We start from the raw sequence: 72,089 nt of genomic DNA, 5'->3' as shown, positions 1-72,089 counted from the left end.
AATAATAAAATAACAGCAGAGAGTGCTGGGGGGTTCTCCAAGTCACTCAGAAGAAGGAAAAAAGCGTTAGTGCCCCAAGGCCTAACCCACTTTCATACTCACACCCGCACTACCCGAGGCTGGCCAAGCCTGGATGTAACTTAAGAAGAAGAGGGGGAGGGGTGGACGGGAGTTCTTGTCCCATGCACGGGTTGTCCAGGGTCCGCTGTTGATCTCTAATTTGCCTCAGCTCCCAGGAGGGTTTTTAAGTCCCTGGGGTCTCTTGGGGGCATCTCCTTCCGGGACCTTTGTTCCCCAAGCTCTGTGTACCAGTTCAAACCGACCTTAGTGGCTTCTTCAGCTCTCCCAAAACACATCGGCTTCAGGGACACTACAGTGGTTGTTTACCTCCTCGCTGGCCTTCACTGTCTCGCTGGGTTTTGCAGCCCCTGCAGTTTGCACAGCTGAATCTTCCTTTCTCATGGCTGGTCTGGCGGGGGGGAAGATGCAGGCAGCCCAGCATCGGTTGTGTGCCGTGGCCTTGGGCGGGAGCCGGCGTCTTATCTTCGGACCTGGACCGTCAAGTTAACCTTCCCCCTGCCTTCTCCTTCCCCCTGCCCCCTTTAGGCCTCTCGCAACTTGCAAAAGAATCTTCCATTCCACACTCACACCTTTAATCCTTCCCCAACGTGCCTTGTAATGCTTGCAACAGCGTTAGCAACATACAATGCTGATTTGCCTCTCCAGGAGACCCCTTAAGGGAGGGGGCCCTTGGGTTGTGACACAGGCAGAGGGGGAGAAAGAATCTGAATGGGGTTTCCCACACCTTTCAGAAGAGTGCTCTATCCACTGACCTATGGGTTAGTCTGATGGGGATCTCCCAGAATCTCTCCTGCTGAAGCTGCTGCACTCTGGATAAATAATGAAAGAATGATTGGAGCAGGGGGACTGCACTCTTGTTTCCCATCTCCCAGGATGGCGCCCTAACCTCCAGGAGACAGAGTCATCCCCCCATCCTCTGACTGTCCCACTGTGGATAAATACTTAATAGTCATAGGACCAGAGAGAGAGGGAATGACTCTGGTTTAGTGGTTAGAACACCCATCTGGGAGGTGGGAGATGCAGGAGCCAGTCTGCCCACCCCAATCACTATTTCATCATTTATCTACAGTGGAACAGCTTAAGCAGGACAGATTTCAGGATCCCCCACATCATAATATGTCATGGCTCAGTGGTTCGCTCACACTGCTGAGACATGAGAGACCCCTGTTCAGATCCTTTCTCCTCTCTGGCAGAGAAAGGAGGAATTGAACCCGTTTTCCCATATCCCAGGTGAGTGCTCTAACCACTAAGCCTGGATGTATTCATTTATTGCTATGAGAGGGGTGTGTGTCTTAGCCCACTCCCCTCTGGTTTGCATCTTCCACCGGGTAGATTAGGTGGCTTCCCACCTCGCATGCTGGCTTTTGTTGATCATATTGTAAGGTGCCTATCTCTCTCCCCATTCGCTGCATAGGGATCTGAGTCCCACGACTCAGGCTTCGTGGATTTTAATGTTGTTCCTGAGATTTTCAAGACTCAAAAAAGTTAGGTGTTGTTACGCTGAGCATTGCAATACCTAAGTCCCTTTATGGATCTGGCCTTACTCCTTACTTGCTTATGTTCCTTCTAATTAAGGGATTCTGTATTCTGTAAGTAGGTAAACTATTATTGCTATCATATAAATAGTAAGACAAAACCTAACCCATCATTACTCTTCAGTAGCTAGAAACCAGTTCAATATGCTGTTTTCCAAAATAGCCAGCCTCACCACTCTTCATCAGTTTCATCACACACCATAACCCACTTCTAAAATAACTCAAAATGCAATATAAGTGGTTAAGGGCTAAATAACGTTTGTGAAGTGCTAAGTAATAGCAGGCCATATTTTGCTTCTAATTTATATTGAGCAGTACCTCACCCATATTATTATGTGCCATCTTTAATGACAGAGGGATTTATCATTAACATAAAATAATTCATTAATTTAAACTCACCAATTTTTACACAGATTCAACATTCACATTTCTGTATGTTTTAGTTTTAATTTTTCATAGAAAGATCACACAAGTTAGCCAAATTCAAGCCCTATATCAATTTCTCCAGAATTAGATACACAAGATATACTGCTAAAACAATATTATTTTGAACCTTATCTTAAATGCCATAACTCCATGCATAATCCACCACATAATTAATAATATAATTAATAAAAAGTTATCAATTGCTTATTATATTTAGTATTTATTAATATTATATTATTTTATCATGCCAGAGACATCATAATCTGCCCAAAATATGGAATAGCCAGACAAAGGAATGTACATGCAAGTGCTGGTCACACTTAGGAATTCTGGGCCCCTTTCTGGAATGCTTCTGATGTGTGGTTTGTGCAGGGGCTGCCAGAGCACAAAATGTGCACCCTCTGCTTCCCTTCCTGACTACCTTTTTTTGTTTATGCATATGAAGTACAGATTTCCTGAATCAGACCCATAAGTAATCCATTCCAGTGTCACGAATACATATTAATAAGATTATCAAAAGATTCGGATTTGTTCAGATAAGTGTGTAAAAATGTCTGAGCGAATCTGGTCTGCAAGCCTCTGATCCAAAACCCACTGAATTCCATTGAAAGATTGACTGCAATGGGCTTTGGATCGGGCCTATAACTGGAATGGAAACACTGAGAAAAAATGATCACATGAAGGTTAACAAGCCTCAGCCGGGTCACATATATTACACTGCATTCCCATTGATATTTCCAGCCTATGCTAAAACCAGGAAACTCAGGAACTGCCAAAGTAAATAGCAAACAAAAGGCTAATTACGTCAAACTTCAGAAGTTCTTACTTAGTCCCTATTTTATCCAGCTCAGTCTCCCTATCCCAAATAAATTACATATATATTGCTAGAAGCATAATATAGATCAATGAAATATTTATTCTAGTACACAGACTATATCGATCATAGTTTTGGCACACACTAGGTATTTATTCAATTCTGCACAATGGCTTGATTAAAGTAATTAATCTGTCATGAAAGGGTTTACTGCAGCATGAATAGTAATTTAGAAATTACATGATGTTTACCCACAGACAATGCTTCTTGGTTTGCAGATCAGTGACCTGTAGGTATTGTGACATGGCATTCCAGTCTGATGAGAATCTTTAGCTGGCAGACTTCTTTATACAAAAAAGCTAATTGAGAAGTTTCAGCCTGCAGAAAACTTTTATGGATAAATTGAAGACAGGAGCAGAGGGGAACCCTGTTACAGGAGGCAATTCATGCACATGAGTACATTGTATTAATTTTGATGGACTAAATGGGCACAGACAATCAACAATTTTAACATGACCCTGTCAGTGTGGAATATTAAACAGTTAAACAAAGGGTTGGGGTTTCAAGTACAGAGACCTCTGCCTGCTTAGTCCCAGGGCAACAAGCACCATTAATTTTTAAAACAATCTTTCATTAAAGATACAGAAAAATTAAAAACAGCTAAAATATTTGAAAGTGTAAAGTAGTAAGTAAGGCTTTCATTTTCACAATTTCCCTTATTCTATTTCCCTTTAACTGTAGGGAGGTTTCATAGGAACAATCCCCACCGCCCAGGTGTCAGTCTTTTAAATGGTATTAGGGATGGTAATACTGGTCCTTATTTGCGGGGAAGAGGAAAAAAAATTAGTTGAGATGGGAGTTGTTGTTGTTAAGGTCGGATCCCATTACCTGGTAGACAAGACAAATACATACAAAAAGGGAGAGAAAAGAAGAAATGGTTACTTACGATAACTGTGGGTCTTTGAGATATGATGCAGACATATATTCCACTTAGGTGTGTGCATACCCAGTGCTCCAGAGCTGGAAACTTTTGACTACCAGTACCCATAGAGGGGCAGCATTCACGCCTCATGGCTCTGGCTCCTCCTCTGGCTATATGAGGTGGTGCCTCCCCACCCCCCAGCTCCTTGCACCAAAAGACCATGAGAGGAGACTCAGGGTAGATTGTGGAATCCACATCTGCATCACATCTCAAAGAACCACAGTTACAGTAAGTAACCATTTCTTCTTCTTTGAATAGATGCAGATGTGTATTCCACTTAGGTGACCCAAACGCAGTACCCCGTCCAGGATTGGGGGTCTCAGAGTCTACCAAAAGAGGGATCCGAGGACCGCCCTTCTGAGGCCTGTGTCTGCTCTGAAAGATGAGGTAATAGCATAATGATCTGTAAATGCATGTATGGATGACCACATGGCCATGCTGCAAATGGCCAGTGTGATGTTGCACTTCATATAATTTTATGAAAATATGCTAATGAGTGTGAATATAATGTAACTGGAATATGCTTCACACAGAAGGTCTCTTGTAAGGTATCATTACAAAGCTTATAAACTACTGAGTGTGTTCATCCTATTTGTCTGAATGTATCCTTCTTGTATCTGAAATTAGAAATATGAAATATAACTCTGAGGTCCTATTGTAATTATGCAAAGTGTGGGCCATTAATGGTGGTTTGGAATCTTGATGGCTCCCATTAATCAGGACAATTGACTATAAATGGCTGTTTACTTTACTTGAAAGCCTTTCTGTGAGTCAGGCCAGGAAGAATGAAGGCTTGTGGTCTCACAAGACATATGACCATGTCACCTGGCACTGGAATCCATCTTAAACCTGGTGCTTTTCCATTTAGAAGGAGGGGTGGGGACCCAGAGAGACAAAGGATTCCCGCCTTGTGCCAAAGCTATAAAAGGGGTTAGAAGAGAATAAAGGAGGTTCCAGTCATGGGAAATCACCTAGTTACCACCTGAGCTGGAGCTAACAAGTCTTGTACCTGGGGAAAGGATTGGGCCCAGACTAGGAAGGTGTCCAGTCTGTGAAAGAAGTTTATTGGAACATCTCTGAGGGTGAAATTTCATCTGTAATCAGTTTCTTAAACGTATTAGGCTTAGACTTGCGTGTTTTATTTTACTTGGTGACTTGCTTTGTTCTGTCTGTTATTACTTGGAACCACTTAAATCCTACTTCTTAATAAAAATCACTTTTTGCTTATTAATTAACCCAGAGTAGGTAATTAATACCTGGGGGAGTAAACAGCTGTGCATATCTCTCTATTAGTGTTATAGAGCGCGGACAATTTATGAGTTTGCCCTGTATAAGTTTTATGGATTTATTTGGGGTTTGGATCCCTTTGGGAACTGGGTATCTGGGTGCTAGAGACAGGAACACTTCTTAAGCTGTTTTCAGTTAAGTCTGCAGCTTTGGGGCGTGTGGTTCAGACCCTGAGTCTCTGTTGGAGCAGACTGGTGTGTCTGGCTCAACAAGGCAGGGTTCTGGAGGCCCAAACTGGCAGAGAAAACGGGCTCAGAGGTAGTCTCAGCACATCAGGTGACAGTCCCAAGGGGGTGTCTGTGACGCAACCTGTCACATCCAGTATGGAAATGTCACTGAGGAATGCTATCAACGTTGCTTGTGCTCTCATCAAACGAGCTCATATCTGCTGAGGAGGCATAGCCAAAGCTGTCTCATGTGCAGTCTTAATACAGGATGTTATCCATCTAGAAATGGTCTGTGCAGAGACTGCTTGCCCCTTCATGACCTCTGCAAAAGACATGAACAGGCAAGGCAAAGCATGAAACAGTTCAGTCCTCTCCGGACAAAAGGCTAGACATTGCCTGACACTCAAAGTATGCAGATGCTGTTCTTCAGGGGATGAATAAGGCTTAGGGAAAAACACAAGTAAATATACCACTTGGTTCAAATGAAACGGAGAGCCCACTTTGATAAAAAAAACTTTGGGTGAGATTGTAAAGTTACCTTGTCTTTGGAGAGCTATGTGTAAGGAGGCCCTGCCATCAGAGCCTGCCACTCACACACCCTCCTTGCAGACATAATGGCTACCAGGAACAGTTTTCTGACACAAGAGGGGCAGTGGACAGGACTTTAGGGGCTCGAATGGTGGGCCCAGTAGAGTTGCCAAAAAACTTGTTTAGGTCCCACAAGAGCACCAATTCTCAGACAGGGGAGTATAAACAGAGAAGCCCTTTTAGAAATCTTGTCACCATAGTGTTGGCAAAAAACGATTTTCTCTGAATAGGAGGATGAAACGCTGATATTGCAGCCCAATGCGCTATCAGTGAACTGAGCGCAAGTCCAGATTTCTGTAGGAGTAACAAGTACTCCAAGATGTCCTGAATAGAAGTCAGTGTCGGTTGGATCCCGCTGGCCAAGGACCACACTGAAAACCTTTTCCACTTCGCTAAGTAGGTCATCCTGGTAGAGGACATCCTACTGATGAGTAGGACTTGCTGGACAGCTACTGAGCACTGCTCTTCTTCCTCACTGAACCTTGCAGAAGCCATGCCGTGAGGTTCAGAGAGTTGATCATGGGATGGTGAATGCGACCAGGGTTCTGAGTGAGTAGGTCAGGATAGGAAGGAAGTGGTATGGGAGGCTGAATCAATAGCACGAGAAGGTCAAAGAACTAGCACTGTCTCAGCCACGTCAGGGCTGAGGATAAGATTGGCCCCATCCACCTTGAGCTTGAAGATGACCTGAGGAATGATCAGGATTGGGGAAAAGGTATACAAAAGAGTTGACTGCCAGCTGCAGTGGAAGGTGTCGGACAGGGAACCTGGGTTGAGGGCCCCCTGAGAGCAGAACAGGTGACATTTCCTGTATTCCTTTGTGGCAAAGAGATCAATCATGGGAATGTCCCACACTGTGAAGATGACCTGGAGGACACTTGTCTTCAGGGACCACTTGTGCCGCATAGAAAAATACCTGCTGAGATGGTCCATGAGATGATTTTGAACTCTGGGTAAATGGACAGCTATCGGAGTAATGTCCTCCTTGATGCAAAATTACCACAGATTGCCTCTAGGCAGAGCAACCTGAAGTGTGCTCCCTCTTGTTTGTTTACATAGTGGTGATATTGTCGGTGAGTATGTGAACCACTAAATGTCTGATACAGTCCCGGAATGCACGGAATTCATTGTGGATGGCCCAAAACTCCAGCATGTTGATATGGAGCAAAGCCTCCCACTCAGCTTGCCATTTCTCTGGTTTTAAGCCCCTCTGCTTCTGGTACTGGACCTGGTTGTGAGCCCTATCAAGGACTTCGACCATAACTTCATCACAGAAATGCTTCCTCTTGGAACGGTCCATGAAGATATGTTGGGCCAGGGATCAAGTTGTGGATGTACAGCAGCAGAGGTTGAGGGTCCTGAAACAGGACGAGAAACAGAGAGTTATTGTCTAAAATAGCTCAGTGGAAGAGCAGAAAATTCATTCTTGTGGAATTTCAAGGATCTAAAATGTTATATTTCAAAACTGAAGCACAATATATTGTGAAAAGAAAGGATGCTTTAGTTCACAGAATCTCTCCAGATACAGAATGGTTAATTGCAGTTATAGAAAAAGTACAGAGGCAATGGTAAGTTTAAAATTACAAGCTGTTTGCAGTGGGACAAGTGGCCTTCTACAAAAGGTTTTTTTCTGTCATTTCAGGCCTTTCGCATTTTGGAGGATATACTTGTCAATAAGGCACCCCAGGAATAAAGAGATGTTATTCCAAGCTGCTGGTGGGACACCTGCAGTGTATGCAGCCAAAGCATTTGAACATATCATGACTGAGCAGCACATCTATGAGTGGAGCGAACTAGTTAGTTATGGAGGTGGCCCTTAAATATATGCCCTTCCCTGAAAAGTGACTATCTGGAGTTCTTGCTTCAGGAAGTTTGCAGCTTTCACTACAAGGCACTGGATCAGAATCCATGTGGGAATTTACAGGATGCTGGGTTATTTTACACATAGCTTACCTTGTTATGGCTGCATGCAAACACACTGAACTCCACAGCCTTCCTTCTCCCTGCTCCGACACATTTCTGAAAAAAACGACCCCTCAGTCATACTTGGAAGAAATGATTTGGTCAATCAGACTGCCTGGACTACCTCTAACTGAAATGTCCACTGCTTCCAGGCAGCTCTCTAAACTGTTGAGTGATTACTGAGCAGTAAACTTAAAGCCATTATTACTTTAAGGAAAACAGCAGTGACCCTAGCAAAAAATCTGTGCCTTTCCAGTTAAAACACTCTTTAAAGCTGTTCTCTACTGTTTGCATTTCCCAGTTTCTATTTTGAACTCCACATGGTGATGTGGGTATGGGGGAATGCTAAGGTGCTTGCATACAATCCACCATTAGCAGATACATGCTCCTAGCTGGGGCTTCTCATAAATTTTGCATTGGTTCTTAGAGTGGAAATCCCTCCTATTACTGTAGTAATAAGCTTTAAACTGGAGTCAGAAACATACCGAGCTCAGGGACGGCTTCTGTCTTCTCTGTCTTTGCTGTAGACTTGGCAGAGGGGCAATCCTTGGGGGACGAAACAAACAGCTCTTCCAAGTACAGATCCAGAATTTGCAGCTGATTCTTTTCCATATGTAACTCTTCTGCCAGGTGAGAGCCGGCAGCAACCAGGGCCGGGTTCAATATCTAGGGGTTCCTTTTCAACAATACAACACAGAACCAGCTCAAGCCACCACCCAGTAACCTGGGAAAATTACACACCACCCCTGGGCACCTCTGAGAGGCAATTAGGGTTACCAGATAGCAACTGAAAAAACGGGACAGGAAGGGGGGTAATAGGCGCCTCTATAAGAAAAAGTCTCAAAAAACGGGACTGTCCCTTTAAAAACAGGACATCTGGTCACCCTAGAGGCAATACTTCCCCACTCGCAAGCACAGAGTCTGAGTGTAGAAAAGAAACTTTGAATGAAAGGAGAGAAGTCACACAACATTAATTAGGGAAAATGCCACAAGCAGGATTCATAAACGTGTGAGCAGGACGCTCACCCCAGAGTGCATGGGGCAGAGTCTTCTGCTTCATGTTCTTAAGTTCTACAGCCAAAAGTTCCTTTTCTGTGCCCCTCTCTGCTCCCTCACCGTAGCCCTCTCACAGTGGTTGTCCTGGGTCAGTGAAGACCCAGGTTTCAGAAGCACATCTGTGAGTTCACCTCCCACCCAGGGAAGAAGACACCTGGCTTGCTCCGCCATCTGAGCACTTGCTCTGGCTGGCCGACCTGCCAGTCACTGCTCCTCACTGCCTGGCCACCCTGCCAGGCACTGCTCCTTGCTGCCTCCCGACTACTTACCACTTTCGCTGGTTGCTTCCGCTAGCCGCCCATCAGTCACCTCCTGCTGCCACCTGCCTCTCCTCTGTAGGTCAGTCTCTCAGTGATTTTTTGCTCTCAGCAGGCTGGGCAGAAACACTGCCCCACCACAACTGATTTCAGCTCTCATTGAGTACTTAACATAACAAAAAGGCTCCTAATGAAGCCTATTTAGCTCTATCTTTGAGCAGTAGGGAGGAACAGGCTAAACCAGACTGGGGACCCTTAGGGAGAGGCCACACCTGCTTGCTGGGACAACTGTCTCCACCCCTCTTACTTTCACAGGCGTCTGGCATTCGAGCCCCTGGCTTACCTAGGTTCTTTCAGCTGAGGGTGACCCCCTCATTTGGGACAGGTTAAGCACAATTCTGCTCCTTTATTCATACAATAATGACAACAATATTGATAACAGCATTTCACTACCCCTGCATTCAGTACTAAAGTGATTTGTAACCCAACACCAGCCAAAGCTGTTTACTTTGAGCAACACCACTCTATCTGCTGAGCTGAGTAGATGTGTTCATATAAATACAAGTTCATTCAGACCCTGATTACACATGCTCTTGGACTGGTTTTAGAAACAGAGTCACTTCATGTCCTTACTCAGCGCCTGGTTCCCACCAGTGCCCATGCTGGATTCAGGGGCCAGCAGGGCACCATCTCAGCTGACCAGGTTATCGTGCACCATGGTGGACTCCGTGCTGGAGAGTGCCCAGCATCCAGTAAAACTCCTTATAAAATGGGCATGAGGTCAGTGGGTTGCTCAAGGTGTGGTTCTGATCCCTCATCTTCTGCTACTTGCTCTTCAGTCTTTTAATCCACTCTCTGCACCACTCACCAGTCCAGAAAGTGGAAAAGCTGGTAGCTTTGCAAATTATCTGCGGTAAATATGGTCAGTCCTAGTACTTTTGCTAAAGTCCACAGTTTTGCTGGCCTTGCAACAGAGATTCACTAAAATCTGGCTGTACTCCCACAATCATGAAGCAGTGCACTTTGCAAAAGGCTTGTTCTGTTTGTTCTCCATTACAAACACAGAAGGCTCTTTGATAGTGTGTTTGCAGCTCGGTGGTCAGAAGACAATGGAAAGTTTAATACTGACTCACTGAGCTGCTGATGTATGCAAAGGGAGATGGATTCCATTTTCAATTGAGTAGATTGGAGATTGATGGGATAGAGAGGACAAAGGATGTTGGCCCATGTGATTGCGGAATACTTTTGATGGACTCCCAGGACATAAGTCAGGCAGGGCTGTATCTATACTGCAAAGCAATAGGGCTCAAACCTTCGGTCATGGCTTGACATGGGAGCAGACCCTTCAGCCCCACAGCATCCTAGGACCGAAGTCTGAGAGATGTGTGTAGATGGAAGTGGGGGTTGGACTCAAGTCTGAGGCTGAGCCTGGGCTGACATTGCACTCTGTGTAAAGAACAGTTTTACCACACGCCGGTAATTTGTAAACCTTCTGTAACATTTAAACTTTTTGGAATGAATGCAAGCATAAGAAATTTCAGTCCAAAGATCTTTTTCCCTAAAAAGGAATAAATTACCAGAAAACACAGAAATAAAAGTGCCAAACTATAGAAGCATTAGTGCAAGGCTTTAACAGAAGTATTGTTAGAGCTTTAACTAGAGTAGTTCAAACTGTACTTAAACAGGGCAATGAGCACAGCCACCCCCTTTTTTGTGAGCTGTTAAAATAATGGCAATTTATCTGTGTGAACTTGAGAAACTCTGACTCCAGTTACTGTTTGAACACCTGTATCACTCCATTCGCTGTATATTTTTTTTTGTTCTTGACTGTGACAAATAAGAACATAAGAATGGCCATATTGGGTCAGACCAAAGGTCCATCCAGCCCAGTATCCTGTCTACCAACAGTGCCAATGTCAGGTGCCCCAGAGGGCATGAACCTAACAGGTAATGATCAAGTGATCTCTCTCCTACCATCCATCTCCACCCTCTGACAAACAGAGGCTAGGGACACCGTTCCTTACCCATCCTGGCTAATAGCCATTAATGGACTTAACTTCCATGAATTTATCCAGTTCTCTTTTAAACCCTGTTATAGTCCTAGCCTTCACAACCTCCTCAGGCAAGGAGTTCAACAGGTTGACTGTGTGTTGTGTGAAGAACTTCCTTTTATTTGTTTTAAACCTACTGATCATTAATTTCATTTGGTGGCCCCTAGTTCTTATATTATGGGAACAAGGAAATAACTTTTCCTTATTCACTTTCTCCACACCACTCATGATTTTATATACCTCTATCATATCCCCCTTCAGTCTCCTCTTTTCCAAGCTGAAAAGTCCTAGCCTCTTTAATCTCTCCTCATATGGGACCCATTCCAAACCCCTAATCATTTTAGTTGCCCTTTTCTGAACCTTCTCTAATGCCAGTATATCTTTGAGATGAGGGACCACATCTGTATGCAGTATTTAAAATGTGGTCTGTCATAAATATAAAGGGAAGGGTAACCACCTTCTGTATACAGTGCTATAAAATCCCTACTGGCCAGAGGCAACATCCTGTTACCTGTAAAGGGTTAAGAAGCTCAGCTAACTTGGCTGGCACCTGACCCAAAGGACCAATAAGGAGACAGATACTTTCAAATCTTGGGGAGGAGAGCGGGGAAGGGTTGTGTTTGTGCTCTTTGTTTACGTGGTTGTTCTCTCTTGGGACTGAGAGAAGGCCAGACAGAAATCCATCTTCTCCAACACATCCTAATCCAAGTCTCCAATATTGCAACCAGTATAGGTAAGCCAGGCAAGGTGGATTAGTTTATCTTTTGTTTTATGTGAATTTTCCCTGTGTTAAGGGGGAGGTTTATTCCTGTTTTCTGTAACTTTAAGGTTTTGCCCAGAGGGGGATCCTCTGTGTTTTGAATCTGAATACCCTGTAAAGTATTTTCCATCCTGATTTTACAGAGATTATTTTTACCTTTCTTTTTGTTTTGTTTTTTAATAAAATCCTTCTTTTAAGAACCTGACTGATTTTTCCATTGTTCCAAGATCCAGGGGTTTGGGTCTTCGATGATTTTGTAACAAATTGGTTAGGATATTATTCTCAAGCCTCCCCAGGAAAGGGGATGTGTAGGGCTTGTGGGGGGGGGGGGGGGGAATATTTTTGGGGAAGACGTCTCCAAGTGGTCTCTTTCCCTGTTCTTTGTTAAAATGCTTGGTGGTGGCAGTATATTGTTCAAGGACAAGGCAAAGTTTGTACCTTGGGGAAGTTTTTCACCTAAGCTGGTAAGAATAAGCTTAGGGGTTCTTTCATGTGGGTCCCCACATCTGTATCCTCGAGTTCCGAGTGGGGAAGGAACCCTGACATGGTGGCAGAGCGGTGGGATCATTTTGAGCTAGAGATCATTTTGAATCAAAAGCACAGACCTGAAGAGCGTTTTTTTTTTAAGCTGAGAGCAGCTAGAGGGTTTTCTGTCTATTTGCCTGGAGACAGAGGTGATAGTTTTTTACAGAGGGATTTTTCTTTTTTGAGCTGGAGTTTCCTCGACCTAAAGGCAGGATAGTTAACCTCCTTTAGGAAAATTCACAAGTTCCCCTCCCAACTCTTGGGTATAGCTAGAGTTAAGCACAAGAGAGCAGGAAAATGACTATCAGTGAAGCAGCTAATAAACTAGAGCTGGCCAGATTCAAAGCTGAAGAGAAACAAAAAGAGCATGATAGACAGATGGCCTTAAGGCGCTTGGAGATGGAGGCAGAAAAAGCCAGAGTGGAGGCAGAGGAAGCTGCCCACTAGAGAGCTATGGAGAAGAAAGAAAAAGAGAGGAAGCATGTACTGGAGATGGAGAAGGCAAGGGCTCAGCAGAATATACGAACCAACCCTAGCAATCCTTCTCCAAGTACTGCTTCCCATCCCAGAAAGTTCCCCACCTACAAGGCAGGCGATGATAGCGAGGCCTTCTTAGAAAACTTTGAAAGGGCCTGCCTTGGGTACAGCATCTCTACAGACCAGTACATGGTAGAGCTGAGGCCACAGCTCAGTGGACCCTTAGCAGAGGTGGCAGCTGAAATGCCTGAGGAACACATGAACAGTTATGAACTTTTTAAAACCCAGGCGAGAGTCAGAATGGGGCTAACACCCGAGCATTCCCGTCAGCGGTTCAGAGCCCTAAGGTAGAAACCAGACATGTCATTTACCTGACATGCCTACCACATTGTGAAACATTGGGATGCCTGGATATCAGGAGCAAGTGTTAAATCTCCAGAAGAGTTGCCCTTCCTAATGCAAATGGAGCAGTTCTTAGAGGGTGTTCCTGAGGAAATAGAAAGGTGCATCCTAGATGGGAAGCCCAAAACTGTAATCGAGGCGGGGGAGATTGGAGCCAAATGGGTGGAGGTGGCAGAAAAGGAAAAAACTAGTAGCAGTTGGAGCGAATAACAGAGGGGGCAACCCGAAACAAAACTATCACTGGGGGCAACCCAAGTCCCCACCTACATCCCAAAGAAAACCCCAGGCACCTTATCGTCCCACCACACCATTCTCCAGCAACCCACTGTGCCCCAGTGACCAGTCAACTGGGTGATGTTTTAAATGTAATGAGCTGGGGCATGTGAACTGCCCCAAGAACCCCAACAGATTACAGTTCATTGCACCAGGGTCACACCAAAGGTCCTCAGGCCCAGATGCCTCCCAGACACCCTTACAGCGAAGGGAAACTGTGAGTGTGGGCGCGAAGAAGGTTATAGCGTGGAGGGACATTGGAGCGCAGGTGTCAGCTATCCATCAATCCTTAGTGGACCCCAACTTAATCAACCCAGAGGTCCAAGTGACAATTCAACCCTTCAAGTCCAACTCTTTTGATTTGCCTACAGCCAAGTTGCCTGTCCAGTACAAGGGCTAGTCAGGAATGTGGACTTTTGCAGTCTATGATGATTATCCCATTCCCATGCTGCTGGGGGAAGACCTGACCAATCAGGTAAAGCTGGCCAAGAGGGTGGGAATGGTCACCCGCAGCCAGACTAAGCAAGCTTCCACACCTATCCCTGTTCCTGAGCCTTCCACCAGGGCCCCGTCTGTGTTACCAGAGACCCAGATGGAGGTGGTGGAACCAGATCCCCTGCCAACGACTGCAACGGCCGTAGTGGATCCAGTCCCAGAGACCCAGCCAAAGCCAGTCCCCGAACCGAACTGGTGAAGCAACCAGCACCAGAACCATTGCCAGCACTGAGTCCAGCGCTTACAACCCCATCTACAGCTCCAACACCAGAGGGCACCACCGAGCCTGCACAGAAGAAGCAGCAGATGACCCTACAAAAGAGGCTCAACCAAAGCCTGAAATACCCCATAGTGCACCAGTAGAGAGCGGTTCACCATCAACGGAAACAGCCCCATCACCTGCATCACTTCCAGAGGGACCAGGCCCACGTCCACAATCCAGTGAGGAACTGATGTCTCCAGCATCAAGAGAACAGTTCCAGGCCGAACAGGAAGCAGATGAAAGCCTCCAGAGAGCTTGGACGGAGGAATGGAGCAACCCACCGCCTCTCAACTCTTCTAATCGATCCTGGGTTTGTTGTAGGAAAAGGACTTTTATACAAGGAAACTCTTTCTGGTGGGTACCGGGAAAACTGGCATCCTCAGAGACAGTTGGTAGTTCCAACTAAGTACTGGGAAAAGCTCTTGAGCTTAGCCTACAATCATCCTAGTGGCCATGCTGGGGTGAACAGGACCAAAGACCATTTGGGGAGTTCATTCCAGTGGGAGGGAATGGACAAGGATGTTTCTGCCTATGTCCGATCTTTTGAGGTATGCCAAAGAGCGGGAAAACCCCAAGACCAGGTCAAAGCCCCTCTCCAGCCACTCCCCATCATTGAGGTTCCATTTCAGCAAGTAGCTGTGGATATTCTGGGTCCTTTTCCGAAAAAGACACCCAGAGAAAAGGAGTACATACTGACTTTCATGGATTTTGCCACCCGATGGCCAGAAGCAGTAGCTCTAAGCAACACCAGGGCTAAAAGTGTGTGCCAGGCACTAACAGACATTTTTGCCAGGGTAGGTTGGCCCTCCAACATCCTTACAGATACAAGAACTAATTTCCTGGCAGGAACTATGGAAAGCCTTTGGTTGCCACCCTTTACCATCATCAAACAAATGGCATGGTGGAGAAGTTTAATGGAACTTTGGGGGCCATGATATGTAAACTCATAAATGAGCACCCCAATGATTGAGACCTAGTGTTGCAGCAGTTGCTCTTTGCCTACAGAGCTGTACCACATCCCAGTTTAGGGTTTTCCCTATTTGAACTAGTATGTGGCCGTGAGGTTAAGGGGCCATTACAGTTGGTGAAGCAGCAATGGGAGGGGTTTACACCTTCTCCAGGAACTAACATTCTGGACTTTGTAACCAATCTACACAACACCATCCGAACCTCTCTAGCCCTTGCTAAACAAAGCCTACAGGATGCTCAAAGAGAGCAAAAAGCCTGGTATGATAAACATGCCAGAGAGCGTTCCTTCAAAGTAGGGGACCAGGTCATGGTCTTAAAGGCGCTCCAGGCCCATAAAATGGAAGCGTCGTGGGAAGGGCCATTCACAGTCCAGGAGCGCCTAGGAACTGTTAATTATCTCATAGCATTCCCCACCTCCAACCGAAAGCCTAAGGTGTACCATATTAATTCTCTAAAGCCCTTTTATTCCAGAGAATTAAAAGTTTGTCAGTTTACAGCCCAGGGAGGAGATGATGCTGAGTGGCCTGAAGGTGTCTACTATGAAGGAAAAAGTGCTGGTGGAGTGGAAGAGGTGAACCTCTCCATGACCCTTGGGCGTATGCAGAAACAGCAGATCCAGGTGCTGTGCACTAGCTATGTGCCGACGTTCTCAGCCACCCCAGGACTGACTGAACAGGCATACCACACCATTGACACAGGTAATGCTCACCCAATTAGAGCCCAACCTTACAGGGCATCTCCTCAAGCTAAAACTGCTATAGAACAGGAGATCCAGGATATGCTACAGATGGGTGTAATCTGCCCCTCCCGCAGTGCATGGGCATCTCCAGTGGTTCTAGTTCCCAAACCAGATGGGGAGATGCGTTTTTGCATGGACTACCATAAGCTAAATGCTGTAACTCGCCCAGACAACTATCCAATGCCACGCACAGATGAACTATTGGAGAAACTGGGATGGGCCCAGTTCATCTCTACCTTGGACTTAACCAAGGGGTACTGGCAGGTACCGCTAGATGAATCTGCCAAAGAAAGGTCAGCCTTCATCACACATGTCGGGCTGTATGAATTTAATGTACTCCCTTTCAAGCTGCGGAATGCACCCGCCACCTTCCAAAAACTTGTAGATGGTCTCTTAGTGGGATTGGGAGAATATGCAGTTGCCTACCTTGACGATGTGGCCATATTTTCGGATTCCTGGGCAGAACACCTGGATCATCTACAAAAAGTCTTTGAGCGCATAAGGGAGGCAGGACTAACTGTTAAGGCTAAGAAGTGTCAAATAAGCCTAAACAGAGTGACTTACCTTGGACACCAGGTGGGTCAAGGAACTATCAACCCCCTACAGGCCAAAGTGGATGTTATCCAAAAGTGACCTGTCCCAAAGTCAAAGAAACAGGTCCAATCCTTCTTAGGCTTGGCCGGATATTACAGGCAATTTGTACCACAATACAGCCAAATTGCCGCCCCACTGACAGACCTAACCAAAAAGAAACAGCCAAATGCCGTTCAGTGGACCGAAGAGCGTCAGAAGGCCTTTAACCAGCTTAAAGCGACACTCATGTCTGACCCTGTACTAAGAGCCCCAGACTTTGACAAATCGTTCCTAGTAACCACAGGTGCGTCCGAGCGTTGTGTGGGAGCAGTCTTAATGCAGGAAGGACCGAATCAAGAGCTCCATCCTGTCATGTTTCTCAGCAAGAAGATGTCTGAGAGGGAAAGCCACTGGCCAATCAGTGAAAAGGAATGTTACACCATTGTCTATGCTCTGGAAAAGCTACGCCCATACGTTTGGTGACGGTGTTTCCACCTGCAAACCGACCAGGCTGCGCTACAGTGGCTTCATACCGCCACGGGAAATAACAAAAAACTTATTCGGTGGAGTTTAGCTCTCCAAGATTTTGATTTTGACATACAACACATCTCAGGAGCTTCTAACAAAGTGGCTGATGCACTCTCCCGTGAAAGTTTCCCAGAATCAACTGGTCCAAATCGTCCTTAAGATGCGAGAAATACTGTTAGTCTTTATACAGTTAGTAGTATATTTAGAGATGCATGTGTCTTATTAACTCTGTTTTCTCCCAGAGCTCCAGGAAGAAATCACAGCCAGTGTTTCACCCTATGTCTTAAATATAAAGGGAAAGGTAACCACCTTTCTGTATACAGAGCTATAAAATCCCTCCTGGCCAGAGGCAACATCCTATTACCTGTAAAGGGTTAAGAAGCTCAGCTAACCTGGCTGGCACCTGTCTGAGGGAGACAAACACCTATAAGATCTCTATCAAACATTCTTAAAGCTACAATACCCACCTGCTAAAGTGAAAAAAACAGATTGACAGAGCCAGAAAAGTACCCAGAAGTCACCTACTACAGGACAGGCCCAACAAAGAAAATAACAGAACACCACTGGGTGTCACTTTCAGCCCCCAACTAAAACCTCTCCAGCGCATCATCAAAGATTTACAACCTATCCTGAAAAACGATCCCTCACTCTCACAGATCTTGAGAGACAAACCAGTCCTCACTTACAGACAGCCCCTCAACCTGAAGCAAATACTCACCAGCAACCACACAACAAAAACACTAACCCAGGAACCTATCCTTGCAACAAAGCCCGATGCCAACTCTGTCCACAGATTTATTCAAGTGACACCATCATAGGACCTGTCATAAATATAAAGAGAAGGGTAAACACCTTTAAAATCCCTCCTGGCCAGAGGAAAAACCCTTTCACCTGTAAAGGGTTAAGAAGCTAGGATAACCTTGCTGGCACCTGACCAAAATGACTAATGAGGAGACAAGATACTTTCAAAGCTGGAAGGGGGAGAAACAAAGGTTCTCTCTGTCTGTGTGATGCTTTTGCTGGGAACAGAAAAGGAATGGAGTCTTAGAACTTAGTAAGTAATCTAGCTAGATATGCGTTAGATTCTGTTTTGTTTAAATGGCTGATAAAATAAGCAGTGCTGAATGGAATGTATATTCCTGTTTTTGTGTCTTTTTGTAACTTAAGGTTTTGCCTAGAGGGATTTTCTAGGTTTTGAATCTGATTACCCTGTAAGGTATTTACCATCCTGATTTTACAGAGGTGATTCTTTTACTTTTTTTCTTCAATTAAAATTCTTCTTTTAAGAACCTGATTGCTTTTTATTGTTCTTAAGATCCAAGGGTTTGGGTCTGCGTTCACCTATGAAAATTGGTAAGGATTTTTATCAAGCCTTCCCCAGGAAAGGGGGTGTAGGGTTTGGGGAGGATTTTGGGGGGAAAGATGTTTCCAAGTGGGCTCTTTCCCTATTATATATTTGTTAGACGCTTGGTGGTGGCAGCAATAAAGTCCAAGGGCAAAAGGTAAAATAGTTTGTACCTTGGGGAAGTTTTAACCTAAGCTGGTAAAAATAAGCTTAGGGGGTTTTCATGCAGGTCCCCACATCTGTACCCTAGAGTTCAGAGTGGGGAAGGAACCTTGACAGGACCTAATCACATTAGCCACACCATCAGGGGCTTGTTCACCTGCACATCTACCAATGTGATATATGCCATCATGTGCCAGCAATGTCCCTCTGCCATGTACATTGGCCAAACCAGACAGACAGTCTCTACGCAAAAGAATAAATGGACACAAATCTGACATCAGGAATCATAACATTCAAAAACCGGTAGAAGAACACTTCAACGACTCTGGCCACTCAGTAAAAGATGTAAGGGTGACAATTTTGCAACAGAAAAGCTTCAGAAACAGACTCCAATGAGAAACTGCTGAGCTTGAATTAATATGCAAACTAGATACCCTTAACTTGGGTTTGAATAGAGCCTGGGAGTGGCTGGGTCATTACACATATTTAATCTATTTCCTTAAGTATCCTCACACCTTCTTGTGAACTGTCTAAATGGGCCATCTTGATTATCACTACAAAAGTTTTTTTTCTTCTGCTGATATAAGCTCATCTTAACTAATTAGCCTCTCACAGTTTGTATGGTAACTTCAACTTTATATGTTCCATTCTATGCATCCGATGAAGTGGGCTGTAGCCCACGAAAGCTTATGCTCTAATAAATTTGTTAGTCTCTAAGGTGCCACAAGTACTCCTTTTCTTTTTGCGGATACCGACAAACATGGCTGCTACTCTGAAATAAGGAGACAGATACTTTCAAATCTTGGGGAGGAGAGCGGGGAAGGGTTGTGTTTGTGCTCTTTGTTTACGTGGTTGTTCTCTCTTGGGACTGAGAGAGGCCAGACAGAAATCCATCTTCTCCAACCCATCCTAATCCAAGTCTCCAATATTGCAACCAGTATAGGTAAGCCAGGCAAGGCGGATTAGTTTATCTTTTGTTTTATGTGAATTTTCCCTCTGTTAAGAGGGACGTTTATTCCTGTTTTCTGTAACTTTAAGGTTTTGCCCAGAAGGGGTGTCAAGGTTCCTCCCCCACTCTGAACTCTAGGGTACAGATGTGGGGACCTGCATGAAAAACCTCCTAAGCTTATCTTTACCAGCTTAGGTCAAAACTTCCCCAAGGTACAAAATATTACACCCGTTATCCTTGGAATGGCCGCTACCACCACCAAACAATTACTGGTTACTGGGGAAGAGCTGTTTGGACGCGTCTGTCCCCCCAAAATACTTCCCAAAACCTTGCACCCCACTTCCTGGACAAGGTTTGGTAAAAAGCCTCACCAAGTTGCCTAGGTGACTACAGACCCAGACCCTTGGATCTTAAGAACAATGAACAATCCTCCCAACACTTGCACCCCCCCTTTCCTGGGAAATGTTGGATAAAAAGCCTCACCAATTTGCATAGGTGACCACAGACCCAAACCCTTGGATCTGAGAACAATGAAAAAGCATTCAGTTTTTACAAGAAGACTTTTAATAAAAAATAGAAGTAAATAGAAATAAAGAAATCCCCCCTGTAAAATCAGGATGGTAGATATCTTACAGGGTAATTAGATTCAAAACATAGAGAACCCCTCTAGGCAAAACCTTAAGTTACAAAAAAGACACACAGACAGAAATAGTTATTCCATTCAGCACAATGCTTTTCTCAGCCATTTAAAGAAATCATAATCTAACACATACCTAGCTAGATTACTTACTAAAAGTTCTAAGACTCCATTCCTGTTCTGTCTCTGGCAAGAGCAGCACACAGACAGACCCTTTGTTCCTCTCCCTCCTCCCAGCTTTTGAAAGTATCTTGTCTCCTCATTGGTCATTTTGGTCAGGTGCCAGCGAGGTTACCTTTAGCTTCTTAACCCTTTACAGGTGAGAGGAGCTTTCCCCTGGCCAGGAGGGATTTCAAAGGGGTTTACCCTTCCCTTTATATTTATGACAAGGGGATCCTCTGTGTTTTGAATCTGAATACCCTGTAAAGTATTTTCCATCCTGATTTTATAGAGATGATTTTTACCTTTCTTTTTGTTTTGTTTTTTTAATAAAATCCTTCTTAAGAACCTGACTGATTTTTCCATTGTTCGAAGATCCAGGGGTTTGGGTCTTCGATGATTTTGTAACAAATTGGTTAGGATATTTTTCCTCAAGCCTCCCCAGGAAAGGGGGTGTGTAGGGCTTGTGGGGGGGCGATATTTTTGGGGAAGATGTCTCCAAGTCGTCTCTTTCCCGGTTCTTTGTTAAAATGCTTGGTGGTGGCAGTATATTGTTCAAGGACAAGGCGAAGTTTGTACCTTGGGGAAGTTTTTCACCTAAGCTGGTAAGAATAAGCTTAGGGGTTCTTTCATGTGCGTCCCCACATCTGTACCCTAGAGTTCCGAGTGGGGAAGGAACCCTGACATGGGCATACCATGGATTTATATAAGGGCAATAAGATATTATCCATCTTATTCTCTATCCCTTTTTTAATGATTCCTAACATTCCATTTGCTTTTTTGACTGCCGGTGCACACTGTATGGACATCTTCAGAGAACTATCCACAATGACTCCAAGATATTTCTCCTGATTAGTTGTAGCTAAATTAGCACCCACCATATTGTATGTATAGTTGGGGTTATTTTTTCCAATGTGCATTACTTTACATTTATCCACATTAAATTTCATTTGCCATTTTGTTGCCCAATCACTTAGTTTTGTGAGATCTTTTTGAAGTTCTTCACAGTCTGCTTTGGTCTTAACTATCTTGAGCAGTTTAGTATCATCTGCAAACTTTGCCACCTCACTGTTTACCCCTTTCTCCAGATCATTTAAGAACAAGTTGAATAGGATTGGTCCTAGGACTGGCCCTTGGGGAACACCACTAGTTACCCCTCTCCATTCTGAAAATTTACCATTTATTCCTACCCTTTGTTCCCTGTCTTTTAACCAGTTCTCAGTCCATGAAAGGATCTTCCCTCTTATTCCATGACAACTTAATTTACGTAAGAGCCTTTGGTGAAGGATCTTGTCCAAGGCTTTCTGGAAATCTAAGTACTATGTCCACTGGATCCCCCTTGTCCACATGTTTGTTGACCCCCTCAAAGAGCTCTAGTAGATTAGTAAAATATGATCTCCCTTTACAGAAGCCATGTTGACTTTTGCACGACAATTTATGATCTTCTATGTGTCTGAGAATTTTATTCTTTACTATTGTTTCAACTAATTTGCCCGGTACTGATGTTAGACTTACTGGTCTGTAATTGCCAGGATCACTTCTAGAGTCCTTCTTAAATATTGGCGTTACATTAGCTATCTTCCAGTGTTCAAGCTCCCAAATAAGCTATATCCCCTTCTTAGGGTTTATGCCACTTTACCAGTGGCTGGTAGGAAATCCAGGCCCACCCCCTACTCTGGGTTCCAAGCCAGGGACCTATAAACAATAGCTACATACTGCTTGATTCAATGCATTGCTGCCTCTTCTCTGGGCCTCTTCCTACCTGGCCCCTTTAGCTTCACTCTTAGTTCAGAATTAAGGACAAATCTTTGTCCAGCTTCTGCCAAATTCACATGCAGTGCTAAACCAATCCCATCCTCTCAGTTCCCTCATGGGCCTCAAACAACTTATCTTGCAAGAGCAGTTGGCTTATACTTTTATGCAGATATTGTCTCTCTTTGGGAGGAAATAAGCAGCCACGGTTCAGTTTGAATTGGAGTTCAAAGCAGAACAACATCAATCAAATAAAGTTGTTTGAGTATATCTGTAAATATTTGTGACAGGGTGTACTCAGCCTTTGATGCTTCCTGCTGGGGCTCTGCAGCCCTACTACACCACATACAAAGAAGCAGCCAGCTGAGAAGAAAAGAGCAGCAAAGGTGGTACCTCAAAACTTGCCAAGAAAGGAGTCTCTGGAGCAGCCATTTTGGAAACCAGAAACCTGATCCTCCCAGGGCTAGAAGAGCTACTAACAGCCAATCAGAACCCTGCTGGCCCAGATAAACAGAGGGTGCTTCTCTTTGGCCAAAGGCACTTAAGGGCTAGTTGGAGTTTTCTTGCTGGGTTTTGCATTGGTAGGTTTGCTGGGAGAGAGAGGAGCTAAGAACCTTAATCTTGAACTAAGAGTGAAGCTAAAGTGGCTAGGTAGGAAGAGGCCCAGGGAAGAAGCAGCAATTAATTGAATCAAGGATTTCCCTACCAGCCACTGGTAAAGTGGCATAAATCCCAAGAAGGGGATGTAACTTATTTGGGAGCTTGAACACTGGGCTGAATTTAAAGGGCTCAGGGCCAGGGCACACTAGCAAGGGCAGATAGTCTTTTTTTTTTTTTTTTTTGTATTGGACTCTTTAATACCATGAAAGGGGTTCATTTGAAGTTGGTGACTTGGCTTGAGGGGGCAAGCCACTGAAGACCCACCAAGATCAGCTGACAGCCTGAAGGAGATACCAGGGGCAATAGAAGGACGGCAATATCACACCCAGCTACAAGAAGGCACTCAAGGTGAGTGCCCCTTCACAGTATTAAACAAGAAAATGATGCAAAGTGATGTGTATAATAAAAATAAGAAGGGTTACATGCTTGCTCAGATTTTCTGATCTGATCAGACTGCTTGTTGCAAGACTGTAAAGGGTAAGCTGTAAATGGCTTTTAAGTCAGTGTCGCATTTTTATAATCCAGTAGTGGAAAGGAGAGGGGATAGGTTTGATTCCCAATATAAGTTAGAGCAGCTTCCAGGCTACCCTAACTGATCTGCCTCGTACCAAGTGGCACAAAGCAACTGGAGTAGGGCCCAGCATCAGTTCTCCAACTTTCATCTATACCACTATAAATCCACAGTAACACCAATTAAGTGACCACTATAAATGAGAGCAGTATTTGGCTCAAAGTAGTTAATATATACTCATAACTATAGCTGGGCAATGACTGCAAAACAAATGATTTGCTGATACTTTTTAGAATACAAACCATGTGTTCGTTCTGTTGTATTCTTGGCCCCTTCTATTTGCCTTCTGTACATTTTTGTTCTCCAGAAAGTGAAAGTATTCTCAGGAGAACTCTCACCCATAAGTGCTATGATGTTGTCATTCAGAATTTTATGATGGGCCACCATCTACTGACACTTGATATAAATAATTAACTTGGTGTGACTGTAAATAAGTAGCTAGCATGGAGTTCAAGCCCCAAGAAGAAGTAATTAGTCATACCCTGGTAGGAAGACTGGAAATTAATTAAATAAATAAATACTCAGCTGTGAAAGGAGTCTCTTTCACTCTTGAGAAATCGCTGTCTTATGACGTGCATGGACTCTGAAGGCAACAACCCTTTTTTGCCAGAAGAAAGGTCACTGTGATGCAAAATAGTAAAGGACTAAGGAGGAAGTAAAACTTGGAGGGTGTGGTACAGAAATAACAAATGTTATTTCAATTCAGATTATGAAATACTCTGTATTAATGTTTAAAATAATTCCAAGTAGAATTCTTTTGAAAAACACTTCCTCAACTCTTCTCCCATGGAGTGAGTCTGCCACATTGCAAGTAAGGTAGCATAAATCTCCTGTTGTCAGATATTTTAGTTTAATAGCAACTTCTAGGTAGGCCAGAACAATGGCTGTTGGGATGGGTTACTTTGATTAATGCGACCTTTGGCCTGAGTAAGGAGAGTAGGATAAGACCCTATATCTTTTTTAAAAAAATGGTTCTTTGAAAGGCAAATATATCACCATAAGTATATAAATAAAATTTAAAACTGCAGAAGACTAAGAACAAAGAAAATAAAGGAAGGAAGAGGATACAAGAGGAAAAGTCATACATATTCAGCATGAATTTAGGACTGACATTTGACTTTATTGTACTGATATATAATCCATATTTAGCTAAAAGTAAAGTGAGGTTCTCAGTTCATTAATGCAAGTGACATGTGGAGAATAGTAAGAAAATTAATACTAAAAGATTTAATATAAAGGTTGGTGTCCAAAGTTGGTTCCTACTTTAAAGTCCAATATATAGATCGGGGTGGCCAACCTATGGCTCTGGAGCCACATGCAGCTCTTCAGAAGTTAAAATGCAGCTCCTTATATAGGCACCAACTCCAGGGCTGGAGTTACAGGCGCCAACTTTCCAATGTGCCGGGGACTCACTGCTCAACCCCTGGCTCTGCCACAGGCCCTGCCCCCCCACCCCCTCCTTCCTGCCCTTCCCTGAGCCTGCCGTGCCCTCGCTTTTTCACCCTGCCCCCCCACCCCCCGAGCCTCCTGCATGCCACAAAACAGCTAATCAGGAGGCGTGGGGAGGGAGGGATCAGCGCTGATTGGTGGGGCTGCCGGTGGGTGGGAGGCACTGGGAGCAGGAGGTGGGGGAGCTGAGAGGGGGCTGCTGACATATTACTGTGGCTCTTTGGCAATGTACTTTGGTAAATTCTGGCTCAGGCTCAGGTTGGCCTGATCTAGATGTATGAAAAAATCTTGAAAATTAGACATACTGATTATATGTCGCTTGTTTTAAAAAAAAAAATTTGCTCTATGCAGAGTATTTAGGGATCAGTGCTATCCATATATACATAGATTATTCTATTTGGATCCTTCAGCTTCAGCTGAATATTTTGTTCTCACTTACAGTTAAATCTTGGAACCCATTTCCCATGTTTGCTGGGTATCTTCTTAGGGAAAATGGCAGGAAAAAAACCTGAGGAGCTGAACAGGGAGCTGGGTGCATGTCTGAGGGGAAAGGGAAGATGTCCTCCCTCCTAAGCCTACAAGAATGGTTTTGGAGCCACAGCATGGAGGCTGGACAATAACCCTCCCCTGCACCACCTCAACTCACTTACTGTGCACTTCTACACAGGGAACCTCAACAGAGCAGGTCTCTGCACCATATAGGACGCACCTTGCACATCTCTTACTGTGCATGGAACTGCTCCATTCTATTTCCAGGATAAGGGAGAAGGTGGATAGGGTCAGTGAGATGATGGATATCTGAGGCTACAGTGGTGGGGACTGGATTTGCCCCTAAAAATACCTAGCTCTTATATGGTGCTTTTCATCTGTAGATAGGGTTGCCTTAGAGTCTCCAGGAATTAAAAATTAATCTTTCATTAAAGATTATGTTCTGTGATGAAACCTCCAGGAATACGTCCAACCTAAATTGGCAACCCTACCTGAAGATCACAAAGCACTTTTACAAAGGAGGAAAGTAAAGTATTATTTTACAAATGGAAAAACTGAGGCATGTGACTCAATTACTATTCTGACCTGTATTATTTCTGATAATAAAACAGGAAACCTATCCTAGATTGAAGAATCGGGATGAGGTGTGGTGTTACTAAGCACAGGCTTATGTGTGGATTAACACTACCCATATTTGCTAAAAGAATCCGTGCATAAGCCTGCTCAAAATCAGTCCACATATACAGATCTCTCTAGACAAACAGAACATGTGTTGTAAATTATGGTGTCCTCACTGTGTTCAAACTTACCATTTTCTGTATTAACCCAAAGAACATAAGTGCCATAACACTGGTCAGTGGTCTTCTAATGTGCATAATGCATTAAAGGAAGTGACTACAAGGGAGTACTCTCTGATAGATATCTTATAGTCTTTACTGCTGACTCATATGAATAATTCTTTATGTGCCATGGAGGCAAACAGGATCTCAATAAGAAATGTCACTTTAAAATTGCACAAGCAGTTAAGAAAACAAGGAAAGTTATCCATATTGATTAATAGTATTTGATATTATAAACAATTATTTCCTTGTCAGCCAAAGTGTATGACCATCCTAACTTTCAAAAGCACTCTTATTTAGCTAAGTGTCACTTTATGCAGCTCTTAGATCAGGGGTCTCAACCTCAAATGACCACGGGGGCCACATGAGGATTAGTACATTGGCCCAAGGTCCGCATCACTGGCACCCTACCCCCCGCTGCCCTGGTCCTGCCCCCCTCCACCCTTTCCATGAGGCCCCACTTCTTCCCACCCTTTCCCTGCTCCCATTCTCAGGAGGGGTCGGGATGCGGCAGGGGGCTCAGGGCATGGGGTTGGGGTGCAGAAGGGGTGCGGGGTGTGGCAGAGGGTTTGGGGGGCAGGCTCCAGCCTGGCACGCACCGGGGGCACGGCAGGCTCCCTGCCTGCCTGCCGTGTACCCACACTGCTCCAGGAAGTGGCCAGAACCTGGGGGAGTGGGGGCACAGGGGTCTGTGTGTTGGCCTGGCCGTGCTTCCAGGAACTGCCCCCCCTGCAGCTCCCATTGGCCAGGAACAGGGAACCGTGGCCAATGGGAGCTTCGGGGGAGGTACCTGGAGGAGTGACCAGGGTAACACACAAACTCCTGGGCCCCCCCAAGTCCCGGCCTCTTCCCGGAGTGGCACGGGGGCAGGGAGGGAGCCTGCCCTGCCTCTGGTGTGTGCCGGACCACGGGGAGCCAGCGGGCTGCAGGAAATAGCCCCGCATGCAGCCCCAAGGCTGCGTGTTTGAGACCCCTGGATCAACATTTTGGGCTCTGTTGTTGCTGATCCCAGAGCCTTTTTTAAGGGCAGCTGACAATACCTTCCCAGAGCAAGGTGCGCGAGGGGAAGTGCATCCACTACTACACCCCTTTGGAAAGTGTAAAAATAGTACCATTCTACAACTACAAACCACCTCTGCTAGTTGGTGTATCTGCGGTGGGGCTCTGCCCTGTCATCTGTCAGAGACAACAGGTAGTAGTTCCTGTGCTCACTGCAATTGTGGTTGGCCTATATACAAGCCAAATGTGGAGGAGGAAGGCTCCTTGTACTCTCCCCTTTCTTTGCACACCTACACAAGGGCCAGACTCTATCTGGTCCTATACTTTTAAACTACATTACAAAGGGTTTAATTTTTCTCTCATCTATCTTCTGGCCTGCTGCCTTCCTTTGGTGCCATTTTTCCTCTTCTTGTCTTGCTTTCCCTCTGCTTCAGTTCTCTTTCGTTCTAGTCATTTTGGGACAGATGTTCAACGGTATTCAGGTGCCTAAAAATGCAGGCAGGTGCTTTTGTAAATTTCACAAGATGCCTATGTGCATCTTTAGGCACCTGAATGCCTTTGAAAATATGCCCTTTAGTATTTATCTCGTTTCGTTTCCTTTCCTGCTTCCTCAAGTCACTTTGGGTTTACCTACACTGAAAATGCTACAGCGGCACAGCTGCGCCACTCAGTGCTTCAGTGTAGATGCCACCTACACTCACAGGAGGGAAGGATTCTCCCATCAGCATAGATAATCCATCTCCCCAAGAGGTGGTAGCCAGGTCGCTGGAAGAATTTTTCTGTCAAGCTAGCACTTTCCACTCAGGACTTACATTGGCTTAACTAGGCCACTCAGGGATGTGGATTTTCCACATCCCTGGGCTATGTAGTTATGCTGACCTAATTTTCCAGTGTAGACCAGGCCTACATATCTAATCTCTACACCTTTCATTGCTTTCTCCTCCCACTTTCCTTTATTTCCCCTTCAATCCATTTCCTTTGCCACCATCTTTCTTATTCTTTTTCACTGCCCTAAGTTTTAAATAGGCTGCGCTTAATATTACAAACAGCTACGTCCTGCAGTCCTTGTTTCTGATATGTGTAAGGATACAATATCACTAACCTCTGCTAGAATGAGATGAACCAGACTATATAATTTCTCTTCATACTTTAGGTAAGAAGCTCCTTTAGCTTTCTGAGGGAAGTTGGGGTAGTAGAGGGCCTGAGTTTAATTCCTACTGATGTTGCATGTACAGTGGATAGAACAGAACTATTACGTGTGGCACCTTAGAGATTAACACATTTATTTGAGCATAAGCTTTTGTGGGCTAAAGCCCACTTTATCAGATGCATGCAGTGGAAAATACAGTAGGAAGATATATATACCGAGAACATGAAAAAATGGGGGTTGCCATACCAACTCTAATGAGACTAATCAATTAAGGTGGGCTATTATCAGCAGGAGGAAAAAAAGCTTTTATAGTGATAATCAGGATGTCCCATTTCAAACAGTTGACAAGAAGGTGTGAGTAACAGTAGGGGGGAAATTAGCATGGGGAAATAGTTTTTAGTTTGTGTAATGACTCATCCACTCCCAGTCTTTATTCCAGCCTAATTTAATGGTGTCCAGTTTGCAAATTAATTCCAGTTCTGCAGTTTCTCGTTGGAGTTTGTTTTTGACATTTTTTGTTGAATAATTGCGACTTTTAGGTCTGTAATTGAGTGTCCAGGGAGGCTGAAGTGTTCTCCGACTGGTTTTTGAATGTTATAATTCTTGACATCTGATTTGTGTCCATTTATTCTTTTACGTAGAGACTGTCCGGTTTGACAAATGTACATGATGACATGTATCCCATTGGTAGATGTGCAAGTGAACAAGCCTCTGATAGTATGGCTGGTGTGATTAGGTCCTATGATGGTGTTCCTTGAATAGATATGTGGATACAGTTGGCAACGGGCTTTGTTGCAAGGATAGGTTGCTGGTTTAGTGTTTTTGTTGTGTGGTGTGTGATTGCTGTTGAGTGTCACTGAGTCCCCGGGCAATGCTCTAGAACTGCTCCCTACGAAGCCAGTCAGGACTCTGGTGAAGTCTCCTTTCTGGGAGAAGACTGTCTGCAGGGCAAAAAGCTCTCACAGCTTCCACCTTCCTCGGTCTGACCTCGGACCATTCAGCATCCTCTGCCCCTCCGTGCGCTTCCCACAGTGAGTGCGCCCAGGCGGGGTCCTGGGGAAGCCAGAGGGTCCTGCACCCCAACTTCGCAGTCAGACATGACTCTTAGCCAGCCAGTAAAACAGAGGTTTATTAGATGACAGGAACATGGTCTAAAACAGAGCTTGTAGGTACAAGAGAATAGGACCCCTCAGCTGGGTCCATTTTGTGGGGCAGTGAGCCAGGCAACCACGTCTGCACTCACTCCTCGTCCCCAGCCAGCCCCAAACTGAAACTCTCTCCAGCCCTTCCTCCTCTGGGCTTTGTCCCTTTTCCAGGCCAGGAGGTCACCTGATCACTTTGTCTTCAACGCTTTAGCTATCACCTTTCAGGGAGGAAGGGCCAGGCCATCAGTTGCCAGGAAACAGGGTGTTGGCCATTCTCTGTGTCCAGACCCCTGCACACACCTGCCCTCTAGGGCTCTGCAACGATCATACACCCTTATCCCACCACCTAAATACTTAACTGCTTAGGGGAAACTGAGGCACCCCCACAATATTCAGAGAAAACAATAACAGTCCCACTTCATCACAGTGAGTATTTGGTTTAGGTTGGGGAGCTTTCTGTAAGCAAGGACTGGCCTGTCTCCCAAGATCTGTGAGAGTGCAGGATCGTCCTTCAGGATAGGTTGTAGATCCTTGACGATGCGCTGGAGAGGTTTTAGCTGGGGGCTGAAGGTGACGGCTAGTGGCATTCTGTTACTTTCTTTGTTGGGCCTGTCCTGTAGTAGGTGACTTCTGGGTACTTTTCTGGCTCTGTCAATCTGTTTCTTCACTTCAACAGGTGGGTATTGTAGTTGTAAGAATGCTTGATAGAGAACTTGTAGGTGTTTCTCTGTCTGAGGGGCTGGAGCAAATGCAGTTGTATCTTAGAGCTTGGCTGTAGACAATGGATCGTGTCATGTGGTCTGGATGAAAGCTGGAGGCATGTAAGTAAGTATAGCAGTCAGTAGGTTTTCTCCAGGGAATAATGTGTGTGAATAATCCACACCCCGAACAAGGTAAATTACACCGACCTAAACTCTGGTGTGGACGCTATGTTGGCAGGAGAGCTTCTGCCTCTCATGGAGATGGTTATTTTGCCCACGGGAGAGCTCTCTCCCATCAGCATAGAGCATCTTCACCAGACATGGCACAGTCTAGCCCTTTGAGCATGTTGTACAAACTATCTACAGAAGCAAAAAGTGTATGACCCTCTACGTGTTAACAATCAGTCTTTGTTTGCAAATGCATTCAGCAGTCTAGGGCCTTCATAAAAATAAAATTTCAGTTCCACCAAGCTGCACTAGCAAAACCACATAAGCTATCTGCTCTATTTGTAAGAGCTCTATCCTTTGATCCCATTATAATGTGAAATGTACATAATATATAGCTATATTATCTTCTCATTCAGCTTTTCAAAACCAAGGAGTTCTACAGAATAACATCACAGTTGTGAAACAGATATGTGGAATTAATAGAATCAGATAAGGAATAAAGGATTATTTGTCTGAAATAAACCAAATATGGCAATAATCTCTGAAGGTGCAGTTACATAGCAACTGTATCCTACAGTGACATAGTATTAGTTTTTGAAGTGCAAAAGCTTTAGACTAATATACTGAAATGAGCAGAATAAATGAGCGGAGACTGCTTAGCCCCAAGTCATCTAGCCCTGACCCCTACCTGTAGTGTTGGTAGACAGTGCAGCTATTTAGAAAGAAAAGCAGGCAACAGCAAAGTACAACAGGGAGTAGAATTTTCTAGAGGATTTCAATTCCAAATGTGATTGCAGGGTGGAGGGGAGGGGATATTTAAGGGTTTTGCTGCAAAATATGTTTTACAATCTGAAATCGTTTAAATGACAAAAGAAACGTGATACTCTCATTTTCCCAGTTCCCCCACTTCCACCCTCCCAAATTCCTTCTGCCTTAAACTGTGCCAAGAGTTTTCACCTTTCGGTCCCAAAGCTATTCACAGAGAAGGACATGCCTCATTATTCCCATTTTACTCTTGGGGAATCTGAGGAACATAGCCTTGCTCAGTCACACAGCAGAGCAGTGGCCCAGCTGAGAGTCCCACTCCAGCTCTAGTCCTCGGACCACCAGCTGCCTGAATCAACTCTAGCTGCAGCCACGGTGACTGAGGTTAAGAGGCGGGGTGGTAAGGCCAATAGCACCATTAATCCACTGCTACTGCCGTGCCACAGAAGCTACATGGGGCTGGAGGGGAGGATACCGCCCAGATCTGAACCAAGCCTGGGGCTCTTTACTCCAGCCCAGGGAACCCGCCCGCTTGAGGCACGTGCTGTAGCTCGAGGCCCCCAGTCAGAGCAGCTACGTGACAGGCGCGCAGGGCGGGGCGCTCTCGCCCCCTCCCGTCTGCCTTGCTCTGCCCGTCTGTCTCCGCGCGCCCGCCCCTACTGCTCTTGCTCACTCCCCATTGGCGGGCGCGCTAGCCTGGGGACAGCGGGGGCGGAGTTAGGGGGCGGCCCGCGAGCGCTTGCCGGTTGCTGGCCCAACGGCGCCTGCCGCGGGGGCCGGTCCCTGCAGCTCGCCGCGCCGCCTCCAGCCCGGCCCCGGCCGCTCGCGGCCCAATGAGCGCGACCAGACCGGAGCCGCCCCTCCGGCGGTGGCGTGAGGAGCGGCGAGGCCCCGGCGCGCTGCGGGTCGCCTGCAGTGGGTGCTGGGCCGGCAGCGCGATGGTGCCGGGGGCCGAGGGCAGCGGCTCCGCGGGCTGCTTCCCCTTCCCTCCTCCTTCCCGCTAACGGGCGCCTGAGAGCCGGGACCCGCCCTGCGCGCGCGGGGCCGAGCCGGTAAGAGGGGAGCCGTCGCGGGGTCTGTCTCGGCCGAGCAAGGGCGGAGAGGTCGGTCTGTCGGGGCAGAGCCCAGGGAGGCCCCTGTCAGCGGCAGGCGGGGGCTGGCTGAGGCAGCGGGGGCTGTAACCCAGGCAGCCGGCTAGAGGCCCGGCGTGGCGCGGGGAGACCCAGACCCCTGTTCCGGAGCAGGTGCCTGGCTCGCCCCTCTCAGGCGAGCGAGAGGCTGTTTCCCGGCTTCGCTTCTCGGCGCCTGTGCGAGGAGAGCGGGGGAAGAGACTCCCCTAGAGGCAGGCAGAGTCCCCTGCCGCAGGCCCAGGCCGGATCACTCCTGGCCGGGAGTCCCAGCCCTTCGTAGTGATCAGGGTCAGTGAAACAGCCGTAGGCATTTATGGGGAGGTGAATTTATTGCCAAGAGAAGGGTGCCAGATTTTGGCCGGTGGAAGAGAAGTTTCTGCTAAGATTTTTCTTCTAAAAATGGGATAATGTTGTTGGTGGTAATAGGCTTTTTATTTCCATAGTTTTAGGTTTTGAAAGCAGCTTTAAAATAAATGTCTCTCAAAATTACTTAATTCTGATTCTTTGTATTTATACCAGCTACAAATGTATTTTTGTTCAGGTACCTACCTTTCCTTAGAAAGAAAATTTATCAGTAAAATTTTCTTCATTATCAGCTGAAACTCATTGACTCACACTAATGAGACCCATTGAAGATGAAAAAAGAAAAGGAGTACTTGTGGCACCTTAGAGACTAACGAATTTATTTGAGCATGAGCTTTCGTGAGCTACAGCTCACTTCATCAGATGAAGTGAGCTGTAGCTCACGAAAGCTCATGCTCAAATAAATTCGTTAGTCTCTAAGGTGCCACAAGTACTCCTTTTCTTTTTGCGAATACAGACTAACACGGCTGTTCCTCTGAAACCTGTCATTATTGAAGATGAACAAATTTTGTGAGTTAATGAGTCGGGCCCTACCAAATTCATGGTCCATTTTGGTCAATTTCAGAGTCACAGGATTTTCAAAATCATAAATTTCATGATTTCAGCTATTTAAACTTGAAATTTAATGAAAAAAAGAAAAGGAGTACTTGTGGCACCTTAGAGACTAATAAATTTATTTGAGCATAAGCTTTCGTGAGCTACAGCTCACTTCATTGGATGCATTCAGTGGAAATTTAATGGTGTTGTAATTGTAGGGATCCTAACCCAAAAAGGACTTAAGGTTGTTGCAAGGTTATTGTAGGGGGGGGTTCTAATGCTGCTACCCTTACTTCTGCACTGCTCCTGGCAGCAACGCTTTCTTCAGAGCTGTTCAGCTGGAGAGCAGTGGCTGCTGGCTGGGAGCCCAGCTCTGTAGGCAGCGTTGCCACCAGCAGCAGTGCAGAAGTGAGGATGGCATGATTTGGTGTTGGCACCCTTAATTCTGTGCAGCTGCCTGCAGAGCTGGGCCATCAGTGAGCAGCCACTGCTCTCTGGGCGCCCAGTTCCGAAGGCAGCAGCACAGAAGTAAGGGTGACGTGGTATGGTATTACTATCCTTACTTCCACACTGTTGCTGGCAGGGTGCTCCCTTCAGAGCTGGGTGACTGGCCAACAGCTGCCACTCTCCGGCTGCCCAGCTCTCAAGGCAGTGCAGAAGTAAGGGTAGCAATACTGCAACCCCCCTAAAATAACCTTGTGACGCACCCCCCTCAACTCCCTTTTGGGTCAGGACCCCCAATTTGAGAAACACTGGTCTCCCCCATGAAATCTGTATCGTATAGGGGGAAAGTACACAAAACACCAGATTTCACAGTCCATGATGCATTTTTCATGGCCGTGAATTTGGTAGGGCCCTATTAATGAGTGAACACACATGGTGGAATTGTTTGTTTTGATGTGTAGTTTTTAATTTAATGTATTATACTTCTACGTGTACAGTACTGTAGCTTCTTAACTACATTTTATCAAATCTTTATTTAAAAATGAGATCATTCTGTTTGTCATTGCTTTGGTGTTAGCGGCATGGCAGTATTGATCAATTTCGTTCTGAAGTATGCAATTCTGACTGAGTATTTATCTTAGGGTTTTTTTATTTTTATTTTTATTATTAATAAACTACACTACAAGAGGTAGAATTAACCCTAGAGAGAACCTAGTTGTGTATGTAATGTGTTTCCATTTAATTAAATGGACAATCTTTTAACTATCAGGGGTAGCCATGTTAGTCTGTATCTGTAAAAACAACAAGGAGTCTGCTGGCACCTTAAAGACTAACAGATTTATTTGAGCATAAGCTTTCGTGGGTATAAACCTCACTTCTTCAGATGCATGGAGTGAAAGTTACAGATGCAGACATAAATATACTGACACATGAAGAGAAGGGGGTTACCTCACAAGTGGAGAACCAGAGTTGACAGGGCCAATTCGATCAGGGTGGATGTAGTCCACTCCCAACAACAGATGACGAGGTGTCAATTCCAGGAGCGGCAAAGTTGCTTCTATAATAAGCCAGCCACTCCCAGTCCCTATTCAAGCCCAAATTAATGGTGTTAAATTTGCAAATGAATTTTAGTTCTTCTGTTTCTCTTTGAAGTCTGTTTCTGAAGGTTTTTTGTTCAAGTATAGCTACTTTCAAATCTGTTATAGAATGTCCAGGAAAATTGAAGTGTTCTCCCACTGGCTTTTATGTGTTACCATTCATGATGTCTGATTTATGTCCATTTATTCTTTTACGTAGGGACTGTCCGGTTTGGCCAATGTACATGGCAGAGGGGCATTGCTGGCACATGATGGCATATATAACATTAGTGACATGCAGGTGAATGAGCCTCTGATGGTGTGGCTGATGTGGTTGGGTCCTCTGATGGTGTCGCTAGGGTAGATATGGAGACAGAGTAGGCAATGAGGTTTGCTACAGGGATTGGTTCCTGGGTTAGTGTTTCTGTGGTGTGGTGTGTAGTTGCTGGTGAGTATTTGCTTCAGGTTGGGGGGCTGTCTGTAAGCAAGGAAACGGAAACAGACTTCAAAGAGAAACAGCAGAACTAAAATTCATTTGCAAATTTAACACCATTAATTTGGGCTTGAATAAGGACTGGGAGTGGCTGGCTCATTACAGAAGCAGCTTTGCCTCTCCTAGAATTGACACCTCATCATCTGTTGTTGGGAGTGGACTACATTCACCCTGATCGAATTGGCCCTGTCAACACTGGTCTTCCACTTGTGAGGTAACTCCCTTCTCTTCATGTGTCAGTATATTTATGTCTGCATCTGTAACTTTCACTCCATGCATCTGAAGAAGTGAGGTTTATACCCACGAAAGCTTATGCTCAAATAAATCTGTTAGTCTTTAAGGTGCCACCGGACTCCTTAATCTTTTAACTGTTGCTAGTAACACTTTAATTTTATTTTTTATAAATGTAAGTAAAAATAAAATCTCTACACATTTATAAAATATCTAGGAACCTCAGTGGTTTGAGCATTGGCCTGCTAAACCCAGGGTTGTGAGTTCAATCCTTGAGGGGGCCATTTGGGATCTGGGGCAAAAATTGGGGATTGGTCCTGCTTTGAGCAGGGGGTTGGACTAGATGACCTCCTGAGGTCCCTTCCAACCCGGATATTCTATGATTCGATGCCATAAATTAAAAATACACAAAATAATACAAAGGAAATAGCCACAAGCATAAATAACCATTTTAAAAATCCAGATTACTTGTGACTTTTTATATTCTTCATTTAGTTTTTATATTTCTTTCAGTTCAGAGAAAGGAAGTCAGTTAATTACCTTGTACTTTGCTTGCAGGCCTCAGTCATGTTTTGCGTGGACAGACTCTAAAACCTTCACGGAGTTCTATTGACCGGGATATGGCTGTGTAGAACAGGTTGCAGGGTGGCAGCCATACTGCGTATCACCATAGCGCTGAGTTTGGGTTTCAAACAAGGCAGGAGAATGCTTCTGTTATTTTTAAAAATATTTTTCCACAGTTTGAATAAATTCTGTAAATTTGTATGGATTGGGGTTTTTATAAAAGCTCGTCTTTACACAACTTAAATTTTGGACCAAATTTAAGGTGACAGTCTTCCTTTAAACCGTGACAACACTTTAAAACACTAAGGAGGCAGTCAGTCCCATTGACTTGAATGGGACTGCTCGCATGAGTAAAATTACATATGTGTAAGTGTTTGCAGGAATGTTCCTAAAGTTGTAATGAGGTACAAAATTGAATATGGCCCTAGGCCACTGTAGTTTATCAACCCTTTAATTTGTATCTGATTTAAAGACGAACAAGAAGTAAGGTAGCACTATAGGTGCAAACTGGAGACTTTTGCTACTCCACAGATTCTGTACTTGTCTTAGCCATTAAGAAGTAGAGCCATCTGAATAAATCATTTTGCAGAGAAGTAATTAAATGAAGAATATGGGTGTGAGGGCTGCTTATTAAATATCTGAGAGCTGATCTTTCTTTTCTTTGTATAATTTGATCTGCTCTGGTCAGACACTGTAATGTAATGCAAAAAAAGTGTTTAAAAAAAAACGCTTCTTCCTTTTGTTTTGCTGGCAAGTAAAAACATTTTTCACTCACTTCAAATCTTAGCATTATATAAAAATAAATGGCAAAATATTGCCTATAAATATGCATAGACATTAATTTCTCTAAGACTGTTTAGTGTCTTCAGAATCAATATACAACAAACTATTTAAATGGTTGGGAGGATATTTTAAGTTGTATATCAAGCAAGGGGGCTCCAATGCTGTATTTTTCAAAAACACTGTCCCAATATTTGGCCCCCCAAAATACTACTTCTGGAATACTGCCAAAATGAACACTCGTGTTTTCCAGACATGATTAATATTTTTCAGGAACACACATATTGGAAACATTAAGAAGCGGACAATGTATTTTATGACATTTTTTAAGGCACTTACTGATGCCCAAAGATAGAGTTCTTAATATTCAACTTAAATATTTAACTGTAACTTAATATTAAAATATCTTAAATTACAAAAAATCATTCTGAAATGATATAGTGCTCCAACAAGTAAAATTAACGGTGATTGTTAAAACAAAACATTTAAATTGCATGGAAAAGAGGCAACTAATATTAAGTGTGAAAGAGGTGAAGTGTGTGTTCTTTTGTGAAGTCCTGCAGTTGTTCCATGTGAGTATGAACTTTTTTTTTAAGTCCTAAGTGTTGGTGGCCACACTTTATCCTGGCACTCTCATTGTCGTCTTGTCAGTTTTGAGGGTCTCTCTGGTAGCAGATGGGGGGGCCATCCAGAAAGAAGCACTGTAGCAAATATTTTAATACAATGAACAGTTTGCAGTGTTACAGTTTTTGTGTGTAAATCGTATATATTTGATTATCATAGGGCATTTAGCTCAACTCCTCTTGCTTTCTGTGTTGAGATTAATAACAGATCAGATTGTAATAGCAGCACTATAAATCAAGACATTGTCATTTCACAGCTGGAAATCACAGGGGGTACTATAATGTGGCTTGTACCACCATGATATTTAAGGTGGAGATGTGATAGTAAAAATAGCTCCCAGTATAGTACTCCACCTTGATCCAAGTGAAGGCTGCCTTAATCACAATAAAGCATCATATGTTGGGACCCATAATCTCCACATCATACTTTTCCATATTACAGATGAGAGCAGCTGCACTCAGGTCTATGATATACAAATTTGGTGCAGCTGTCAAACTTCTGCAGAATGATCTGTGTGGCCCTCAGCTGGGGAATTCCTGCTGTAGTTTGTGCATAAAGGCTCCATAATCACTTGATTTAAAATATAGTAATATGTTGCAGTTTGGAGTAATTTCAGCATAGTTTAGCGTGTGTATATATAGGAATTTTAATCATTAAAATGCTTGTTTCATTATCTGAAGCAATAAATAAGTATTAAAGCTTTAATGGTGAAGGCCTAGAATATTTTCTAGGGATTAATGGCTGCTGTGGTGAGGTGGAGTTAATGTTCCAGCTAGTCATTAACAGGACAGTAGTTCCCAAACTTGTTCCGCTGCTTGTGCAGGGAAAGCCCCTGGCAAGCCAGCCAGTTTGTTTACTTGCCACACCCGCAGGTTCAGCTGATCAAGGCTCCCAGTGGCCAGGGTTTGCTGCTCCAGGCCAGGGGCTTTCCCTGCACAAGCAGCAACACAAGTTTGGGAACCACTGAGTTAGGAAATCCCCAACTCAGAGGTCCTCATTGCTGTTATAAGCTTAATGGAATACCTTCTCCCCCCCCCCCCCCAATTTTATCTCAAGTTGTGTACTGCTAATGCATTTTTGTTTTCAGTTTCAGTTCTTTCCTAGCAGTTAATGACCAATACAGTCTTGAAGTTTATGTGATCCTTCAAGTAGCTGTCTAATTAGTTTGGCAGGAACCCAGTGAAAAACAAAAATATAAAACATACTTTGTTTTCTATCATTCTACATTAAGTGGCGTAAATTGCTGGTTCGGGAAGATGGGAAATAGTGCCACCCCTGTATGACTAATAATTTATAGTTTGCATTCACAGAAGAAATATTATTTTATTAGCTTTTTCTAATATATCTTCTATGTTCATTTGTCTGAATTTTAACATTAGTTGCTTCTCCTAGCCCTTTTATTAGGGAAAAAAATGGCAGGCTGTTAAAAAAAAAATTTAAAAATTCTTAAAAAAATTTTAGCTCTCGTGTAGAATCTGATGTTCAGTTGACATTTTAATTTTTTTAGAAGGAGTTGAAGTTGCTTGTACAAGATCATAGTAAATGGCGCACATAGACCCCAATCCTTCCAAGAGTTGCACACATGCCTAACTTTATACACAAGATAAACCCAATGATATTAATGGTACTACTCCGATTGTAAGCTCTCTGGGACAGGCAGTGTCTTTGAGTGCTGTACAAACAGAGCAAATTGCAGTGGGGTCTTGGTCCATAACTAAACACTCAGACACTACAGTAATGCAAATAATAACAATAACAATTGTGTGAAAGTTTTTGCCGGATCATGTCAGGATTTGACCTCAAGAACTCCTTGGCATTTTGCTTCTCTAATAGATTGTGTACAAAAAGTAATTATAGCCCTTCTATAGACCAAATGTATTGCAGACAATAGAACAAGCATTTTAAATGCCGCTTTACCGTAATGTTAAAAAATGTGACCTAAAACCACCCTTGCTTGGAAGTGAGTTGCTCATCCTTACAGATTGGGCTGAGACTATAACATATTTAAAATTTTCCTTATTTGGAAGTGAAGTCAAATCTAAGGTTAACTTCTTAAAAAAACTAGGGGGTTCCATACATTGTTGTTCTGTACACTAAGCTTATTGCATGCAATAGGGGCTCCTTCCATTCCTCATACCCCATCACAAGCGCTCTGAATGCCACCTTTCCATCCTCTCTGTTTCAGATATTTCTTGCAATCCCTTCCTCATGCTAGTCGCTCTGTGTCCCCTATTCCCCCTCCATTGTGTGTGTTTGGGTTTTTTTAATACCTACAACTCACATTTGGGAGAAAAATCTTTTTTAAAGATTTGACTGTGAATTAAGAGCTGTTAAGATTGATGTGCACATTTGGGTCATCCAAGAAATTCTCAAGCATCTAGCAAAAACAGAAAACAATATTTCTAAGAAATGGGGTGTTTCTTCTCATAAAGAAATTTGATATTTAAGTCAATCCTGCAAAGAATTAAGCACACGTAAATCTACTAGCTGAATTTCAGCAGAAGCTTTAAGGTGTTGGTTTTGTCTTGTAATAACTCATTTTGTGCTTTACTGGCTGTTTGAGAGAGTGCTTCTCTCCCGATGCATCCTGTCTTGGATGCCCAAGCTAACAAATCTCTTTAAAATATGAGGAAGGGGGAAAGCAGGGCTTTCTCAGGGTGGGCTCCTGGACTTTAGAATTTACTTTTCATTGTCCCATCAGAGCCTGTATTTGGTGACTTTCAGGACATTCCACCTCTATCTGTTTCTTGGGGGTGGGGGTGGGAGGGGGACAAGACATTGATAGAAAAATGCACAGAGATAAGATCTAGTTAATTCTGGGATTGGGAGTATTTTTAGATTTTTTTTGACTTTTTTTATTATTATTATTACTATTATTACTGTTTGTGTCCTTAACTCTTGTAATATGCAAAGTTGTGGCTGTGTCTGTACACACGCTACGTTTTTGTCTTTCAAATGTCCTCGTCTATGTTTATATAGTATATAAAATGCTTCTCCTTCTGTATTTTATATACAAAGGAATAAATATTGGTTCTAATCTTGCTGCTCGTAGTCACCCAAGACTCCTGTTCAAGTAATGGGAGTTCTGCATGAATGAGGGTTCTAGAATCAGGCCCTGAGTTTGTCACTTGACTTTTTCACACTCCTCTATATGTCCCTTACTTAGCTTAGAAAAACTTAATGTTCCTTTCTTTCTTGGCAGCACATTGCCTTCAGGAAATGGCCTCTTCTAAATCTTTGCTGAATCTTCTAACCTTCACATTTGGATCAACAATAGGATTTTTCGCATGTTACATGCTCTTTAGCATAGTGTTGGAAAAACAGGTTGTGATCCAACCTGATATTCTTCACAATGATCCCCATGGTGAACACTCAGAAGAAACTGGAAGTGATCAGCTGGAAGGACAAATGAACTTCAATGCTGATGCTGGGCAGCATCAAGGTATTTATGCTTTGTACAACGTAAAAGGAGAGGGAACATTATGATCCAATTTAACATTTTTCTTTCTTCTTTGCTAGGTATTTATACACCAGTTTTTTCTTATCCCATGTCCACACACACACACACACACACACACACACACACACACACAATATACAATCAAGTAGGTTTCCCCTCCTAAGGCATTGAATGATTGGTTTTTCTTTACTAACTTGCATTTTCTAATAAGAGTGATTTTTCAGAGAGCCCAGTACTTGCCAACTGTTGCATCCAGACTTGGAAATGGAGATAGCGGTTTAAAGTTTGGTTCCTGGAGCTTCTTAAGTGGTAAACTACAACAAATATATATATATATTTTTTCATTTGACACACATAGTACTTCATAGGCAGCTAGATTGCTTTTTAGTTTTACTTAAGCTAATTTAGGAGCATCTATAATCTGTGATTAAGTTTTTAAAATAAAAGTGAAACTTTAGAAGTAGCCCATTATTCTTTAAACCTGATCAGTCAAGCGGCTTACATTTTGGGAGGGGAAAAATGCTATAGATCTTGGTTGTCTGACGCATGTAGTATTTAATGTCATTATATAATACTTGAAGATTCTTGAATGAAAAGTTCTGTGTAAGTTCAGAGTGCTTCACAAACATTAAGCAAACCACCTCAATCCTGTGAGGCAGATAAATACCTCTTTTTTCAGGTATTAAAACTGGTGCATAGAAAAGTTAAATGACTTGCTTAAGGTTATACAGATCTGTGACAGCAAAGAAAATAGAGCTAAAGATTCCTAGCTTCCAGCCCTTTGCTCTACCCACTAGATCAGGGGTCTCAAACTCAAATGACCACAAGAGCCACATGAGGACTAGTACATTGGCCCGAGGGCTGCATCACTGACGACCCCTGCTGCCCCGCCTTTTCCCTGCCCCCATGCCAACCCCTTCCCCAAAATCCCCACCCCAACTCTGCCCCCAGGGGGCTCAGGGCAGGGAATTTGGGGTGCAGCAGGGAGTCGGGGTGCAGGAGGGGTGTGGGGTGTAGCAGGGGGTTCGGCTGCAGGAGGGGTTCGGGGGGTGGGCTCCGGCCTGGCACACACTGGGGGCAGGGCAGGCTCCCTGCCTGCCCTGCCCTGCCCCGCCCCCGCGCTGCTCCGGGAAGTGGCCGGGACCTGGGGGAGGGGGGGCATAGGGGTCTGTGTTGTCCTGGCCGCGCCTCCAAGCACCACCCCCCGCAGCTCCCAGAACAGGGAACCACGGCCAGGGCAACACACAGACCCCTGTGTCGTCGTTGTCACCCCCCCCCCCCCCCCCCGCAAGTCCCGGCCGCTTCCCAGTGCGGGCCAGGCTGAGCTGCTCTAGGTAAACGCTGTGGGGGCGGGGGGGCCACGGGGAGCTGGCAGGCTGCAGAAAATAACCCCGCGGACTGCATGTTTGAGACCCCTGCACTAGATCTTCAAGGGGAGGCTGTTTGCTTCTTTCCTCCCCCTCCCTTCCCCTAGTTTCATTTTAACACAGGCAACTTATAGAATGAAGTGAGGCTGGTGGTCTGAATTTCATGGGGGAATTAAATGACATAATCTCATAACCAAAAAATACATTCCAGCTAATTGGTGGTGAAAAGGGTAATCAGGAATCCAAAGCCATATTCATTCAGAAACAAATTAATTCTACTGTACTTTAATTTTGTTGTTCTCAGGTACTCAAAACAAATAACCATATTTATTTGCAATTCCATGCACTTTTTTACAATGGATATATTTTGTCAGACTGATTAACTGTAAAATTTAGGGCCCAATCTTGACTGCAATGAGACTACTTATGTGAGTAAGGTACTTACTTATGTTAAGGTTTGCAGAGCCAGGCCACTAATCAGTAACTTAAAACTAAATGTTTACTGAAAAACACATGCAAACCTGTTTGTTCTCTGAAATGTGCACACTATTATAGTAAATTATTGTAAGGAAAATTGGCCTGACCTTGTATAAAGGTAAACAAACAGTTTTAGGACCTCATCTTGCAATCTGATCTGAACCTAAATAGAATCTCATTGACTTAAATGTTGTCAGTTGAAGTCAATGGGACACGATGGGCATGTCTGCACTACAAAATTATGTCATCCTAAGTTATATTAGCATACGGCTGCTGCAGTAATTAAATTGATTTTGTGTGTCCACATTAAGCTCCTTGTGCCAGCATTGCATGTCCTCACCAGGAGTGCTTGTACCAATTGGACTGTCAGCATGAGTCATTGTGGGATGGCCTCTGAAAGCTAGTAACAGTTGATGAAAGCAACGCTGTGTCTACCCTGATGCTGCATTGACCTAATTACATTGATTTTCTGCGTCTCGGACAGGTAGAGTTATCAAGTCGGCATTGAGGGGCAGTTATGTCAGTGGGAGCACAATTTTAGTGTAGACACATTCTTAGGTCAACGTAAGCTGGCTTGAGTTGAACTAATTGTAGTGTAAACCATGCCTAGGTACAGGGGTGCATCTACTTGGGTCCAATTGCAGAATTGGTGCATGAGTTTTTAAACCTTAAACATATTTAAACCTTAAATAGGTGTAGACTTTTCTCTGATTAAGTTGTCTGTGTATCTGGAAATGAAGAGTATTTCAGACACAGCAATGATGATTTTTATCAGAGTATTGCAGAATCTATTTCTTGTCTCCTTACAGTAAATAAAGATTTAATTTGTTTTCTGGTGATAAGTTGCCTTTTCTGTCTGTCTTGCTGCTTTTAACTTGAAAACCAGTTTCAGTAGTTGGTGACAGTTATTTTAAAATAAGTTTGTAATTATTAACATTTAGGTATTAAAACTAAACATTTAAAAAATCTAATTTGTTCTTCACCATTGATATTTTTTTACTTAGCACGGACTGTTTAAAAAATAAAATATAAAAAATTTGAAGCCAGTCTTTTTTATTTCATTTTTTAGTCAATTTTTTAAAGTTTTCATTTGCTTCATAAGTCTACCGGAGAATTTTTAAATAAATTTGAGTTGAATATTTTTAAATTCATGTAAGATTTTGTAAAACTATGTTTGGTTTTTTTGTGAGAAGATCTTAATAGTATCCATTTTACTTCTCTTGTAAAACTAAGTAGGAATAAGTATTTGAAAATTAATTTACATTTTTTCATTCTTGAATTTAACTTTGGTCTTGCAGACCGAACAAAATGCGAAGACCAATGTTGGTCACCAAATTTCAGGTAATATAAATTGGACTGTACATGGCTTGTCTTGTATTAAATATGACAGAAAAAAGTTGTCCAAAACAGAAGTCTCATCTGATGCGCATCTATACTGGACTTCTTCCCATTCATCTCTTTGCACTTTTAATGGCTAACAAAACTTATTTTTTTCTTACACATTGCTGAATCATTTCTATTGTACTCTTCCATTGGTGTTACTACTTAGCAAACACACTAAGGTATCATGGAATTTCTTTCCTCCTCTTTTTCTCTCTCCCCCCCCCTTTAGATGAGAACAAAAATATTGCAGAAGGACTGTATCAGAAGGTGAAAATACTGTGTTGGGTGATGACTGGGCCTCAGAATCTAGAGAAAAAAGCCAAGCATGTTAAGGCTACTTGGGCCCAGCGTTGCAATAAAATACTATTTATGAGCTCTGAGGAGAATAAAGACTTTCCAGCTGTGGGACTAGAAACCAAAGAAGGCAGGGACCAACTGTACTGGAAAACTATTAAAGCCTTCCAGTATGTACATGACCATTATTTTGACGATGCTGATTGGTTTATGAAAGCAGATGATGACACGTATGTTATACTGGACAACTTGAGATGGCTTCTTTCAAAATACAATCCCGAACAACCAATATACTTTGGAAGAAGGTTTAAGCCTTATGTGAAACAGGGCTACATGAGTGGAGGAGCAGGATATGTACTGAGCAAAGAAGCTCTAAGGAGATTTGTTAATGCATTTAAAACCAACAAATGTTCTCATAGCTCTTCTATCGAAGACCTAGCACTCGGAAAATGCATGGAGAATATTAATGTAGAAGCTGGAGATTCAAGGGACACAAGTGGTAAAGAAACTTTTCATCCCTTTGTGCCAGAACATCACTTAATCAGAGGTTATCTACCTAGAACATTTTGGTACTGGAATTATAATTATTATCCTGCAGTAGAGGTAAGTTGTTTTGGTTTTTTTTTTGTTTGTTTTTTTTTTTTAGAAAGGCTGTGTTCATTATATGAACATTTCTGAAGTTATATTTTTATATATACAGTGATTATAGCCTATTTAACTGTTCATTATTAAAATGTTCTGGGAAAATAAAATGATTTTGTTGTGAGTGCTTGAGACAGATTTAAAGGTGGAATCATTATATATTCCATTTATAAATTAAAACTTGAAAGCAAGTGCCTAGTGTACTATGAGAATAAGTTAATCTGAAATTACTTTCACTATTCTCATGTCGTAAAAGATGGACTAGATGCTCCAGTAGGTCTCTTCTATCTAACTCTTGTGCTGTATAGTTTATAACAGGATGTTGGCGGCTACTTGTTTCCTGTTGCTAAATCACATTAAAAGGCAGCTAAAATACATATATATTTTCTAATGTTACCTTTCCATGTCGTCAATTACTGTAGTTGCAACTGGGTGGTTATGCAATCGTGAATGGGAGGGAATATGTGGTCCATGAGAAAATTGAAGGTATGGTCCATGCTAGTTTGAGAATCCCTACAAAGAATTGCCTTTTGTAATTTTAGAGGATACTACTTGCCTGTCAAAGTTGAGGGGAACATGAGAAGTTTGCAGTGAGTGTAAGTGGTGGAACTTAGCTTTTTAGCACCTCTTATTTTTAAATTGCAATAACTGATTTTTTTGTTAGTCAAATTCTACCAGTTTAAAGCTGAATGTGAGGTTCTTATTGTTGACCTGATTTACAGAGAAATGGAGACCTGTATATCTCATTCTAATCAATGAGAGAGATATAGTTCTTGAAAGTAATGATAGCTGCAGGTACTCATATCTCAAAAAATCTGGTTTGCATATAATCTCTGTAATAGCCTTATTAACAACCTAAAGATCAGGAACATAGGACTGAAAAGGACCTCCTGGTTACTGAGTCCAGTACCATGCTATCACAGGCAACCCATTATATAATCTTGTTCATAAATTTATCAAGTTCCATCTTAAAATTAGTTACCACAGCTATTCAATTTACAAAAAACTATCTGTAAATGGAGTGGGAATTACACTAACACTGGGTGCTTTTGAAACTGTTCCTCTTGGAGTCAGTGGTGAAACTCCCATTTCATTTGGGAGCAGAATTAGGTTAATATTGAATACTTTTGAAATCCCACTTGCCACGTAATACCACCAAACCATTCTTGGTGTATACAAATGTAGCATGGCGCTGATAATAAAGTGATAAAATGTGCCATTTAGTAAATGGAAAAAATCTTCTGTTCCACTTTTAAGAGGCTATCTTGATAGCACTTTTAGTGTAATCTAATAGGACAATAAAAATAGATGATTAAGATGAGAGGCAAAAAAATGACACTGGAACTTGCATTGTCCTGTTTTATTCCCAGAAGCAAATATTTAAAAAAGAGATAGTGGGTATGTTGTTCAAAGCTCATTACAGTACTGTGGACTCAGCTGATTTAGTCCTCATCCTTGATTAAGAAGGACCCTTTGAATTATTTAAACACAGTTGCCCCCTAAACTGATTTTGAACATGTCTAGCTGGTGTGTAAGTCCAAATTGTGTGTCTAAGAATTGTGTTTAAAAAACAATATTCAAAAGACATACTTGCAACTAGTTTTGATAGTGAAATATATAAAATACATACAGTAACTTAAAGTCGTCCTGGTTAACATTATTTCATTGTTACGTTGCAGATTTATTAGGGAACATGCTCGTTTAAAGTTGCGCAATGCTTCCTTATGTTGTTTGGCAGCCGCCTGCTTTGTCCACTGCTTGCAGGAAGAGCAGCCCATTGCAGCCAGCTGGTGGGGGCTTGGAACCAGGGTGGACTGGCAGCTCCCCTGTGCCGCAGCTGCCCAGCAGGCTATCAATTGGCAGCAGTTCAGTTGTCCCTCCCCCCACTGCCATGTGCTGCTCCTGCCCTCTGCCTTGGAGCTGTTCCCAGGAGCTGCCTCCTTGCTGTGCAGGGGGGAGGGAAAATGGGAGCTAATGTCAGGGTGTCCCCCTCCCCCCTTCTCCTGCCCCCCTGCTTACCCCTTCTCCATATAGAGCAGGATGGGGACATGATAGGGCTCAGGATGGAGAGAGCTTTCTGGCCGCAGGTGCTGTCTCAACATCCTGGTATATTTAAAAAGGCAGTGTACTTAGAGTGGGATCAGTGTACTTAAAGGGGCAATGCGCATTCTCTCTCTCCCACACACAGGGTGTGTCTCTGTCTGCCATGCTGTCTCCCCTCCTTCCATTTGTGCTGCCTTGTAGAGTGTGAGGCTACATTAACAACAATGTATTAACCCTTGAGGGCTCAGCCAAATTCTAGTTCATCATTTAGCAGTAAGTCATTCCCTGGGAAATATCCCACCCTCTGATTTCACCACCTCAACCAAGTTTCACAATCATAATTGCTGTGTACAGTATTAAATTGTTTAAAACTTATACTGTGTGGGTGCACATATATATAAAAATATAGTTTTTTGTCTGGTGAAAAAAATTTCCCTTGAACCAAACCCCCCCCATTTACATTAAGTCTTATGGAGAAATTGGGTTCGCTTAACATAGTTTCGCTTAGTTGCATTTTTCAGAAACGTAACTACAATGTTAAGTGAGGAGTTATTGTACACATTAAATTTAAGTCGTCAATGGAATGGTCTCGCAGTGGAAATTGTGGAAGCAAGTTGATGGGCATGTAAAAGTTAACTTTTTTAATGTAAGTGTTTACTCCAGCTTTGGTAATCTTTAATTTTTCTAGATCTGCATATTTTTAGTCCAATCTCAAGGACCTAGAGTGTTGAGGGTGTGGAAAATATCTTTATAGACGTAATCCAGGGGTTTTCAACCTTTTTTCATTTGTGAACCCCTAAATATTTTGAATGGAGGTGCAGACCCCTTTGGAAATCTTAAACATAGTGTGAGGACCACCAGGAGTCAAAAACCACTGTTGTAAGCTAATATCCTTTTTTCTGTTGATAAATTTGGAAGAGAATTTCATGCATGAAACTGCAATTAAGGGGGCATCCACTGATAACTACCAAAATAGTTCTATGTCTTTGCCAGTCCTCCTGCTGAATGTCTCATCCGGGTGTGGTAATGGATCTAGTTTCTTTCAGCTTTGTGATTACTCGTGTTCATTTCTAATGAGTAAGGCTATGATTTAATCACAGGTGTTTTTAGTAAGTCATGGGCTGTGATTTTTTTGTTTGCCTGTGACCTGTCCATGACTTTTACTAAAAATACCCATGATTGAATCTTGGGGTTGAGTGGAGGGAGCCCCACAGGCCCGTGGCAGCAACTGGTGGAGGGGGCCCCACTGCTGCTGCTTGGGCCACCCCTGGAGGGGACCGGCTGCCAGGAGCCACCGAGCTGCGTCTGCTCCCGTCGCCGCTGCTCATGCAGTCCCTGGGGCCAGCCGCATCTGCCGCTGCTCAGGTGGTCCCTGGGGCCAGCAGCCAGGGGCTACCAGAGCAGCAGCCGGTGCAGCTGGCCCCGGAGCCTCTCCAGCAGTAGCCGGGGTGGCTGCCTGAACAGCTGCCTGGGGCTAGCTGCTTGGGCAGCCCTGGGTTCAGCCACACTAGCCGCTGCAGAAGTGCAGGAAGTCACGGAATCCATGACTTCCCTGACCTCTGTGACAGACACAGAGCCCTACTAATGAGTAGAACTGCTAGGTGGAAAACTTGTTTTTTGTAGGTGAGAAGTGCAAGTATTTTCAAAAGCCTTGTTCCATGTAACGTGTAATCTGTGTAATGCGTTAGACTTGAGTTGTATATCGGGGATATGGCCAGCAGCCATACCGCATCAAGTTGTTACCTCATATCTTACTAGCTAAATGGTGATGGGTTTGGATAAACTTTCAAGGAACATGTAGATGCTGTAGGAAGTGGTGCTGGTGATTTAGTAAGTAGCACTCTTACTGCTTTAGCAGCGTTGAGCCAGTAAACTAGCATGCTACCTGAAGGCACTTTGGAGGTGCTATTTTTGGGATTATATATAAAACCTAGGTCCTGATTATCAATATTTTAACAATAAAACAGTGAAACTCCTAACAGTATTTTTTTTTTTTTAAAGAACTGTTAGCATTTATAATTAAAGGTGCAGCATGATCTGTAGGAGTGACCATATGATTGGTTCTGAGGTTTAATATTAGCCCTGCCACTGACTCTCACTAGATCTTGGGCTAATTTCTGTGGGTTTTTTTTCTGCCTCCATTTCTTTATTTTGTAGAATTGGGGGCAATACTATCCGTATCTCATGAGGGAAAGCAGGACTAATGAGTTGTGTGTTTATACACCATTTTAAACAATTGTATAAGGGGAAACTTCTCACAGACACAGTGGGGAGGGAGACATCTAACTCCCTCCTGTGTTGTTGAAAATCACTAAGTGCTAAATTTTTATTAGGCTTAAACCTCTGGTTAAAAATTAGTCTTGGTAATTTTATTTATTTATTTTTTTTTGCTTTAAATGCTCCCTCAGTTACTGTTAAAGGACCCAGTCTTTCATGCACTCTGCACATTGCCCTATCAAAATCAGTCGGAGTTCTGCTGGTGAATGATCTGTAAGACTGGCCTAAACTATTAGTGTTTCAGTTGCAAGTGAGTGAAAGCTGCCTGAAAAGTGCTTTGATATGAAAGGTGTCAATAAATTCTATACTTTATTTCTGTAAATCTCCATATGGAATGAACATTTTGACATATTTAGCTCCTTCTTAGTAATAACTAAAATATTTATGTAGTTGCAGCAGATTCTGAATAGATACCCTGTATGATGTATCTTTAAGTATTTAGATTCCAAATTAGGGGGATGGAGAGATATAAAACACACTCTTCTCTTCTCCCCCCCCCCCGATGTAATTTCTTTAGTGCTTGGCAGTCAGTTCCCTTGTTCAAATACCTGGTCCACGCAGGTAGCAGACCAGTGATCTTGTTTTTAGTCTTTTACAGTCGTCTTCATGGTAACAGTGGGCTTTATTGTGGAATATAAAGGCATGCCAGCCACTTAAGTTGCTGTTGTTGGAATATGGTGTAAATGTGCTAACACTCTTCAACAAATTAAAACCGATAATATTTAGGATCCAGTATCGAAGGATATTGGATAAACTGTTAGCTGCTTTCTAGGCTGAGTATTACCGTTAGAAAAAATAGAATTACTTTACCATATCAAATCCATGGTTCATCTAATCCGGTCATGTCTCCAAGGGTGGCAATTACAGATGCTTCAGCAATGGACAATTCTGGAATAACTCCCCTACCAATAGGGAAGCTTCTTCCTAACTCCAGGTAGTTGGCTTATGCTCTGAAGCATGAGGGCTTACTTCACTTATAAATTATAACTAATATAACAGAGTGTTTCGTAGCAACTTTATAAATGCTGCCCTTTTTTTGGAAGCCTACTGAGTTCCTGGCTAAAAATTGATTATTTCTTTGCCATTTTCTAATCGATAACAATGCTTTACCTTTCACTTCATGACTACTTAGTTTAGTTTATTAACTAGGCTCTTCAGAAGGACTTTGTCAAAAACTTTTTGAAAGTCCAAATAAATTATATCTAAGTGTTCTCCTGTGTCCATTACTTTGACATATTTAAAGAATTTCCTGACCAGATGTCATGCTTATTTGCCTCTGTTGTATTAGGTAGGTGTACTCATAGTAGCATTGTATAGCCTAAGAGCTCGTCCTGGATCAATACCCCATGGTGCTAGGTGATGTACAAGCACATATTTCTATCATTTCAACCAGTTCATCTGAAAATGAAATCTATGGGTCTCAACAATTTTAGGATCAACCCTAGCACTTCCCTAAAATAAGAATAATAGATCTGAGACTTGCTATATTCCAGTCCTCTAGCATAGTAATTTGATTTTAATCAGAGTTTGCATATTTTTAGCAGCTTAAGCACTTCATTCTTAAATTGCTTCAAAAATCATAAATGAGTACCTTCCGTTCCTGGTGACTCATTACTATTTAATTTATCAATGTGTCCCAGAACTTTCTCTTTGACAGCTCAGTTTTGGACATTGTCATCTTCTAGCTGATAAGAATATCTCTTGTAGGCAGATCCCCAAAATCCACCTGATGGTAAGGACTGATTTAAAGAGAGAATGTAGTTTCCATTGTTTGAAGAATACCTGTTTGTTTCAAACTCTAGAACCCTGACATTTAACCGTAGTGGGAGGCAGACTGTGTTTCTACTTCCATTCATTTGGCCTCAGTAACCATTACTGTATGCTTACATACTCAACTCCCATGCTGAGTTTAAGGATAGTAATTTCCTCACATTAGGGTCTCGTTAACTAGCTTTAATTCATTTTTTAAAATTTCTGTCAAGTTTTTAGTATCACTTTTTTTTGTGTGCACAGACTTTCCAGTGAGAGTTTGGCTAGTTTGAACTAAGGCTGGTCAAAATGTAGGATGTAATTTGTAGAAACGACAACCCACTTCTGTTCTTCAAAAATTTGAAAATTTAATTGAAATTGGGGACAAAAATTGAGCAGCTTCAGTTTAAACAGGGTGGCAGAAAAATTAGAGATTTGAGGGGTTATCCATTGTTGCTCGCTATTTGCATCCAAGCAGAAATCTGTCGGGTACCTTGCTAGCACCAGGCCTTTAAACAAAGTACTTCAGCTGTTTTGGCTGTTTCTGGTATCTTTGTTTTAACTGCAAGGCTGGAGACTTGCAATTGAATTAGAAATATGGAAACCAAACTAAAGATGTCCTGGAGAATAGGTGAGGAAAATGGAAGGTAAGGAAAAGTGGATGTAGAGAAACCTGGGTGAAGATTCTGGGAAGCAGAGTCCACACAGATCAGTTACTGCACAACACATTAGTGAGTTTTAGAAATTACACTGTGCTCACTGTACACCGGACATGCTCTTAGTCGTCATGTCACAGAAACTATCTAAAGCACATCAAGCATTCTTGAAAGATGTTGTTTTCCATTTGGGGATGATGATCAAGCAAAATAGTATACCAGGGTCTGAGTACTCTATTCCTGCAAAATTTAGGCTTTGCAGTGTGAATTATTGATAAGTGAATTGTTTGATAAAGTGAAGCCAAATATGTATTATTTACACTGTAGAGAGAATTATTTTTAACATTTTATGCACATTTTGAAATGTCCTCTGAGTCTTTTTGTTTGTTTTCCCCATTTTTAGGGTCCTGGATGCTGCTCTGATCTTGCAGTTTCATTCCACTATGTTGATTCCATAACTATGTATCAGTTGGAATACTTGATTTATCATCTCCGACCATATGGTTACCTATACAGGTACAATCCTGACTCACTCAAGAATCTAGAAAAGCAAATGACAAGCAAAGCAGAGGATAATGATGCAAAAGCTAAAGCAGAAAGCTCCTGAAACTGAATCAGACTTCTACTCAATATGTGGAACAGTGCACTGACAGAAGTATCATGGAGTGAAAAGCAGCTACATCTAGCTCAGACAGGACTCTGGAATTGCTAGTAGTAATTCTTTTTGAATTTTAAAAGCTCTGTGTTGGTCTTCCTCTGTGACTGCAAACTACAGGTTTCGTTGTGCAGTTCTTATTCATGGGGATAGTGGGACTTTTCACATGTTAGGACTGCAGAATCAGGTCCTAAAGCTTTTACGTGATCTGTGAAATCTGAGGTGGCTTTTTTACAAATTCTTCATGTTTATATTATTGTATTAAAACAAATGGATGGTGGTGAGGTTCAAGCACGATTATACAGTATTTTCTAGTCATTTTTGTTTTTGCCCCCGTTCCCCTTCCCATTATTTTGGATAAGTACTAGTGTTAGAAATCTTGGGCTACATTGGTCCATCACTTTGAGATGGTGATGATACTGGAGAAATTTGATGTGAAGTAACTGGGCTGAAAAGAGGGAAATAAGTCTTCAAAACCTCTCCTGCCTTAAAGACAGACTTCAAACTATTTGGTGTAATTAGTAATACTGTGCCTGTTTAATGTTGAAATCTGAAGTACTTCCCAAATGAAATGAATTTGTTACTCTTTGCCTCATCATAAACTTCCCCCAAGATACTATTTGTTCTACAAAACAGACACCCAGTTGGCTTGCTCTAATTGGTGAAAAGCCCAGGAATAGCAAGACTATACATCTTGGAGTATGTTGAAGATGTGTGAAAACTTGCATACCTGCCCACTCTGTGCCTCTTGGTGTGTACTCCTTGCTTGAATGGGCACAAAATTCATCCAAAAGCTTTTTAATGTACATATGATAGAAATAAACCCCTTACAAGTGCAATTTCCTCCCCTTGTATTCATTCTGTAAGCCAAAAAATGCATGATATAACACCACAGTCATACAATAAAGACTTGTTAGACAGCAAGGCTTTTATGCACTAGCGTACAGTAATTTCCAGATTCACCCAGTGTTACTATTAGTTTATTTCTATTTAATTTACACATTGCTTTACTGTAGGTTTTTTGGGGGGCCAGTGGGGAGGAGGAGGGTTCTTTGTTTATGGAAGTGATTTGGCACCCAAAAAGGTACTATTTTAAATCACAGTGTACGTTCTCTTACTATGGTTTTTTGAATGTTCCCTACAAATTCCATTTTATTTGGTTGTAATATGTAGTTCCACTTCTGAGGGTTTTGTCTGGTTTATAGTGTCTTTTTTCTGTGTCTTCAGTTTAAGATTTTCATGTGTCATTTTAAATTCTCTTTATTGTCTGTCTTGTGAATGTGTTGCACAGTTATTCAGGTAAGCCAACCTGAATGCAAGGACCCTTTCAAAAAGTGCATTTATTTCGTCCACTATGTGGCTACGGGGAGTAGCTCTATGTCTAATTAGCTAAAAAGGATCCACTGGTTATCTGTGAGATGGACTGATTATCAATATATTAAAATACAATCAGAGGTTAAACCAACTATAGATTTTTTGCTCTTGTGATCAATATAGTATATACATCATTTGCCCAGTTTTATGTTCTGCCTAGCTTGACACATTGGCTGTCTTCGGTCCTCAGTTTCACAAAAGCTTCTTTATCACTTTTCTGTTGTTGCTGGTTTTCATCTTCACCATATTGGTGAGTTTGGCCAAAACCTTACTTCCCTTAGCCAGTGTTTTGATGAGGTCAAATTACTGGTTGTAAATGGCCTTACTAAAATGGTTACCACTGTCCTCTTGAGGATGTTGCTAGGAGATTTTGGGAGACTCTGGAGTAGTATGTCTGACTTTAGTGTCTCTCAAACATTATTTGCCAACAAACATCATGACTGACTTATCTGTTTTCTTCTGTTCTGCCTTGTGACATGATGCCAATAACCACAGTATTTCATGAATGTGAAGTAAACATAGCCACTTTTGCTGCTCCTCCGTGTCTGAACACAGGATTATTTATATTCCCTAGTACCACTGATGTTGTCATATAGAGATTTTTTTTAGTTATTTCATATTTAAATCTAAATATTTCATAATGAATATTTTTCACTAGCAGGATTGCCTCACACATAGGCTGGAAGGGGTAGGAGCTTTAATGTGTGCTGTGAATTGACCTATAGAACTCTTTAAAATTTGAACCTATTGGGTGATTGAAAAGCTGTGCTTTTTATCAGAGATTATGCTGATGCTGGTCCAAAGGAGAATATTTATCATTTGTTTCAGCTGAACTGTAGAAGGTGATTAAGTTTAGCAAGGTATTCCCATGTGAGAGTCACTCATTTAAACTAACATTAGGTCATATGAGATACAGCAACTAGGATTGCTAAATCAATATGCCAAAAGCACTGACAGCTACAGTGATTAATATATTGTTCAGATTCTTGGCTAAACCATTTTATTAACAGCTGATGGCATTTAATCTAAATTTAAAAAGTTGATGGTTTTGATTTAAAATTCTGTATACTCAGCCAATGTAAAAGACGTACTGAATTGCAAATCTATAGTTCCCCACTACCATTCTCTTCTCCTTCAAGGTCACCCATTGACCTGTAACAAAAAAGGAACTTCTCAGCTTGTGGTGTAGGCAGCCAATGTTTTAGTGAATTGGGTGGGCTGTGTCTTGAGAAATGCAAATCCCCTTCTCCAGTAAAGTGTTAGCAAGGATACTTCAGAAAGCATTTAGTACAGGGGTGGGCAAAGTATGGCCCGGGGGCCACATCCGGCACTTCAGACGTTTTAATCCATCCCTCAAGCTCCTGCCGGGGAGCAGGGTCCAGGGCTTGCCCTGCTCCGTGCGTGCCATGGCTCCCGGAAGCAGTAACGTGTCCCCCTCTCCAGCTCATATGCATAGGGGCAGCCAGGGGGCTCCACATGCTGCCCCCGCCCCAAATGCCACCCGTACAGCTTCCATTGGCCGGGAACCGCAGCCAATGGGAGTGGCAGGAGTGGTGCCTGCAGATGGGGCAGCACGCAGAGCTGCCTGGCTCAGTCTCCAGGTAAGAGCTGGAGGGGGGACATTCCGCTGCTGCCGGGAGCTGGTTGAGGTAAGTGCCACCCGAAAACTGCACCCCTGACCCCCTGACCCAGCCCTGATCCCCCTCCTGCCCTCTGAACCCCTCAGTCCCAGCCCAGAGCACCCTCCTGCATCCCCAACCTCTTATCCCCAGAGCCTGCACCCCACATCTGGAGCCCTCACTCCCTGCCCCAGTCCGGAGCCCCCTCCCACACTCTGAACTCCTCATTTCTTGCCTCACCCCGGAGCCCTCAACCTTTTCCCACACCCCAATTTCGTGAGGATTCATGACCTGCCATACAATTTCCATACCCAGATGTGGCCCTCAGGCCAAAAAGTTTGCCCACCTCTGAATTTAGTATCTTTCTAAGAAGGCTTCTGTTTCCACCCTCCACCACATATACCCAGAAAGGAGAACAGAAAGTTTTGCCTTCCAGTATCACTGATTGAGAAGTATTGACTTGACTTTGTTAATTTTTCTAAAACTATTGTGTTTTTTCTGTCAAATTCCAGTATCATTATGGAAACAAAATGAATGATACGTAGGGATTATTAACTTGTTTTTTACTTTGGTAGCCATTTTACCAGATAGCTTTCCAAACTTGGCTACCTAATAAACATTTATGATTGCTTTTATCAGAGGGGCTTTCAACATTGCAGCCTCCTTGTATAGTATTCTACAATTGTGAGCCACTGATTTCAGTGTGATGTCATCACTTTAAGAGCAAGCACATAGTATAATGAGTACTTTTGCAGCCCAGGCAAGCTACTACAAGGAATCCTTCCTTAGTTGATTTGCTTTTCTTAGACTATGCCTTTGAAGTGTAGGGGTACAGGATGCTTTATGCCACAGTGCTCATTACTCTTGATTTTTAATTTTAAAAAAGCTTGACAGAATTCTATAGCCACAGTGTAGTGATTGAAACAATCCAATCATGTAATTCCAGTCTAAATTTCTTTAAGAAAATTACCTGGCAATAAATTCTCTACAATCCCCGGGGTTTATACTGAGAGTCAGAGATATGGGTTTTGTTCTTTCAATAGGCTTCTTAATATTTTAGTTGCTTTGTTTTTCAGAACATTCATTAGACATGCATTAGTTTCCAGAGGCATATTGACAATATGATAATATCAAATTATCCGAAGCTCTTACTTGTGGCGTGGTACTGAATGTTACACTTTCAGATGAATGACTCAATTGAACTTTATTTAATCTTTTTACTCTTTGTTGTTAATTCAGTTTAGCAATTTGCACTGTATTTGTCTGCATGAGTTGGCACACTCCCCAGTGATACCGTGTTTGTCCTTTTGCTTAACATTTCTTTCCCCTTTGATTTTTTTTCATGATCTTTCTGAGAACGCTTCTACAGCTCTATCCAGTTACGCTTTCATAAGTGAAAAAGTTTCAGTCACTGCATTTTAACAGACTACTCTCAAAATAGCTAGGAGCCACCCTCTTAGTTTAAAGAAAAGGAGTACTTGTGGCACCTTAGAGACTAACAAATTTATTTGAGCATGAGCTTTCGTTAGCTACAGCTCACTTCATCTGATGCATTCAGTGGAAAATACAGTGGGGAGATTTATATACACAGAGAACATGAAACAATGGGTGTTACCATACACACTGTAAAGAGAGTGATCAGGTAAGGTGAGCTATTACCAGCAGGAGGGGGAAAACCTTTTTGTAATGATAATCAAGGTGGGCCATTTCCAGCAGTTGATAAGAACGTCTGAGGAACAGTAAAGGGGGGGGGGGGGGGAGATAAACATGGGAAAATAGTTTTACTTTGTGTAATGACCCATCCACTCCCAGTCTTTATTCAAGCCTAGGTTGATTGTATCCAGTTTGCAAATTAATTCCAATTCAGACGTTGGAGTCTGTTTTTGAAGTTTTTTTGTTGAAGAATTGCCACTTTTAGGTCTGTAATCAAGTGACCAAAGAGACTGAAGTGTTCTCTGACTGGTTTTTGAATGTTATAATAAAACATACAGATACAGACAGACAGACATCATCATCCTTTCCAAATGCAAACAGATGGACATCATACCAAAAGGACTGAAGGTAAAAAATCCATTACAATCTACATACCACACAGACTATGCTGACAGCTTGTGCCACACACTCTCAAAGAAACTGTGGATCCACCTGAGCAACATCGTTTACAGCAAACAGGAAAAGATTAAGAATGAGCTCTCAAAACTGGATACTCTCAAAAAACCAACCTTCCACACAAACTTCCTCTTGGCTGGCTTAGGGGGTCTTTCATGTCAAGGTTCCTTCCCCACTCTGAATTCTAGGGTACAGCTGTGGGGACATGCATGAAAGACCCCCCAAACTTATTCTTACCAGCTTAGGTTAAAACTTCCACAAGGTACAAACTTTTACCTTTTGTCCTCGGACCTTATGCTGCCACCACCAAGCGTGTTAAACAAAGAACAGAGAAAGAGCCCACTTGGAGACATTTCTCCCCCCCCGCCCCCCAAAATATCCCCCCATAATAAATAAATTTTGTTAGTCTCTAAGGTGCCACAAGTACTCCTTTTCTTTTTGCGGATACAGACTAACACTGCTGCTACTCTGAAACCTTGTAGTTTACATACTCTGATAATCTGGAGAAAGAGGTGGCATCTTGATAACATAACTACCATTGATATTAATGATTTGGGCACGCACATGCTATGATGAGAATAATCACCTTAGTATAGGACTAGGAAATTAACCTTTCCAGTTTTTACTGTGGCAAGAAAAAATGTGTGTGAACCCCAACAAATGTAGCAGCTCTTCATCTTACTGTGTTGTGTTTAAAATACTCTGCTAAATGAACTGCAGCTGTTTGTTTGAAATATAGTTTCAGAAAGACATATGTTGCTGCTGAGCAGTCTATTCCATTAAAATCAGTGAATGTTCTGGATGGAATTTGAGACAAGAAACCATTGTTGTCGACAATGAATGGTGACTTACGTGTTTTTAAGTGATCACCATAAACAAAAATTTATTTTTAAAAAACTTCTTTGAAGTGCCTTTGACCGTCTTTTAGTAATGAATTCAAAGTGATAACTGCACAAATAAAATGGATCTCACAAAGCTTGTCTCTTGTGTTCATTTACTCATTCAGTACAGGTGAGCTTGATAGAGGCACCTGCTTACCTAGGCATTTCCTTACAATTTTTTCAACTCAGTAGATAAGGAATGGCATATTTTGAAAAAACAAAAACAGTCTCATTTTGCACTTGTTTCCTATCTTTTGTTTGTGCTACATAAATATACATGTTCATATTTTCTTTACAAAATAGACAACTTAGAAAATGTCTTTGTTTTGTATTTTTTCAGAATGTGAAGTTAGGCCCCAGTATTATAAACTGGATCCACACAGGCAGGCCTTTGTTCCTGCAGAGTCCCATTGATTTCAGTGTGATGCAAGTGCAAGGGTCTGTTTTCCATTATTCAGTTTATAGGATCCAGACCTAATGCTTATATATAATTGCCTCAACATTAGACTAGAACTGTTAGCAAGTACCCCTTTTTTGTGAAATGTCACAACTTTTTGTTTCCACGTGCTTTTCAACTCTTTCAATGACTTTTGTATTTTTGCATGTATACCTAAATTCATACTTTGTTTCAAAAACTTTGCATTTTTTCATCTGAGAAAATGATCAGTTTAAAGTGACCACTTTTTACTTAGCTTCCTAGATTCAGCAGACACCATACAGGACTCCAGTTTTTTCATTATACTGAATATCACTGTGACAGGGTGCTAGGCGAGAACAGCTGAGCCAGCACTCTGGTCAGCAGTTCCAATCAAACAATGCAGAATGGAGCTGGTCAAACAGCTGTGCCTAATTTGAGGGTGAAGCAGAGCTGGAAGGCTAATTAAGCCATTAGGCAGAGGGAGGAAGGAAGAAGGAGAGAAAGCAAGTAGCAGGGAGAGGAGAGAGATGGCTCTTCACTGCTTGTTGCAGGAGCTGAGTGCTCCGTAGGACTGTTGGAGCAAAGCTGTATATGGTATGAAGGTGGTGGGAACCCACCCTGTAAATAAACTACACAAGGTGTTTGACCAGCACAAGGGTCTCTGAGCATTTGTGGACTGGAGCAGAGTCAGCAGCCAGAGGACCCCATCACAATCATGACCATTTTGAAAAACTGAAAGGTAAACATCTCAATTTTCAAAGGCCTCACATTTTTGTGCACAACAGATTATACTTTAATCCTTTCAAAATGTATCTTATTACTCAGAACCACTTGTGACCGTATGCAAGTAAAAGCCCCAGTTCTGCAAATATACATAACTTTGCTCAGTGAGTAGTGCCATTGTGGAATTGATGCATGATTACTTTGCAGCTTCATGAAAATGACGATGTATGCAAAAGCATGTGCCAAAATGTTTGCCAAATTGGGGCTTGTAGTGGACTGTTTTACTCCTAGCACTGTGACAAAATACAGTGCAGTTTCAAATTAAAATGACTCAGCACCCAACTTACTGTGAGAAATACAAGCGCTATGTCTTCTATATTTTCCCCATTTGGTTCAACAGGAATGTAGCTGGGCCTGCTGGTATAGCTTTCCATTCTTGGTTAGACAAAGTGTACCTTTCATCCCGCAGCATAATTTTAGACAGAAATAAAAATGTATTGGTGTGGTCTGTTTGCATTTTATTTAAAGGGATCTAAAGCCACAATGTATTTGAGCTTAATTTCAGATATTCTGTGCTTTAAAATTGCTATATAACTTTCCAGTTTCAGACTTTGAACTATATATTTATTATTTTCCATTTGAAATGTTTGCACTCCTATCCAAATATGATCTGACTTTAAAAGTATGCCGCACTTCTTGAATGTAATTTTCCTCTCTCTTGCTCAGAAATGGGCATTGCACTCAAGAAATCCGGTCCTTCAATTCCTCTTGATTTGCTTCAAAATATTTAATGGAATAATCTTAATTTATCAAACATTGTATAATACACAGGTAGATATCTTCTCTTTCAAAGTGCCATTAACATCTTCATATGGTGCAAAGCCAGCCCGCAGAGAAGTACTCTTATTTTCTTCTTTACCATGGATACTGCTAACACCAATTCCCGAGTATAGTACTATAGTAACTGCTTCGCTACCTTTTGTACTATACAAGAGCACCTGCTTCTACTGTTATAGTTTGGGTTCACAAGCTATTTCCTTATTCATTATTGTTACACATATCTACATCCAAGAAATAAATAGAAAGTATAACCATCAAATTTAACTATGCTAACATGATGGAAGACTTCAGTTAAGGAGCAAAGACATCCCCATGGACTCCAAGAAAAAGCTCCTGTAGTCAGAGACTCAGATAGGAGCTATTCTTTTATGTGCTTCTATAACTTTTTAACCTTAGCTTAAGGACCAGCTTCTGCACCGTGCAGCATGCGATCAAAAAGTTAAGAGTGCTCAGCCCCTTGCACAATCAAACTTTGAAGTTACAAGTCTAGGGTGGAACTCCTTTATCCTCTCAAACATGTTTTTAGTATGGCTAACATATACAGAACATTTTAAAATAAAAATAGACATTGCACATACTACAAGAAGCTTAAGAGATGCTTTAAAAATAAATTTCTATTTCATTTGCTAATGTTGTTTTAACTGCAAAATCTTCACTATGGGCTGATTACAGAATGATCTGTATTGCCCAAGGAAATTCCTGAAGTTCCACTCTTTGAGTTACAAAGAAAATTCAAACATACTTAATGAATGTTAAGTTTCACACAAACTGGAAAAAAGGCTTTAATGCAAACATTTGTTGCAAAGTATTCAATGTTCTTTCCTCCTTTTGCCGGTACTGGGTTTCCTTGAAGGTCTCCCAGAAGCTCTAGTGCACCCAGATACCAGAGAGCTGGCAGGGGAAAGCGGAACAGAAATGGAACTAAATTTGCACTTAAGGCATCTATATGAAATGTGATAAAACAAGTAAAGAAAGGTTGGTTGATATCAGTAGAGGGGCCCATATTAAGATAGTTTGGGTGCCTTGATAGAAAGGGCAACTTTAACTGCATTTCTTGGTTTTCGAATATGTGGCCTTGGACAAAAGCAAACGAAGCCCCCTCTCAATGTGAGGTAGTCAGCAAAATGTGGCAGGAACACTAAATCTGATGGCTTTGTACGTTGGTATTCGGATTTGAGTTGAGGATAGCAAACTGAATTTGAGCTTCTCTCTTCCCTTCCTTCTGCTCCCCTTTCCATAGTATCTAGTTTTGTGGCTAGCAAAGCCAAGCCCAGAAGTAATTTTTTTCCTGCCCTCTCTTCATGCATGAAGTTTTTTGTTTTTTTTTTTCCCCCCAAACTTCACTGATTAACCCTTAATGTGTCATATCTTTTTTTTTTCTGCATAAGTTGGTTAGGAAACATAAGGTGTTGTAGGTGGTATTCATCACTGTAAGTCAGTACTGAACAATTGCCCCAGCCTTATGCTGGGGGACACTATGCTGCTGGAATGTGGAGTCTTGGAATGCCAGAAAACCATAATCCTGACCCCTTGTTTATTAAAGATTTTTTGCAAGTGTGACATGTCTCCTGAACATATTCCCATTAAATAACAATGTTGTACCTAATTAATTGCTCCTATAGCCTGTAACTCTGCAAATATGTATGTCTGTGCATGATCAGGACCTTAATTCTAATAAGCCCAAGCAGCAGTTCATGTGAATTCAATGGGGTTAATTCCAGACTCCTCACAGTGAAAAGGCTGCATTTGTTTGTCTGCATCCCAGGACTCCAACAACTTTATGCATTGATTCCCACCCCCCCTTTATCCATAGGGTAAAGTCCTGACCCCAATGAAGTCAATGGGAGTTTTGCCATTGACATCTGCGGTGTCAGGATTTTACCCCTCGGGGATCTTCACTACGGTGTAACCTGCTGCATGTAGTATGAAAGAGCAAAAGTTGGGTGGTGGTTTTCTTTACTAGTGGAGTTTGTTAAAAAATGTTTAGGCAAACCATTTGACCATAAATGGTATTTTGACGAAAACAAAATTTGTCAAAGAAAACGTTCATTTTGGTTGCACTTGGAAGGAGGGTTGTTGGAAAATATTCTGAAATTTTTTATTTCTCATCCATTTCAGATTATTGTCATACTGACACTACTTTGCAGGAAACTAAAACTCCCTCTACACCACTTCTGTTTATGAATATTTAAAATCTTTCCAAAAGTCCTCAAATTGGTGTTCTTGTCATTTTTTAAGTGTTTATATAAGGATTGAGTTTATCCCTACTGTATATGAAAGCCCACTTCATGTGAGGAAGTAGAGATGCAAAGCTTTAGCAGATGTCACCCATCAGAAAATATTTGCCTATTTTGTGTTTTAGAAAGTAAAAATAGAGGGCTGTTGCTTAAAGTAGTCCTTGTGGGCATAACTGTTGTGGGGTTTTTTGCACAAATCTCTAGAGAAAGACACGACTCCATGTGCACTGACTGAAGCATTACTAAAATCATTCCACCCGATCTATAACCAAACTGATTGCCTTTGAGTGGTCTGCAAAGTTCCCATTTAATAAAGGACATTTCTTGGCCCTTGTCTGTATTTTTGTTGTGGGGGGTGTTTTCTTTTTCTTTCAATTTGTACCATTTTGTACTCCTTTTTGGGAAGGAGGCTTGTAAAATAATGGTTGGGTTTTGTCTTGAATGATTACTGAATGTGGATGGATCAACACTATGCTAACAGTCCCCTGCTAAGTCTGTTTACTTGTTTTAAAAGCTAATAAAGTCTTAGTTCCCACAAGAGTTCTCCTAAAATCCTTGGCAATCACCTGTTTCTAATGGCTAGAAGAACAAAAGACCTTTTGGTGCTCTTTAGAAATTGGCTTCCTTGTATTTTACAACCAGCAAGTACGGATGGTTTTGTACCCTGTGAAAGAAACACAGGGCTGCTGCTTTGCACAGCTTGATGAGGCTTTACAACTTTGAGTCTCCTGCATTTAAATACAATTTAAAGCTCAAAGTTCCCCTTCTTCTCAATTTTGACTTCTACACCTTAGTCTGGTCACACATTCAGGGACCCTAAGAATAGCAGCCTCTGCCACCATGTCCCTTTAACTACACTGCTTTCAATTCCTTGGTCCACTTCCTCACAGCCCCAGCCTTTGCCAAAGCTTCACCCTTACCTCAGGCTCATCTAAGTTCAGTCCCAGCAGCCAGCTAGGGCCTCTTCCTCGCTGCCCTGGTCTCTGCCAGCACTGAGCTGTCTGTGGCTCTGCAGTCCCGTTTGGCCACTCAGGAGCACGACTGAAACACCTTTGGCTCCAGCAAGCAACTGACTGTCTCTGGCTCCTGCAACTCCTTTAATAGGCCCTCCTAACCTGCTCGGAGGACTCCTCTACTGCTCCTTTCCTGGGGTGGGTGTGGTAGGACACTGAGGCCTCTAGGCCTACTCCATCCCATCACAGTTCTGAATTTATTTCTTGTCTCTGCATACAGTATAGATAAGTTAGTTAGGGTGACCAGATGTCCCAGTTTTATAGGGACAGTCCTGATATTCAGGGACAGTCCGGATATTTTTCTTATCTAGGTGCCTATTATCCCCCACCCCCATCCTGATTTTTCACATTTGCTATCTAGTCACCCTAAAGTTAGTTGACTTCTCTGCATCAGAATTTGTAACAGGGGAAAATGTACCAGAATTTTTTTTTTTTTTAGGGTGGGGTGGGGAAGGAATACTTCAAAAGACCAGATGCTTTTTCGAGTACTTTAGTATTTTGAAAGCCCATTTATCCTTTGGTAACCAAATAATACCTTGGAATGAATTAGTGACTGTTGCGGTGTTTTCTGAGAGCACAGAAGATGCTGAAATATGAGCATATTAATGGGTGGCTAAAGAAAGTTGCTGGAACTGTGTAGGTAGTAAAGTCATTCCTTTCTTTGATGCACATTGACAGATTTAAAAATAAAAAAGATTGAGGCCCAGATTTGTAAAGGTATTGCTATGCTCCTCATTGCAACATCTAAGTGATTTAGGAGGCTAAATCATTTTCAAAAGAGCTTTAGGCACTTAGGAGCCAAAATTCCATTGACAGTCACTTTTGACAATAAGTTAGGCATTGCCATGCTGAATACAGCCATTCCTAATACCTTTAAAAATCTGGATCTTAATGCTTTAATTTGCCAGAGAAAAAAAATTCATTTTAGGAGCCACATTAATTTCTGATTCAAAGGATCAAAAGTGATGTGCTGTTTCTATTGTTCCTATTGAAAGAGTTCGGTTCTCTCACCTAGAAGTAAGCTGAAACACCATGTTGAAAACATGGTCACTGTCAGGGTCTGTAGCAATAAGTTTCATTTCTACTGGAAAATTAGTATAATTATTTGTGTTATTTTGAGCCACTCTAATTATAAACATTTCAATAAGGCTAGCATGAGCTATGCTCACCACAAGAGCCAGACTTTGCTTATCACAGTAATCAGTTTGCCCATCTGTTATTACAACACCTGTGTCTCTCACCCCTTTTCATGCACCTTGAAATAGCTAAACAGTTTTTGTCGATAGCTGCAGCTGTGTATGTGCCTTCCCCATGCACTTTATTGTACTAACAGCAAGTTTCAGGGTGTGTTTGTATACTGCTGCAGGATGGATTATTGTGGCTGTACTTGATAATGCCAACACAGATCAAAGATTGGAATAATCAGTATTGTGACAAGTGTCACTGATTTTTTTTTTTTTAATCAAAGTTTCATGGGCCAATGTTTTCAGAGCTGTCACAAACACTAGTTCCAAGGTTTCTTTAGATGCGGCACCTCAGCCTAAAAATATTAACAGCTTTAGATATGGAGACATTTCCACTGAACTGTCTGAATGTGTATCTCAATTTTTGGTCAGCATTAGTTTAAAATGAATTACAATGATCAACATTGCTTGAAAGCACTTATTGTGGAGGAGGCTGGGTGATACCTCATCAAAGCTGGTGAGCATGCTGGCCATCCTTCATTCAAGTAGTACTTAAGGAGCAGTTAAGCTTCTTTCAGGAGTAAGATAGCTGAAACAGCAGCCACTGCCCCAAACACTGGCCACTTACAAAACTGGTTAGAAACTGAGCTATGTGCATAGAGAGATTTTGCTGGGGAGTGAATGCAAACTCAAGGGCTGGGTATTTGGAAGAGTTGTGCATGTGTGAGCAGAAACACTCAGAAGTAGCCAGAAAAGCAGCAGCAGGCGGCAACTAGAGAAGCACTGGAAACACAACCCTGAGAAAGCGTAGAGAGATTTTTGGGCAGAGTGTTGGGTGAAAAGAGGCCTAGAATTGTGAGCAAAGGAACTGCCTCCGGTTGTTTTGATTTGTACTGTTCATGGAAATGGGACAGTCATTGTAAGTAAGATTGCAACAGATACCTGACTCCATCAACAATTTCTCCTAACAGAAACAGCCAGTATTTGGCATCTGTTGGATTAACAGCATGGGTCAAAAAGCCGAATCTGGATTGTCAGATGTGCAATTAATATGCATGCTTACAACAAATCCAGTTTCATCTTTTGCTCCTGAAGCTCCCCAAGGGTTTGTAGAATGAGATTAATAAATGTTAATGTTTACTGAGTTCCATTTTATAAGATAAAGTGAATTTTTGGATACTTTATCTTTGCTCCTGGTTTTCTAGTCTCCTCTGTTACCTTGCTTCCCCGATTACATTTCTGTCTGTGACCTCCCTAATAAAATACAGTAGTGTTACAGTTAAGGATAGCCTGAGAAAGTCTGGATCCAGCTTTGTGTAGTCTTTACATACAGGAGTAGTCAAACAGCTGCAGGATTGGGTGGTTTATATTGTAAAATAAGGGATAATAAATGGATAAAATGCAGCTTCAAATGTACCACCAATGTGAGTGGGCAGATCCTCACCTGATATAAAATAGAGTAACAGTTAGTAACCGCACTGATTTCAGACTAGCTGAAGATCTTGGCCCCAGAACTCTAAATTATAGATTTCTGTAAGGCAGTAACAGATTGGCTGTGGAGGATGCGCCAAATTCTGTGCCACCCTATAGTCCACCTAAATTGTTAGGTCCTAGAGATACCTCTAAAATGACATCAAGGCCTCCTCACATGGTTACCACATGCCCAGAATTCCATTGCTTCTTTCAGCAAAGCAGAAGGCTGAATGCTTGTTTCAAAGATGCGAGAACTCAGGTTTATGTGTAATTAAAGAGGATGGACATTCAGTTCTTTTTCTCTTTCCCTTCCACCTTCCCCCAGCTTCCTTTGTAGTTAGAGCTGGGCAAAGAATTATAAATATTTGTGACTACAGTTGAAAAGTGTCACAAGTTGTATTTGGGGTATTCAGGTTGTTCTCATAACACTAAACAGTAGTCAAAATTTTCAAAAAGTCAAATAGTTTATTCAAAAGTTGTGTTGGCTATGAATATCTATAGGTACCATCCCTGTTATATCTTAATGCAGATTAGTCCAACTGAAATCCAGCTCTTAGTAGTAGCTCAATACCTGATAGCAAGTGTCTGCAGAATTAGATGTTTAAAATGATACTCTTTAGAGCATTGTCATCTTTTGTTTGGCCCAAACACACTTAGTAACTAGTAGTTTTCTTTTGTCACAAGCCTACCTTTAGTCCACTAAAATGGTTTTCCCTCAAACCCCTTGGTCCTGGTGGACATGAATATACTTGTTCTCCCTGAAAGATATGGAAATTAAATCTTGACTGAAGTCACAGACTGCCTTTAGGAAAGATGGTGGCCCCTTAAAGGACCATGCAAAGGCCAGACAGGGTCCAGAAACATGTGGCAGGGCAGGGAATGGGACTGTGAGAACAGCAGGGGGAAGTGAGTTAGGGAATAGAACTGGAAACTGAGGCAAAGAAATGTGGGGGTGAGAGGAGAAGTAAAAAGCAGACTGAGCAGTGTTGCAAGGCAATGTGGCAGATGGGGAGAATGTGAGGGGTAGGAAACTCAGGAAAGAAGGAAATACATGATGTACGTGACCACAGGGAGTTTGTGCTGGACAACAGACTGAAGAAACATGTAAGTGGGACTGTTCTCTCTCTCCTGTCTAATTAGGGAGGGGGATAGAATGGCAGATCCACATAACCCAAATAAGGCAGAAGATAAGCACAGTCCCCTGAGCATTGAGCAAAGGTCTACATTTTTTGCATGTGGCTGAATTTTGGCTGAGATGATCATATAACTTGGGGCAGATGGGTGGCCCTTGTAGAAAGTCATGTTTTAAGAAAGATGGGAGCATTATGATCATCTAGTCTGACCTCTCGCATAACACAGGCCATAAAACTTCACCTAGTAATTTCTGCATCAAGCCCGTAACTTCTGTTTGAGCTAGTGCATATCTTTATAAAGGGATCTAGTCTTTCTTTAAAGACATCAAGTGATGGAGAGTCCACCATATCCCTCAATAGATTAGAAATAAGAAACCAATTTTTAACCATCTGAATTTGTCTATTCTCAGCATCCAACCACCGGATCCAGTTATGCCTTTCTCTGCCAGATTAAAGAGCTGCCTTCTCTTAGAAAACTCTTTGCCATGTAGGTGCTAGCAATGTTCAATAAGTAAAGTAGATCCATAGCCAGAGAACACTTCTATTCAGTACTTAGAAGGCTTAAGGAGGTTTCTGAATTTTTTGGGGGCCTGGGGGGGGCGCACCACTGTCCCCATAAATTCTGAAATGGGACTGAACGTCTGACTTGTATTGAATTAAAAGGCTAAGGCTAAATTGAAGTCAGTACAGTACAGTACCAGAAGAGGGGTATTTCATATTCTTTCACGTCTGTACAATCTGTATGATCTTTACTATATATGGTAGCACGCACCAGCAAACTGATATCAGGTTCACATTGTCCTAGGCTCTACAAGTACAAAGTACTACAGGATCCCGGCTCCCAAAGATTTTACAGTCTAGTTAAGACAAAGGGTAGTGGAAAGGGATTATAATATACAAGCAGAGTGATGGCTTGTCAACACCATGTTAGTATTGTTATTTTGGGGGGTGGGAGGAAATGAAGTAAAAGAGAAGTTGATTAAGTTTTGAGAGGTTTGTTAGGAATGGTTTAGATAAATAGGAAAGAGAGATGGGACATTGAAAGCAAAGAGGTAAGGGGGGGGGGAGAAAAGAGGGTAGGTTGAGGTGCATTGACTCTTTGTAGTCTCCTCATAGGAAAGAAAATACAGAGTAAACTACAGACAGCAGTCTGCTATCATCCATGTCTGACAACAGCTGCTGCAACTATAGCTCTGTCTGCTGCCAGTTGAGTTTCTGGCTAGTTCCGCTCAGGAGTTTCTTCCCTAAACCTAGATGGGTGGGTAGGACACTGAAGCTCCCCAGACAGAAGTCTCTCCTGCACTGTTCTGGCATGTGAGTAGCCCTGTCTGAATCTTCTTTCCCAGCCCCCTCCCTTAACTAAGAGCTGATTGGAACTGACTGAAACTCTGCCCATTTTGATTTGGTACCAGATTCTTTCGTGTGTTCCTTTCTCCACCAAGATGCTCCACCACCTGTGCATCATTAGCTGAAGCAATTGCATGAACTTAATGCTGTTAAACAATATCATCTGTTCTGTTTGTCCTTGATGTCTGTAAACATCTCTAGTCAAGATTAATCTTAAGTAAGACTAAATCCTGAGACTTTTTAATGAGAACTTCAAACATTTGGGTAAATATTTTTGGAATATTTTGCATGTCTCTGTACTTCTGGATTCTGGTTGGAATTGGAAGCAGGAAGTGACAGAAGTCTTGAGTGTGCTTATTCTTGCTTGATTTGTAGCCCAGTTTTGATCATCCATGATAGTCAGATAAACATCTTAATATACCTAAAGCACCAAATCTTTTGAAGTGTTCTCAGCAGTAATATAGAATACATCCTCTAGTATACAAGGATCAGGCTTTCACATCTTAAAGACAGATGATTTAGAGATGCCCTGTTTTGGATTTTGTTGAAATCATATTGGAAAGTTACTAGTGTCAATGACAGATAGGTTAGTTGTGTTCCACAGGTTTTCCTGAACATTTAGAAATGTATCTATCTTCCCCCAGTTTTGAAGCTGGCAGCTTTCCTGTTCAAATAGCAGTGTGTTTGTATTTGCCAGTGCTGCCTCGATCTTAGCAGATGCCAGGCAGTGTCTGTTTACCCAGAGTAGAATGTCAGGTCAATCACCATCCTGCTTTGGAAGAAAGAAAAAATTCTATGCTAGCTTGCTTAGGATGGAGCTCATTTACAAAACCTTCATTAGTTTTCAATTCTCATGAGCCAAAAGTTCAATTCAGATATACCAAACTTTGGATCCAGATCTGAACTTCCCCAGAATTCAGCGATGTTTGATTCTGTGGCTTTTAACGTAAATACAGTGACTTATTTTAAAACTGGACAGTTCAAGTGTGACATTTTGGGGTGCAATCCAGACCAGTGAGGGGCTGTGTCACCACCTGCCCTTTAACCTGAGATGTCTCCCAACCTGGCTGTTCACAAACATCAGGCAGGTCACACCTGTGTATCTGTGTATGGCCACAGTTCTGGTTCAACAACTCTCGTCCCAGCAGCCTATCAGCAAACACCAGCTATACTCTGGCTTCCACCAGCCATGGTTATTACTTGCAGGGTGACCAACACACTCCCAATCCCAAGATCTCACGCATTCACCATGTGAGTTTTGTGCTGTCCAGCCCTCTCCTGGACAGTTCAAATGTTTTAAGTCCATTATCCCTGTAAGGGAACAATATACAACAACTCACCACCTTAAATGGAGTTACCCACACAGTTCACAACACTGGATTAATTTTGTTTAAAGAATGAAAATAGTTTAAACTACAAAGAGATACTTTTAAGTCAGTACAAGTATTAAGGCACTGAAGTCAGAAATGCTTACAAGAAAAAGATAAAACCCTTCCTAGTACTAAAACTTTACCAGTTAGACTTGGTTCAAGGTAAAATTCTTACCACATGCTTCCAGCAGCATTACTGACTAAACTTCAGGTCAGGATCTGTCCTAAAGTCAAGACGACAAAATAATCCAGCTTTTTTAAATTCAAGAGAGATGGATAGGGAAAGATAACAATATTTTTGCCCCTCACTTTTGTAGTTCAGTCACCCTTTGAAATGCATTTTCATGAGCGTGACCCCTAGATAAAGTTCTTTCCAACTGAGAGCACAGAGAGAGTCTGCTGGGGAAGAAGGGTTATGCTGTTTGTCACTTGTGTATTGTGAAATGCAGATTTTCTTCGTCTTCTTTCTTCGTTCTTTTGCAAGGACTATTTACAGCTTATATGTAAATTGAGGTAAACATATCCCATTGTTTAAAACAGGCTTGCTTGAGGAGTTCTACCTACTTGGGGTTACTTGAGTTTGAACATGTGCCTTTATCATATGGGGGTGGGGATTTCACAACTTTAAACACAATGTTGCTACGTACCTTTCACCATGATATTATTGACCTGTGAGTTATTATTTTTCAAATAATACCTCACAAGGCATATTTTGTACAAAGATTACTAGAAAAGCCTAGACAGTGTGAATACAGATGTGCATTTGGTCACAGTAGGTTCTTAGTTTGTAGTCTACTAATACACCAGGCCAAGTGTAAATTAAAAGCTTTCCAGTATAGCAATGGCAGTTAGAGGTGTAATGCTTTTAAATGAGGTCTTTAATACCAGCAAAAGCCCTAGTGTGGACATGGTTATACCAGCAAAAAAGTGCTTTTGCCAGCCTACCTTATTTCATTCTGAGAGCTGGTTAAGCTATACTGGCAAAATCACTTAATTTAATAATATTCAGTGGCTTACTGGTTTGATGTCATTCCATATCATATTGATCAGTCCTATAAGCAAGGATTGGCTCCCTCCAGAGATTGTCAGCATCATTTCTGAGTTATCCCACAGTACCACTAAAGAATAATGGAAGACGAACCTCTTACTAGAATCTGTCACCTTTTTAAGGCAACAGGGAAAAATTAGTTAGGAGTGGGAGAACATGAGAAAGTTCTGGTCTTTGTCCCTCTTTTGAAATACTGATGCAATGTGCTCTGAATAGCCACTCAGTGGCCACTCTGAATCAATATTAGTTTATGTATAAGTCAATCACAACTCTGTTTTACTATCTGACGGACTATTTGATAGTGTTAGCGTCACAGGGTGGCACTCACCTCTTGCGAGCAGCCCTTTGGCAGAGTGCTTGTGCCCCCACTCTCTTTTCCTGTAGCCCTCCTTGGGCTTAGGTCCTTAATCAGTTCTGCAGTCTATCAGTGGTCTTGGCCCTGGTATCAAGCCATACTCCAGGACTTCCCCCTGGGTGGCAATGTCCTCACCCTGTCTGGGCCTTTCAGGCCCCACTCTCCAGGTCACTTCCCCTTCTGGGGTGTATCAAGGTCCAGGCCACTTCTCCAGTGGCTAATGGGGAGAACAAGGGGAGGAAGGGAACACAGGCCCACCCGCCACTCCAGGTCCCAGCCCAGGGGCCCTGTAGATAGCAGCCATCCACCACATCCCATTAACTAAACCACACTGGTGCTATGCTTCCACAGGCCACAACACATTCTTCACGCTTACTTCAGGAGCTTGTTCTGGTTGAGTCCCAGCAGCCAGCCCGAAGTTCCTTCTCATACCACCTGGTCTCTGCCAGCACTGCTCTGTCAGAGGTCCTGTAGCTCCCCCCAGCCAGGCACACTATCCACACTCCTCCAGCTCCAGCAAGGAACTAACAGACTCTGCCCCTTTTATGTGAGCCTTCTGGGCCCTGACTAG

At 42.4% G+C, this 72,089-nt stretch overlaps 1 protein-coding gene across 2 annotated transcripts; it reads left to right on the top strand.

Moving 5' to 3' along the window:
- The first annotated feature begins 31,997 nt into the window (after positions 1 to 31,997).
- On the top strand, positions 31,998 to 58,471 carry C1GALT1 (core 1 synthase, glycoprotein-N-acetylgalactosamine 3-beta-galactosyltransferase 1). Of its 2 annotated transcripts, none has more exons than XM_048838218.2 (4): positions 31,998 to 32,201; positions 40,594 to 40,833; positions 44,308 to 44,975; positions 52,143 to 58,471. In XM_048838218.2, the coding sequence occupies exons 2-4, from the start codon at positions 40,611 to 40,613 to the stop codon at positions 52,344 to 52,346; spliced, it is 1,095 nt and encodes a 364-aa protein (XP_048694175.1). In that variant the 5' UTR covers positions 31,998 to 32,201; positions 40,594 to 40,610; the 3' UTR covers positions 52,347 to 58,471. The 2 variants fall into 2 exon arrangements, with proteins under 2 accessions (XP_048694175.1, XP_074981943.1); XM_075125842.1 differs by lacking the exon at positions 31,998 to 32,201 and adding an exon at positions 41,076 to 41,160 and having other exon boundaries at positions 40,673 to 40,833.
- The last annotated feature ends 13,618 nt before the right edge of the window (positions 58,472 to 72,089 follow it).

Source organism: Caretta caretta, chromosome 2 (genome assembly GCF_965140235.1).
Source record: "Caretta caretta isolate rCarCar2 chromosome 2, rCarCar1.hap1, whole genome shotgun sequence".
Classification (NCBI taxonomy): Eukaryota; Metazoa; Chordata; order Testudines; family Cheloniidae; genus Caretta; species Caretta caretta.
This window is presented reverse-complemented; position numbering and strand designations above follow the sequence as displayed.

Excerpts from the sequence above, each read along its gene's own strand:
- C1GALT1 (XM_048838218.2), top strand. The coding sequence starts at position 40,611 with ATGGCCTCTTCTAAATCTTTGCTGAATCTTCTAACCTTCACATTTGGA. Across the intron at positions 40,834-44,307 it reads TGATGCTGGGCAGCATCAAG|ATGAGAACAAAAATATTGCA; the intron begins GTATTTATGCTT and ends CCCCCCCTTTAG. Across the intron at positions 44,976-52,142 it reads ATTATTATCCTGCAGTAGAG|GGTCCTGGATGCTGCTCTGA; the intron begins GTAAGTTGTTTT and ends CCCCATTTTTAG.